Here is a 72089-nt window from a genome sequence, read left to right as displayed (position 1 = left end):
TACATAGATAGATTTATTTATTATTTATTTATTCTTTTATTTATTCAGATATATAGGTTTATTTTTTATTATGAACTTATTTATTTATTGATTTATTCATTTATTTAGATAGATAGATAGATTTATTTATTTATTAATTATTTGTAGTTGTGGATGGTCTGACAACCCTATAACAATTGCAGGGCATCACAAACCCAGAGTAGTAAGTAAACATATTGCCACACCTTGGAGATGGGAACAAACATGACTAACCAGACAAAACTAAAACAGATCCAAGGATAATACAGGGGGTATATGGTAATCAAAGGCAGGACTCAGCTCTTATTCCCAGGACTATGGTGCTCTGCAGCACAAATACAACATCCTTTAAGATAGTGAAGATTCCTCTTAGGATATAAGAAAAAAAATCCTTAATGGATTAAAAAATAATGTTGAATAAATAGATAACATTTAGAAACAGACCATTTTACCCCAACAGAATATACTGTAAATGGTAGAATGTACTGAGCATCAATAATTGTTAAACATTTCTTAATGTTAGAGGATTCACTAACACTAGAGAACAATGCTTCAATGTCTCATTAATACACCAACTCAAAGATTTAAACATACCTCCTGTTCTGCACTCACAGAGGGCTGAATAATTCACCACGGGGTATCTATTATTCACGTTCCCGTCATACTTAATGTTTACTGTATGCCAACATCCTTCTCTAAATCACTTCACTGCTTCATGATGATAGACTCATTTATAGACATAATCTGCAGAGAGTATTTGTGGAATTACGATGGTTTCAGGGGTCTAGGTAAGTGTCGGGTATGTTCCAGCATGACTGTGTCTCTGTGCACTAAGCGTGGAGGAACTCCAGTTCCACCAGGCCTGGACAGAGCCTTTTACCTCAACATAAAAAAGACAACTTTATTTTAAAATTTTAATGCCAACTGCAAGTGAACTTTTACTGTTTAAAGTGGGAGCCAACTGGAGTGGGCATTAATATACGTTTACATTTATAACATTTGGCAGACACTTGTATCCAAAAAGACTAAGAGGTTGGTCCAAATGCAATGCAAGAAATTGAGGGTTAAGGACCTTGCTCAGGGGCCCAACAGTAGCAATGTAGTGGTGGAGGGGCTTACCATCAATCATCACATTACAAGGCCAGTACCGTAACCCACGTCCTATAAATATAAGTTGAGGTGACAACATAATTTTTAGCTATGAAGTGTCGTCTATATTAAGCTAATGCAACTACCCTGGCCTTTTATGCACATAATGCTTGACCTATACTATATGGCCTAAAGTATGTGGACACCTGACCATATGTTTGAACAATAAAATACATAAATAAATAATGCATTTTAGTTCATGATGGCTTTATAAAAATTAACCATAGAGTACATCTTGCATTTTGACACATATCTCTTAGCTATTTTTCTGGATTAGCCCTTTTTCATAAGCCATCAACAAGCTTCTGGAAGAACTTTGGTTGGACCGTTGACCACTTAGGTAGAGATTAACCAAATGTGTTGTTTTTTTAGCACCTAATTTGGTCATTCCAAAGCCAGTGTGAATGTGTGGTTGGGGTCTATGCCCTCTAAATATAACTTACTTAAGGTGTCCACTTAATTTTTGGCTATGAAGTGTAGTCTATATTAAGCTAATGCAACTACCCTGGTGTTTTATGGATGCAATGCTTGTGCAACACTGTATGGCCTAAAGTATGTGGGCACCTGACTATATGCTTGTTGGACATCATCCCCACCCGCATGTTTTTTTATTTATTTATTTTTTACTTTCTTGATTAAACATAGACTAACACACTATATGGCCAAAAGTATTTGGACACCTGACCATGTGCTTGTTAAAAATCCCAATTAAAAAACAAATGGTATTAAAATAGAGTGACCTAAAGTGTGTGTGATTTTTTTCAGCTATAACAGCCTATCTTTCGATAAGGCTTCTCACAACACTTTGAAGTATGTCTGTGGGAATTTGTGCCCTTTCAGTCAAAAGAGCATTTGTATAGCTGTTCAAGTAATGTTCCCGTTCATTCTCTGTGCAGACCACAAGAGTTTCTTTAAACCCAGCTTTTCTTCATGTCTTTATAAACATTGCTTTTATGCTGGGACACGCAAGGGCCTTCCCTAAACTGTTGTCACAAGGTTGAAAGCATATCATTTTATTTTATGTAAAGCGACCTTGGGTTTTGTGAAATGTGCTATATAAGTGTAACTTATTATTATTATTATTATGTACAGAGGAACCTCGATTTACTGGACATCCATTTAACGGATTTCAGATTTAACGGGCAACAAGGGACTCATGTTTACTTAAGTGATTGGCTTTATTTTGTCGGGAGGCTCGCTTTGTTCTCGCCTTTTTCTCTGTTTTATGCTTAATTTTGCAAGGTATAGTGGTTAGTTATGCACCAGTACTGCTCCAGTAGCCACCAGCAGTGCTTCAGACTCCGAATAATAGATATTCTGAGCCCTTACTATACGATCCATGGCGCAAAAAAAAAAATCTCCACCACACAAGGTAAATAAAATTTCTCCCCAGTAGTACAGTACACCAATTTTTATATTTGCTTTATGCATTTTCTCCCCTTTTTCTCCTGAGTTTTAGCGTGTCCAATTGCCTGATTGCATCATGCTTCCTCTCCCCGCTCTGATTTGAGGAAAACAAAGCTAACCCACGCCCCCTCCGACACGTGGGCTGCAGCCGTATGCATTTTATCATCCATACTAGGCGAGTGCAAATATGCGAATCAGCCTTGTGTATGGAGAGACATACCCTGATCAACGCATTGTTTTCCCACCTCTGTGCCGGCGCCATCAATCAGCAAGCAGAGGTCATAGCTGCCTCAGTTACGAGGAGTCCCTATCCGGCTTAATACCCCACCCCTAGTCAGATGGCAGAGCCGAGATTTGATACTCAAGATCTCAGCTCTGGTGTGCTAGCGTGTGTTTTTACTGCTGCGCCACCTGAGCGGCCAGCAATTTTAATATTTATATACAGGTTTACATTTCATATTTACATATCTACAGTATTTATGTTGTGCATGTGCATGTTAAGCACTTTTGTGGACCTTAGTGCTGTGTTTTTGTACATTTTCATACCCCGCTGGAAAAAAACCTTGCTGTTTCGGACAAATGCATTTTACAGACCTGTGCTCCCCTCTTTTAGTCTATTAAATCGAGGTTTCTCTGTAATTGATTTATTACACGTTCAATAATTAAAGGTGGTGTCCTGATATTTTGTCCATATAGTGTATGTTTGTATCTTCATTTATCTTTCTGTAATCTGACTTACATCTGAAGTAATTAAATAGCTCTACATTCATGTTTTCTTCCAAAAATTAAGAGTTAAAAGGATGGAATACAAAGAAGCATTGAAATTTAGCACATCCTTAAGATACCTCTGTTAGTTCTTTCTATTACATGCTGGAGTTTTACGAGGGGTTCTGAGTAAAATACACTGAAAACGTTAAATAAGGACCGACCCTAAGCCCATATATCTACTCTCCCCACCCAAACACCATGGCTATTCATTTCAATTTTCATCCCTCGGTAATAGGATGTAATGAGGCAGCATTTACAGTCTGTCCATTAGTCGAGTAGATAGCCGGATGTTGGCAGGTAAGAAGAGAAAGCATTTCACAAGTGAAATACTGGTGAGTTAAATGATGGCAGCTATGACACTAAAAGGCTATTACATATTACTGACAAACTGTGCAGCGTGACTGAGGTACATAGCTCATCCAACTTCAATATACTCAACCAACGTGAATAGCAATAGCAGAGGTGCACTTTATGATTATGACTATTATTCCCTACATCTATATGATTATTATTGACAATGTTTATTACTTAATGCTATTATGGGCGGGTAGCATGGGTGCCGGACCGCCACAGGGTCCCGACCACTTAATTTTGAACCTTCACTCTCGGTAAAAGGTGTACCATGTTTCAGCATGTCTATCCACATTTGCTTAAGGCAGGGGTTTTCAACCTGTGGGGCGCGTGAGTACCTGTCCAGGGGGGCGTGACATTATGAATTTTTTTTTACTTCTAACACTAAAGCAATTCATGGTATAGGGCATGTGTGTGTGTGTCTTTAAGAGAGGTGTATAGTGGGAGATGCTCTGTTCATAATATCGCTGTGTAATTCAGGAGTCGATTCTCTTCTCAGTCAGCTCACCGTTTTCACTGTATTAATGAATGCTGTGGTTTTAAATAAACACCAGCTACTGGGACAATTTGTGTGACTCGCTTTTCTTACAGGTTAAATTAAACTGTCTATTACCACAGTGTGGAAGCCAGGTCAGACTCACTCTGTATGTGGAGCTAAAAGTTAGCTCCCCTTAGTTCTCTGTCAGTCAAAGAAGAGTATCCTGAACGATTGATGTACTTTTCCCTTTACTTGGATCTGTGAAGTAACATTTTGTGCTCTCATCTACATTAAAAAGCAATTTACAGTTACTATTTACGACTGTAACTGACATTGAACCACAAATTTCTATAATATGCTGGATCGGGCTGTATTATCTTTTTAAGGTAAATAATTCAATCAGCAAAATTGCATCGTATGTATGTGCACAACGTTAATTATATTTTTAGCTTGTCAAGAGCTTCCGCAATGGTTTCTGTGCAAGGGTTGATGGGGGAAGGGGGGTAGTATGCTTGTGATGGCACTATAGGGCTGTAGCCAAAAAGAGGGTCACATAACTGGCTAAGTTCCACAACAAAACATACAGAATGCCGTCATTAGCATCAGCAGAAAAAGGCAGTCGGACCGAGCCCGGCATTATGGTTCAAAGAAAAAGAAAAGAGCAGCTGAGCAGTCACTAAACTGAATTTTTTTTGTTGCTTTTTCTCTTCCTATATTTTGTATATCAAGGGCATAAAAATACATCTCATGTTGGGCATGCTGTACCCTCGGGAGTGATTTTCTGTGACATCAAACTGTCAGAGTGCCTCTTGTTGTACCTCACCTGGGTACACGCTCACAACACGCACTTAAAAGAGAAACGGGATGGAACAGCGCTGTTACGAGCGTTATATGGCTTCCTGAGATGCGCTAAATGTTTATCAAAGGAAGCCAGACGAGGACCAGGGTTCACATAAACAGATAAGAAACATAATATTGTGTGTGTGTGTGTGTGTGTGTTTCCTTTGGATGTCTGTTTGAAACCAAGTACCAAAGAAGAGAGAAGAAACAAGGAGATCTGATTCATAAAGCTAACCAATTACAGAGAAGCTGTCCAGCCTACATCAAGTTTATGGCGCCTAAATCCCTTTAAAACCTGCACATTTAACTGGTAATTCATCAGGACAGGGGTAAGTGTGAACACACACCAGAATCAAAATCCCTGCATGGCTGAGGCAGCAATTTACCTGGTTAGGAACAAGTACAGGTAACATTTATGAGTACAAAAAAAATTAAACAGTACAGACATGCTAATGACCCTGAAAAAGACAAAACCATGTGGTGTTTGTCACAAAACATGTCCTTTACATACCCCATCAACAATGTTTTTTATTAGTAATATTATCATTACTAAGAAGAAACAAAAAAGAAAAAAAAGTACCTCAGTAAAATAAAGCTAGCACACCAGAGCTGACATCTCAAACTCGCGAATTTGAATCTCAGCTCTGCTTTCGGCAGTCTGGGCGCCTATACAAACAACGATTGGATCGTCCGCAGGTAAGATTGCTGGAAAGGGGTTTGTCATAACTGCTGCTGAAAAAAATCAGTGCAGGTGAAAAGAAGCAGTCAGTACTGCGCGTGTCGGGGGAGGGGGGGGGGCGGGTTGGCTCTACTAGATCAGAAGTGTAGTTGATGGTGCAAATTGGGTAACTAAATGCAACTACATTGGGAGGAAAGTTAGGGGAAAAAAAAAAAATAATAATAATAATAATAATTTATTTAATAATAATAATAATAATAAATTATTATTTAAAAAAAAGTCCGAGAACCTCCCAAAAAATATTCTGGTTTCTGGACAAAAACAAACCAACAGTACTTGCATTTGTCTTTTTTTTTTTAATAATTGGGTACATTAGAACCAAATATGTTTTGGGAATTTTGCCCCACTTACTGTGTGAGACATACTTGAGATCATTGACAAGCTCCTCCCGTGTAATTCTGGACTGACCTCACCTTTCTCAGAATCATTCTTACCCCACCAGGTGAGATCTTGCATGGAGCTCCAGAGCGAGGGTGATTGACTGTGATCTTGTATTTCTTCCATTTTTGAATGATCGCACCAACAGTGGTCTCTTTCTCACCAAGCTTCTTGCTGATGGTCTTGTAGCCCATTCCAGCCTTGTGCAGGTCTACAATCTTGTCCCTGACGTCCTTTGATAGCTCTTTGGTCTTGCCCATGGTGGTCGAGAGATTTGAACGGAAGAAACTGATTCTGTGACGGGAGTCTTTTATACAGGGACAGGACTAATTTGTGTGCCTCATGGGCACATATCCGGTCTGTGGGGGTCAGAATTCTTGCTGGTTGGTAGGGGATCAAATACTTATTTCCCTTAATTAAATACAAATTAATTTATAACTTTTATTTAATGTTTTTTTTCTGGATTTTTTGTTGATATTCTGTCTCTCTCTGTTAAAATAAACCTTCCATAAAAATTATAGACTGTTCAAGTCTTTGTAAGGGGGTAAACTTACAAAATCAGCAGGGGATCAAATACTTATTTCCCCCACTGTATACAGTGTATCACAAAAGTGAGTACACCCCTTACATTTCTGCAAATATTTTATTATATCTTTTCATGGGACAACACTATAGACATGAAACTTGGATATAACTTAGAGTAGTCAGTGTACAACTTGTATAGCAGTGTAGATTTACTGTCTTCTGAAAATAACTCAACACACAGCCATTAATGTCTAAATGGCTGGCAACATAAGTGAGTACACCCCACAGTGAACATGTCCAAATTGTGCCCAAAGTGTCAATATTTTGTGTGACCACCATTATTATCCAGCACTGCCTTAACCCTCCTGGGCATGGAATTCACCAGAGCTGCACAGGTTGCTACTGGAATCCTCTTCCACTCCTCCATGATGACATCACGGAGCTGGTGGATGTTAGACACCTTGAACTCCTCCACCTTCCACTTGAGGATGCGCCACAGGTGCTCAATTGGGTTTAGTCCATCACCTTTACCTTCAGCTTCCTCAGCAAGGCAGTTGTCATCTTGGAGGTTGTGTTTGGGGTCGTTATCCTGTTGGAAAACTGCCATGAGGCCCAGTTTTCGAAGGGAGGGGATCATGCTCCGTTTCAGAATGTCACAGTACATGTTGGAATTCATGTTTCCCTCAATGAACTGCAGCTCCCCAGTGCCAGCAACACTCATGCAGCCCAAGACCATGATGCTACCACCACCATGCTTGACTGTAGGCAAGATACAGTTGTCTTGGTACTTCTCACCAGGGCGCCGCCACACATGCTGGACACCATCTGAGCCAAACAAGTTTATCTTGGTCTCGTCAGACCACAGGGCATTCCAGTAATCCATGTTCTTGGACTGCTTGTCTTCAGCAAACTGTTTGCGGGCTTTCTTGTGCGTCAGCTTCCTTCTGGGATGACGACCATGCAGACCAAGTTGATGCAGTGTGCGGCGTATGGTCTGAGCACTGACAGGCTGACCTCCCACGTCTTCAACCTCTGCAGCAATGCTGGCAGCACTCATGTGTCTATTTTTTAAAGCCAACCTCTGGATATGACGCCGAACACGTGGACTCGACTTCTTTGGTCGACCCTGGCGAAGCCTGTTCCGAGTGGAACCTGTCCTGAAAAACCGCTGTATGACCTTGGCCACCATGCTGTAGCTCAGTTTCAGGGTGTTAGCAATCTTCTTATAGCCCAGGCCATCTTTGTGAAGAGCAACAATTTTATTTCTCACATCCTCAGAGAGTTCTTTGCCATGAGGTGCCATGTTGAATATCCAGTGGCCAGTATGAGAGAATTGTACCCAAAACACCAAATTTAACAGCCCTGCTCCCCATTTACACCTGGGACCTTGACACATGACACCAGGGAGGGACAACGACACATTTGGGCACAATTTGGACATGTTCACTGTGGGGTGTACTCACTTATGTTGCCAGCTATTTAGACATTAATGGCTGTGTGTTGAGTTATTTTCAGAAGACAGTAAATCTACACTGCTATACAAGCTGTACACTGACTACTCTAAGTTATATCCAAGTTTCATGTCTATAGTGTTGTCCCATGAAAAGATATAATAAAATATTTGCAGAAATGTGAGGGGTGTACTTACTTTTGTGATACACTGTACATAACATAAAGAAAGAAAATACATTAAAAAAATATAAATAAATATATACATAAAATAAATAAAGAAAGAAAGAAAATACATAAAAAATATAAATTAATACAAATTACAAATTTTAGATGGCCAAAACTTCTTTTTTTTTTCATATGCTGACCACTTCAACATAAATCTCCAATACACACTTCAGAAGTTAACGTATGAAAAAATATTTAGAACATTTCTTTTTAACAGCTTTAAAGTCGAAGCTCTGCTTTTTTATCTCTATGCAAATAGTATATATCCATTTCCCCAGTTGTAATCAGACACTTGTGGTGAATCAGTTAAAATATTTGTGTTTGTTTACTGTCATGTAAAGGTCTGCAAATGCCAATGCTTTGAGCTCTTGGGACCTTTGTAAAGCAAGAGAGTTCCTCCACTCCCTAACCCCAGGAATGTTGCTCTGACCGAGGGCTTGACAAAATCTGTCAGGCCGCAGACATCCGCTAACCACAGATCGGGATGAAAGTCGGCTACAACTTTGCCGTTGTGCTTAAAGAGGGGTTCCATGCTCGATCGATGAAGGGGGTTGAGATAGAAGCGATAATGCAGCGTCAGTGAAGACGGTGGAAGCGGTGTAATGCTATATGGGTTCAGGAAACACGCGGGAAGTCTCGAAGCTTCTTGTAGCAAGCAGAAATGCCTAGCTCAGGAGAAGCTCCTGGGCCCCTTCAAAGGAAACAATAAAATATTAAGGGACACTGGATACCTCGTCTCCTCTGGTTATGGACCTGAGGACATAGGGAGAGTGTAGTCGTGTGTGTGTGTCTGTGTGTCTATGTGTCTGTGTGTGCATGTTATGAAAGGGAGAGTGGTTAATCAGCCTGTGGAAGAGGTCAGGATAAACAATTATTTTTGTCAATTTCATTTGTTAATATACATTTCTGCATTTCAGGCCTGCAACACATTCCAAAAAAAAAAAAAAAAGTTGGGACGTTAAAGCATTTACTACTTTGTAACGTTTATTTCCTTCTCACAACACCTAAAATACGTTTTGCCAAAGAGGACACATTCTCTATTGATGACAGGTCAGCACTGCAGGCAGGCCAGTCCAGTACCCGTACCCTCTTCTTCTACAGCCATGCCTTTGTAATGTGTGCAGCATGTGGTTTTGCATTGTCTTGTTGAAAAATGCATGGACATCCCTGAAAAAGATGACATCTTGAAGGCGGTTGTTGCTCTAAGATCTCAATGTACTTTTCTGCATTAATGCTGCAATCACAGAAGTGTAAATGACCTTTACCAAGGGCACTGACACAGCCCCATACCATGACAGACCCTGGCTTTTGGACTTGTTGCTGATAACAGTCTGGATGATCCTTTTCGTCTTTGGTCCGGAGCACACAGCATCCATTTTTTCCAAAAAAAGACCTGGGATGCTGATTCATCTGACCACAATACATGTTTCCACTGTGTGATGGTCCATCCTAGATGCCTCAGAGCCCATAGAAGTCGACGCCGCTTCTGGACATGGTTAACATACGGCTTCTTTTGTGCACAGTAAAGTATGAAGTGGCATTTGTGCATGTAACTCTGTATTGTAGTGCTTGATAAAGGTTTGCCAGAGTAATCCCTCACCCATGTGGTTATATCAGCTATTGTTGAGTGGCGGTTCTTGATGCAGTGCCGTCTGAGGAATTAAAGATCACAGGCATTCAGCTTAAGCTTGCGCTCTTGGCCTTTACGCACTAAAATTCTTACCAATTCCTTAAATGGTTTAATGATATTATGCACTGTAGAGGAGAAATATGCAAATCCCTTCCCATCTTTCTTTGAGGTACATTATTTTTAAACATTTCAATCATTTTCTCACACATTTGTTGACAAACTGAAGAACCTCTAATCATGTTTGCTCATCAAAGACTCAGCCTTTCCTGGATGCTGCTTTTGTACCAAACCATGATTATAGTCACCTGCTCACATCACCTGTTTGGAATCACATCATTATTTAGTTTTTTTTTCATTTCCAGCCCTAAATAGCCCTAAATAGCCCCCATCCCAACTTTTTTGGAATGTGTTGAAGCCCTGAAATGCAGGAATAGAGGTATATTAACAAATTAAATGAAGTTGAGCAGACAAAACATGAAATATCTTAAGTTCACACTGTCTGCAATCAAATAAAAGTCAAAGTAAATGTAAGAAACACTGCATTTTTATTTTATTTGCATTTTCCATACTGTCCCAACTTTTTCTGATTTGGGGTTGTATTTTTTGGAATGTGTTGCAGGCCTGAAATGAAGGAATAAATGTATATTAAAATAAAACATTTGCATCTTCCATACTATCCCTTCTTTTTTCTGGTTTAAAGTCGTAAATTAAAGTAGATTATTATAATTATTATTATTATGTTTGGGTGCTCGAATGGGTTAACTATCAATAACTCTAGCCCATTACCACTAGAATTGGCTATGTCTGGGGGATGTGGCCAAGGCCCCAAGACGGATTGGCGTCCTGTCTGGGCTGTGTTAAAGCATTGTGCCCAGTGATTCTGAGAAAGCCGGACCCACTATGACCCGGATGGATGGATGGATGGATGGATGGATGGATGGATGGATGGATGGATGGATACTTTATTGATCCGTGGTAGTAAAAAAAGCAGTTATAACAGGGTATTATTTCCTTTTAATTACTAATTTACCTAAGAAAGAAAGAATTTTAGCCCATCCATTAGATGTCATTTACACCTACATTAGCATGCAACCTGTATCTGGATATCAATATCTGAGTTACGAACAATCGGATTGTGACCTTGGTTTTATACTTGAAATTTATATGCATGTCCATGTATGCACTGTGATTGAATTCTCTTGAGCAATATGTAAATAAAGTAAGAGGAGTTGAAGAATGTGGAAGAAAAAGCTTTTTTTATAATAATAATGCATTTTGACCTGCATGGGATCCAATTATGTAGGTAGATTTCACTGATCTAAATACAGGGTGAGTCAAAATTACGTTAGCACTTGAATGTCAGAACCATTTATTCACAAAACATACACTGATCAGCCATAACATTAAAACCACCTCCTTGTTTCTACACTCACTGTCCATTTTATCAGCTCCACTTACATATAGGAGCACTTCATTGGTCAGGACCCCCACAAGACCACTACAGAGTAGGTATTATTTAGGTGGTGGATCATTCTCAGCACTGCAATGACAATGACATGGTGGTGGTGTGTTAGTGTGTGTTGTGCTGGTATGAGTGGATCAGACACAGCAGCACTGATGGAATTTTTAAATACTGTGTCCACTCACTGTCCACTCTATTAGACACTCCTACCTAGTTGGTCCACCTTGTAGCTGTAAAGTCAGAGACGATCGCTCATCTATTGCTGCTGTAGACCTTCGTTGGTGGTCACAGGACGCTGCCTACAGGGCACTGTTGGCTGGATATTTTTGGTTGGTGGACTATTCTCAGTCCAGCAGTGACAGTGAGGTGTTTAAAAACGCCAGCAGTGCTGCTGTGTCTGATCCACTCATACCAGCACAACACACACTAACACACCACCACCATGTCAGTGTCACTGCAGTGCTGAGAATGATCCACCACCCAAATAATACCTGCTCAGTAGTGGTCCTGGGAGAGTCCTGACCATTGAAGAACAGCATGAAAGGGGGTAACAAAGCATGCAGAAAAACAGATGGACTACAGTCAGTAATTGTTGAACTACAAAGTGCTTCTATATGGTAAGTGAAGCCGATCAAATGGACAATGTGTGTAGAAATAAGGAGGTGGTTTTAATGTTATGGCTGATCGGTGTACTTCATATGAGTAAGATGATTTACAAGAGAGTTTCAACCTGTTCGCCATCATGTTCAACACACAAAAACCAGCAAGCAACAGTACCATTTAAAGCCCGGACACACATTTCATGGGGAGTAGATCCATTAGTGTTAACATAATTTTGACTCACCCTGTACATTCTGGTCACACCGCATCCAATGTTAATTGTGTTAATGTTGAATGAAATCAGAATACAGCAGGAAAAAAACAGGTTCTCAAATATTAAAAATACACTTTATTGGCACCCAGGTGGAGCAGCGGGATTTTTCGCTAGCACACCAGCACCGAGTTTCTGAACACCTCGGTTCGAAACTCGGTGTTACCACCGATCGGCTGGGCGCCATCTGGTGAGCAAAATTGGCAGTGCCTGCAGCAGATACTAATTGGCCACCGTATCTGCAGGGTGTGGGCCGGACTATGTGTGGGTGGGTGGGTCTTCATATGTTGTGTAAGGACCCTGATTGGCGGAAGAGACGCCTGTGCAGAATGCAGGGGCGAGAAGAGGCGTGAGCAGCGAAGTGCTCTCCTCGGATACAATCTGGTATCTCTCAGCAGTGGAAGACAAAATTGAGTGTGTTAAATCAGGAGGAAAATGGGGGGGAAATGCATAAAAAAAAAACATTTTATTTAGTAAACTGTAAGATCAGGCAGTCCTTTAGCCAAGGGTACCTATCAGTCCCAAGAACTAAGCTGAAACAAATTTTAAAATTTACTGCCAAAAAGCTTTCATTACAAACAGTATGAAATAAAATGAATATCAACTCAGCACCTGCTGAGAATGACAAGGAAAAAAGCACAAATATTTAGAAGAAAAGGTTATGTAGATAGTTCTTAAAAAATCAGAAAATTCACGACAAAGAGAAAAAAGAAGACAGAACAGAAAGTAGCAAACAGTCAAAAACATTTGTGTTTGAGCAGATGTAAAGGACTGTCCAAAAGTTCAAAATAGCTCTTTATGTAACCTGAAATTCTAATCAGAAATACAAAATTGTTAAGACTAATAGGATCAGTGGGGAGAAGAGAGAGCAGGCGAGGAAAGAACAGAAAAAAATAAGTACAAATCAAATTCAGTCCTTTTAGTATTGTGTTACCATTAAATAAAATTAAATGATAATATAATGATACGAATACTACTAATAATACCATTGTAAACAAAATAACTTACAAAAGTACAAATTAAAACATAAAATTAAAAACAAAGTAATGCCAAGTTCACACTACATGACTTTCCAAGTCGTCAGGTCACTGTACAGTTCACACTACACAACTGGATCTCTTGTTATTGGGAGTCTTTCAAGTGGGTGTGGCTTCACACTACACGACTGATCGGTAATAGGGGGTTTCACACTACACCATCTATCACCAACTGGAATCGCAGGTGAGCTTCTCTGGTCTCCCAAACTACGTTTTGTCACGAAAACAAACGCGAGAAGTGAGGAAAGGTTTAATGATACCACGTCCAAAAATGCACGTCAACAAGTAGCGAGCGTTTAAAGTTTGTGCGCTGATGTGCAGCGTAAAATCAAGGAGAAAAAATTAATGAATCTGAGTGGATTTGGCAACACGACCAGCATGAAATCTTCTATAGTAAGTTGGAGGTTAATAAATATTTTTGCAATGCAGCGTGGGTATTATGTTTTGTAGAGAACGATAAGGTCAGAAATACTGTAAGACTTGTGTGTGTACCGATGTATTCTGGAATAAACTATATTAAGCCCCTGTCCCACCTTTTTACACTCCTCCCCTGCGTTTCCTCTCACTCCGTATCTTGCATTCTCAATGGCTGTTCGACATAGCACTCGTTGCTAGTCAGCCGACTCGTATCCAGATATTTAACATGCTAGATATATTTCTTTAGTCTCGGACCGAGTTGTTGAGTAGTTCAAACATAGCGATTGAGAGCAGAGTTTCGATCGCCAGGCAAACGCCGAGTTGCTCCGGAGCCGGCAAATCTAGCACCGACCAGTCGGCGAGCGAAAATCAGGGCAACAATCGTGTAGTGTGAACTAGGCATAAGATAACAGAATATTTAAGAGTAGTACACTTGTAGTTCTTTTGCTTTTTATATCCTGTTTTTCTCAAACTTCTGTACATTTGATTTTTGGGCTAGTTTCAGCTTCTGAGGGGCAGGATTTAGACTTTGGGCTGGATATTTTTGCTGTACCTGGCAACCTTAATCACCAAACCACAACATTTATAACCAACATGCGATACCAATTTGGATAAGTAAACCTCTGGTTAAAAAAATATAGCCTGGCACTTACAGTATTGTTCAAACTGCTGATCCGACACCCGACACTGCTACAGATATTCAAAAATGAATCTGTTGTTCATCCTCCGGCGGTGTATTCACATTTGTGTACCCCTGTATCTTCTCTTTAAAATAATGTCCAGTGCTAATGGCATGGACATGCCAAACCAGATGGCAGGCTGCTAGCTTTGGCATGTAGGCCCTAGTTGTGTCACTGCTTAGTGTTCCAGATGGCTTGCAGTGTGAGACCTGTTTAGCCATGGGGGAATACATATTTGGGTTTGTCATTGAGACCGGGTCACCAAGGACTTTGCTTTGGCATGGTAACATTTATAACATTCGTGCTGTATATCCATGGCCAAAAAAAAGAACACATACATAACAGATCAGATTTTAATTATTTAATTTAATTATTTTAATATAACATTTTATAATTTGCTGAGAACATAATTATGTAACAATGGTCAATAGAAATCAAAGTAAAATAAATAAATAAAGTCACAGGCTGATCTAATGTGTCCATTTCATTACGGCAACTCATAATGTCACTCAGTAATGTATATAGCCCCCGACAATGTCTGGGCATTCTCCTGATGAGACAGCGGATTGTATCCTGGGGTTTCTCCTCTCAGACCTGGATCATGGGCCATCTGTGGCACTCCTTGGCAGAATCAGATGCACCGATACATAACGTCCCGAGGTTCTCAATTGGTTTCAGGTCTGAGAAACATGAGGATTAGTCAATGGAATTAATGCCTTTATCATCCAAGAACTGCTTACACAAACAGGCCACTTTAGGCTGGGCATTGTCCTGCACAAGGAGGGACCCAGGGCCCATTGCACCAGCGCAAGGTCAGACATTGGCTCCGAGGATTTTATGCTAGTACCTAACAGAAGTTAGGATGTGGTTGGCTATCATGTGGAGGTTTGTGCCTCCCCAGACCATCACTGACTCTTTCACATCTGTGAAAAGAACTGATGGGCCTACCAATTTTGGCGTTCACTGGCCAATCAAGCTGCATGGTGCTGGGCTGTGAGTAGAGGTCTCTCTAGAGCAGGGGTTTTCAACCTGTGGGGGAGTACCTGTCTGGGGGGGCGCGAGTGCCTGACCAGGGGGCGTGGCATTACGAGATTTTTTTACTTCTAAAACTAAAGCAATTCATTTTTCACCCACAGGAGACATATTGATTAGTCTAACTGACCACGCTCACACGCACGTTTAATGTTATCCAGTTCAGTCTGAAAAAACCCTTAAAAACAGGGCTAACAGTGAAGATAAACCGGTGACAAAAGCAACGGCGTGTGTGTGTCTTTAAGAGAGATGCTCTGTTCACAGTATCGATATAAGTGAATCAGGAGTTGATTAATTTTATGCGAATCGTAAGTTTCTTTTCTCAGTCATCTCTCCGTGTTTACTGTTATTAATGAATGTCGCGGTTTTAAATAAACACCAGATACTACAGAACATTGTGTGACTCGCTTACCTTTAAAAGCTCAGGCTTAATTAAACTGCTATTACCACAAAGCAGTAACCGAGTCAGACTCGTTCTGTCTGTGGAGCTAAAAGTTTTCTGTCAGTCAGAGCAGATGATCCTGAACTAACCAACTTAATAATTGATGTACTTTTGCCTCTGATTGGCTCTGTAACGTTTTTGCTCTCATCTACATAAAAAGCAAGAAGCGCTTACGATTTACGAAAGTGAACCACAAATTTATATAACGTGCTCACAGAATCGGCTCAGATAGGCTCGGGCTGTATTATCTTTTTGAAGTAAATATTTCAATCAGCAAAATTGCATCGTATGTATGATGTGCACAACGTTAATTATGTTTTTTTTAGGTTGTCAAGAGCTTTTGCAATGGTTTCTGTATGATGGTTGACGAAGGTGGGGGGGGGGGGGGGGGGGGGGGGGGCAAGTCCGCGGTTGGCACACGAAGGGGGGTTGAAAAAAAAGGTTGAAAACCCCTGCTCTAGAGGACATTATGTTTCTGACAGTTTGGTCACAAACATCCACATCACTTGCTTGCTGGAGATCATTTTAAATACAAGGGAACATCTATGATGCCCATCTATGGCCCTGTCCAGGTCTCATCATGTAACAGCCCATGTGCTGATATATCCTTGATGCTATTGAGACTGTGTTGGAAGACAAAGCAAACCTTCTTGTGGTGGCATGTATGGATGTGCAACCCTGGAGGAACTGGACTAGCTGTGCAACCACAAGAAAAGTGATGTCATTTGATATGAAAATTCTTAATAAATAAAGTTTAAAAAGTGCAGAAACTTTTTGAAGAACGCTTGTATATATACCACCACTGAGCCCTGATGATCTCACCCTGCTGCTTCTTGTCCAGCATCAATGCCTGAGCCTCCAAATGCCTTTTTTCAAAGAATAACCACAAATTTCCACAAGCACACTTTAAAATCTTGAGGAATGATGCTTTCACATAGGAGCAGAGGCTGCTATAGCCGCAAAGAGTGGAACATGAAACTTGAGGAAAAGTCCCAGTTGTAAATGCTGCAAGTAATACAATGAGACACATGTATTACAACAGGACGTGATCATTGAAGAGAAGCAACAGGATGCACTTTGAATGATCTACTCCACAACATACATTAGCAGAAGGAGCAGCTTGTACTGTCCTGGTACCAGATTCCACAGGACGCCTTCAGATGTCTTGTGGAATTTATGTCTCGGTGGGTCAGAGCTGTTTTGACAGCATATTAGGCGGGTGATCTCATTATCCCACGCTACCCCGAGGTCCCCCACTGTAGCTGACAGACCTTAGGGTAGCGTGGGATTCTAACTTCTCTCCATCACTCATTTTTTTTCATTACCAGACCATGAAATGAGACATTTTTGTAATTGTATTAAAAAGTACAGTCGATTTGTATCTCCAATTTTATAAGCCTTACACGCCACTTTATCATCTCAACTGATTTCAGCTGTAATTAATTACCATTAGAAATGTGATAGAGTGAGAGGGGAGTCCTCACCTACATTTAATACCCTTAATTACATCTAGAACATAAAAAGAAAGGGACAATATCATTATACAGTCTAATCATTAACACACACACACACACACACACACACACACACACACACACACATTTGTCTGAGATTTAAATACAAGGCTACCAGATTGATGAGGGGAGTGCAATAGCTCAGTGGTTGTGGAACTGGACTAGTGGTCTGAAAGTTTCTGGTTTAGGCACCACCACTACCAGGTTGCCAATGCTGGGCCCTTGAGCAAGGCCCTTAACCCTCTATTGCATGGATAGTATGGATTGGTGGATGCCAGGAAAACATTATTTACCCAAATTCATATAGTCAGCTGTAAAGTGTAATGTAAAAAGCATTATGCTTTTCTTTCTTTCTTCAATTTTTTCTTTTTCCTTTTTTCTTTTTTTATTTCTTTTTTTTTCTTCTATTCTTTCTTTTTCTTTTTTCTTCTATTCTTTCTTTTTCTTTTTCCTTCTATTCTTTCTTTTTTCTTCTATTCTTTCTTTTTTCTTCTATTTTTCTTTTTTCTTCTATTCTTTCTTTTTCTTTTTTCTTCTATTCTTTCTTTTTCTTTTTTCTTCTATTCTTTCTTTTTCTTTTTTCTTCTATTATTTCTTTTTCTTTTTCCTTCTATTATTTCTTTTTCTTTTTCCTTCTATTCTTTCTTTTTTCTTCTATTTTTCTTTTTTCTTCTATTCTTTCTTTTTCTTTTTTCTTCTATTCTTTCTTTTTCTTTTTCCTTCTATTATTTCTTTTTCTTTTTCCTTCTATTCTTTCTTTTTTTCTATTCTTTCTTTTTTCTTCTATTTTTCTTTTTTCTTCTATTCTTTCTTTTTCTTTTTTCTTCTATTCTTTCTTTTTCTTTTTTCTTCTATTCTTTCTTTTTCTTTTTTCTTCTATTCTTTCTTTTTTTTTTTCTTCTATTCTTTCTTTTTCTTTTTTCTTCTATTCTTTCTTTTTCTTTTTTCTTCTATTATTTCTTTTTCTTTTTTCTTCTATTCTTTCTTTTTTCTTCTACTTTTTCTTTTATCTTCCATATTTTCTTTTAACTTTTTCTTCTTTTCTTTCTTTTTTCTTATTTTCTTTTCTCTTTCTTCTATTTTTTCTCTTTTTTTCCTTCTTTCTTTCCTTTTTTTCTTTCTGTCTTTTTTCTTTCTTCCTTCTTTCTCTCTATCTTTCTTTCTTTCTTTTTTCTTTCTTTTCTTTTCTTTTTATTTGTGAATGGATGGATGGTTGGTTTGGGCTGGATGTTTATTTCCTGTAAAGATAATACAGCATACAATGGCATTCTAAAGAATCCACTGTGGCAATAGCTTGCTGACCTTCACCCAATATAAATTGGTGATGAATTGGAAAGCTAACTGCAAATTTTCTCATATTTACATTTGTGAATAAATATTAGAGTAAATCTCAGTATTCTTGTTCCAAAATCTACTAGAAAGCCTTTTCAGAGATATTTATTACGTTCAATTTTATTATTCACTTGGTCAGGGACGTGACGGGTCCGGTTCCACTGGGAAACACCGGGCACAATGTAAGAATACCCTGGATAAAGGGGCCAATCAATCAAAGGGCACTGGTCGCATCCCTTGGACCAGGCCAATCATTTCTGTGTAGACGTCCAGCTTGCCGGCAGGACTGCTGAGTGAGCCAGTTTAATAGAGCGCTGAGCCATCTAACTGACCATAAAGGTAAGTTTTGCATGTCTGAATACTTTTGGACACCTGATTATGAACATCCTAGTTCAAAACAATGGGCATTAATATGGATGTGGATATAACTGCTTTCAATTTTTGGAGAAAGCTTTCAATAAGAGGGCGGCATGTTGGCTTGGTGGGTAGCACTGTCACCTCACAGCAAGAAGGTCCTGGGTTTGATCCTCAAGCAGATCGGTCCGAGTCCTTTCTGTGTGGAGTTTGCATGTGTTTGTGTGGGTTTCCTCCGGGGGCTCCGGTTTCCTCCCACAGTCCAAAAACATGCAGTCAGGTTAATTGGAGACACTCAATTGCCCTATAGGTGAACATGTGTGTGTGTATGTGTGTCTGCCCTTCGATGGACTGGCACCCCATCCAGGGTGTTACTGTGTGTCTTGCGCCCATTAAGAAGCTGGGATGAAAGTGAGTGAGCGTGAGCTTTTAATAAGAGTTTGAAATGTGTCTGTGGAAAGTTGCCCCAGTTAGTCAAAATGACATTTGCAAGGTCAGGCAATGATGGCCATGACAAAAGGACTCTCCCAGAACCACTACAGAGTAGGTATTATTTGGGTGGTGGGTCATCCTCAGCACTGCAGTGACACTGACATGGTGGTGATGTGTTAGTGTGTGTTGTGCTGGTATGAGTGGATAAGACACAGCAGCACCGATGAAGTTTTTAAACACTTCACTGTCACTGCTGGACTGAGAATAGTCCACCTAAATAATACCTGCTCTGTGGTGGTCTTGTGGGGGGCCTGACCATTGAAGAACAGGGTGAAAGCAGGTTAAAAATGTATGTAGAGAAACAGATGGACTACAGTCAGTAATTGTAGAACTACAAAGTGCTTCTATATGGTAAGTGGAGCTGATAAAATGGACAGTGTGTGTAGAAACAAGGAGGTGGCTTTAATGTTATGGCTGATCAGTGTATTTAAATGTGAACATTTTAATTATATACATGCACAAGTATGTATTATTATACAATTGTAAAAGGTTGTGTGTTATTTGGGATGTTATTAAAGTACATTTCAGATCAGAAGGCCACATTAAAAGGCAGTAGAGACGGTTCTATGTTCCTGCACTTAGTGAAACAGACAAAGTTTAAGAAAAACAGTACACAGGGACCAGGGATTTCCTCAAGAGGCCACGGCGTACAACTGTAGAAGTGTATCACACTGGATATTAGTTGATCCCAGCTGAAATCAAAATGATACACAGAGAGGTTTTATTATTGCAATATAGCCAGTTACAGTAATAAAGCCTTTCTGGCCTAATAATGCTTTACAGCGCAATCAATATTTACTGGGGGCTGTGTAGAGAGCTCGGCCGCGATCGCCCGTATTGAACCACGGGACGAATGAGAGAGCCTCGGAGCCGGCCGAATGGCGTCGATCGTGGAACATTCAATGTCTTTCCTGTCCGCTTCTGGTCAGTTGCCTCGGATTCAACATCCTCCCTAAGGTCAAAGAGCGAGGACGTGACTGACAGGAAACCACTATCCAGGATTACTTAAGTCTCAAAGTGACGTCGAAGAAAAGGAAATCTATATCTATTATAATGCTAATACAATAAACGCATCATTGACTTCAGTCTAGCTAAGCAAAGCCAATGAATATTCAAAACAAAGTCACCTAAGAATAGACTTTTCTCTATCACTTCTGTTTCTGCTATGAATAAAACTTTAAAAATATAAGTTATGAATTGAGAATCTATTATCAAATAGTGTAATAATTAAACTTGCAAACACTCACTGGCCACTTTATTAGGAACATCTGCTTCATTTAGATTATTTTCCAATTAGCATACGAATGAACTAGACAGACAGATTAATAGATAAATGGATGGAATTACGTTTACTGTATATTTATGAAATGATTTATCCTGGTCTAGGCCGCAGCAGGTTCGGGTCTGTGTAAATGTCCAGTCAGCCGATAGCACCTCCGAGATTTGAACCTAAGGTAAAAATGTGGAATCTTGCTGGTGTTACACTGATTTTGTAAAAGTGTAGTTTAAAATATGTAACGTTTGATTCAAAGTCTATATAATTACAAGATTTAAAGTGACCATAAATCTATGATTTGTATAAATCTATGATTTGTGAAATGAAAGCAATTTTGACTGATTATACATATATAACATTATGACCACCTTCCTAATACTGTGTTGGTCCCCCTTTTGCTGCCAAAACAGCCCTGACCCGTTCAGGCATGGAGTCTGACACCTTTCTATCAGAACCAGCATTAACTTCTTCAGCAATTTGAGCTACAGTAGCTCATCTGACCCTGTTGCCGGTTTACCACGGTTCCTTCCTTAAACCACTTTTAATAGATACTGACCACTGCAGACCAGGAACACCCCACAAGAGCTGCAGTTTTGGAGATGCTCTGACCCAGTCGTCTAGCCATCACAATTTGGCCCTTGTCATACTCGCTTAAATTCTGAAGCTTGCCCATTTTTTCTGCTTCTAACACACCAACTTTGAGGATAAAATGTTCACTTGCTGCCTAATATATCCCACCCACTAACAGGTGCTGTGATGAAGGGATAATCAGTGTTATTCACTTCACCTCTCAGTGGTCATAATGTTATGCCTCGTTGGTGTATATGCCCAGTCAGCTGATAGCACCTCTGAGATTTGAATTTAAAGTAAAAAATCGTGGAACCTTGCTGGCGTTACACTGATTTTGTCAAAGTGTAGTTTAAAAGATGTAACTTTTGATTCAAAGTCTATATAATTATACAATTAAGGCCACAATAGATCTATTATTTGTAATAAAAAAATAAGAACTAAAAGCAGTTTTGACTAATTATATATTATATCATTATACCATTGCTAAAACAACAAATCTAATATAGATAGATACAGACAGACAGATAGATAGACAGACAGAAACACACAACGACGCACACACTGAATCCAAGGGAAAAAAAAGGGTGTGTACTGATGACAGCATGGCCAAGAGAACAAACCTCAGACTCACTGTTTGTGAAAATTACTAAGATATTGTGGGAAATATAATAATCACTGTGTTGCAAATGTAATTCTGAATGCAACAATAAATTAATTTTGAAAATTGATCATATATACATTTTGTTTTTCGCTTTGTTCTGACCTGCTTGAAGCACACCTTGAAATTCTCACCTTCCTGAAACCACTCCCGCCAGCCTCGCACTGGCCATAATGATTTATGCGGTAAGTGATCTGGCCAGTATCGATTTAAACTGTCAGCACTAACTGGACATCAACCTTGCTATCGTATCATGTGTGGGGTTTGTAATTCAAGTGACCGCAGTCTCGTCTTGCTGGTCACCTCTAATCAAACCTGCTCCACTAGTTCAACTATGATGACCTGTGCGTTTTTGTCATGGACCATTTGATAATGTGATTTATATAACTACAACATGAAAATACAATAGAGTTCCAACGTATATGGTCAAAAGTATTTAGACAACCCTTCTTATCATTAAGTCCAGGTGTTTATGCTACACCTATTTTGCCACACAGGTGAATAAAATAAGAATTAAAAAATAAATGAGAAGCTTCCAACATTGTGGCAGCATTTAAAGAACAGCTCTTTCTGTTAGAGCACAAGGCCAGGTCTGTACATACATTGTTTGACACGTTTTATGTAAAGGAACTCCAGAAGCCTGCACAGAGCCCTGACCTCAACCCCTTTCAACACTGTTGGAATGAACTGGAACATTATTTCAAACCAGGATTTCTGTTTCTCATAAATTCCTTACTAAATGCACAAATTTCTACAGATTACAGTTTAATGTTGAAGTGTGGAATATGTTCCAGCAGCAACGGTGGACTCCATAATATATAAAGAATATATAATGAAATAATAATGAATGCAATTGTGGACTTCATAATATTGACATAATGAAACCAAATTGATTAAATAAATAAATGAATAAATAAATAAATAAATAAATAAATAAATAAATAAATAAATAAAAACAACTACAACAACAACAAAATAACACTACTACTACTACTTTTATTAATAATAATAATAATAATAATAATAATAATAATAATAATAATAATTAATGCAATGGTGGATTTTACAATTGACATGAATAATAAATCAATTAATAATAATAATAACAACAACAACAACAACAACAACAACAACAACAACAACATCAACAACAACAACGATAATAATGAATGCAATGGTGGAATGCAATAATATTGACATAATGAAACATAAATTAATAAATATTATTAATAATAAAAATAATAACAATACTACTACTACTACTACTACTACTACTACTAATAATAATAATAATGATAATACCAATAATAATAATTAATGCAATGGTGGAGTTCATAATATTGAATTAATAAAACCAAAATAAATAAATAAATAAAAACATAAATAATAATAATAATAATTAATGCAATGGTGAAATTTATAATATTGACATGATGAATAATAAATAAATAAAAACAATAATAATACTAATAATAAAATGAATAATAATAATAATTATTGTTGTTGTTGGTTGTTGTTGGTTGTTATGATTTTTATTATTATTTGATCAGCACCCTACTAAAGCACCCCTGCTACATGCTGTGGGACCAAAGGTGTTAAAAACAGGCCTTCTTCCAGAGAGAGGAACTAAAAAAAAAAACAGTTGGCAGCTACTAAATTTTGGAAAGCTGCCACAGCAACCATATGAACACTAAGAAGGAAAAAAGGCAGTGGCACCTGAAAGACACCAAATAGCCCACACACTCCTTGCTGCTCTTTTTTCCTTTCCAGTGCCTAAGTGGGTAAACTGTAGCACCTTTCAGGGTTCTTTAGATGTCATGGCTTCTTCTGTCTTGAGTTACATGTGACTATTGTGAAAACATTAATACAATTTTTATTCTCTCGTGAGCTTTAGGGTCGTAATTTGCCAGTGGACTGAATTACTGGGTGAGTTGGACCCAATCATTCTCTGGTTTCTTCTACAGTCTTTCCTTGTGCCTACCGAGTTTTCGCCCCAAAGACATCTAGCACGGTTTGTAGCCGCTCATCACCCCATCACAAGCCAAAAATTATTGCGGTTCCCGTCTTTCCCATATAAAATGACGAAATGCATTCCATAAACAGCCGACATATTGCAGATATATGTAGACAGCCATGCAAAATCCGTGCCAGGATGACTTCAATAAAACTTTCATTTGGAGTTAACTGGGCTGTATGAGATATTTCTAAAACCACTAATTCTCCACCAGTCCTTACGTCTGACAATCAACCGGCATAAACACTTATCAGTGGCTGCAGGGCCCTGGATGGGGCCTGATTATTTCGGTCATGAGGCCGTTTTGATTTTTGACAGCCTGCACATTTGCACTATTCACGGGGGCGGAAATGGGTGAAAACTCCTCATGCAGAACATATTCTGAGAATGTGCACTTGCAATGGACTTCATGTTTGAAAATGATTTGCAGGTACATACATAAACAGCCCCTTAACCTCAGACACGATAAAGGGGACTTGTTGAAACTCAGACGAACGGCCGGGGAGGGCGACGAGAGCCGTAAGCGAGGCTTATGCACGTCTATTCAGCCGTCATGCTGCTCTGTGATAAGGAGACACTGAAGCTTGTTTACATGCAGCAATGGAAAAACAAATTGAAAAATTCCCGTCAGGAACGTTGATGCATATCAAATCAGGATTATTTTAGCAATAATCATCGCACCGCCAGTCGACTGCTAATCTTCACTTTGTCAGAATTCAAATTACACAGTTATGTTTACATTGCTGGTACAGCCAGGCTTGCCAGGAACCTACTTAACCCATCACGTTTTAAATGAAATAATAACAATAAATTTAATAAATGTGCCAACCTGGCCAAAAACACACCTTAACAGTTAGAATTAGCAAAAGAACTCTGGACTACTTAGACCCAAAGAGGGCAAAAACTCTATCATACAGTACAGACAAGGATGTGGTGATGTTAATATTTGATGGTGCATGTGTTTAGAAGCGAGGTGCATTAAGTGCGCATCCTCAAGCCTCTCAGGCTGGCTGCTCTGGCTCAGATTGCTGCTGTTTATCACAACGGGCAACGCTGGCATCCAGAGACGACACATTATCCCCGATCGAGAGCTGTCAGTCAGCGCAAAGGGCCGCTAGCACTTAGCACAGGATGCAGGGCTATTGTTCTGGGTTGGAGATCCACAGAGGCACCAAGACACAAGGTTATGCACTTCCTCTCTGGGTAAAAGTGAGGTTTTTTAACCCAGTAAAAGACTCACAAACTGAACTGACTGAACCCTAAACTCAAACCACACACTGATTGGTTTATATGGAGCACAATTGTTATTTACTGGAACTGTGGAATTTATTTATTCATCTTGAATTTAGGTTCTGACTAATTATTATATCATTATTGTACTTCTTACTGGATACAAATCTGAAGACCAGCACAAATGCTCGTATGTAGAAGAGGACTGGTGTGCACTGGGTGTTGGGAGGTTGAATGCACCAAAGCTACTTCTCTTTTTGTCTCAAAATGAATAGTACCAGTGGCCTTGTTATAAAGTGCAAGACGCCTTTATACTTCTACATAATGAGTACACAAATAAGACCTACATGTGTTAATAGTAATTAATAGCTCATGTTAGCACCACTTCATCCTGGTCAGGGTCAATGGCCAATCAATGGCTGTATGTATACGGGGGTTCAAACCAGGGATTCCAGCTGCAGTTGGCTTGTGTAATTTACTGGTTAGCATAATAATAATAATAATAATAATAATAATAATAATAATAATAATAATAAACAATAACAATAAAAATAATAATAATGAAAAATAACAATAATAATAATAATAAATGATAGTAATCAATGACAATAATAAATGATAATAATACTAATAAATAATAAAAATAATAAAAAAGTATGTATATGGGGATACTGGATTCCAGCTGCAGTGGGCTTGTGTAATTTACTGGTTAGCGTAATAATAATAATAATAATAATAATAATAATAATAATAATAATAATAAATAATAATAAATAATAAAAATAACAATAATAATAATAATAATAATAATAAATGATAGTAAAAAAAATTATAAAAATAACAATAATAATAATAATAATAATAAATGATAGTAATAATAATAATAAATGATAGTAATAATAATAATATTAAATGATAATAATAATAATAATAAATGATAATAATAATAATGAATGATTATAAAATTAATAATAATAATAACAATAATAATAAATGATAATAATAATAATAATAATAATAATAATAACAACAAAGTTGAAAGCATATAATTTATTTTATATTATTGATGTATATGGGGATACTGGATTCCAGCTGCAGTGGGCTTGTGTAATTTACTGGTTAGCGTAATAATAATAATATTAATAATAATAATAATAATAATAATAATAATAATAATAATAATAAATAATAATAATAAAAATAATAAAAATAACAATAATAATAATAAAAATAACAATAATAATAATAATAATAATAATAAATGAATATTAAATGATAATAATAATAATAATAATAATAAATGATAATAATAATAATAATGAATGATTATAAAATTAATAATAATAATAACAATAATAATAAATGATAATAATAATGATAATAATAATAATAATAATAATAACAACAAAGTTGAAAGCATATAATTTATTTTATATTATTGATGCATTACACCTGTCAGCAATACACTAACCAATTTACCCAAACAAAAACTTTGGGTTGTGATTTGTATTTTTATTACCTAAAAAGGCCCACTGGAAAAAAAAAAATTTCACTTCCCACCTGTTCTCAGTCCCCAGAGTTTCAGCTTCGTATTTTTTTTTTTTGTTTTTTTGCACCCATTTTAATAATTAATAATAATAATAATAATAAATGATAGTAATAATAATAATAAATGATAGTAATAATAATAATATTAAATGATAATAATAATAATAATAAATGATAATAATAATAATGAATGATTATAAAATTAATAATAATAATAACAATAATAATAAATGATAATAATAATAATAATAATAATAATAATAACAACAAAGTTGAAAGCATATAATTTATTTTATATTATTGATGTATATGGGGATACTGGATTCCAGCTGCAGTGGGCTTGTGTAATTTACTGGTTAGCGTAATAATAATAATATTAATAATAATAATAATAATAATAATAATAATAATAATAATAATAATAAATAATAATAATAAAAATAATAAAAATAACAATAATAATAATAATAATAATAAATAATAATAATAAAAATAATAAAAATAACAATAATAATAATAATAATAATAATAAATGATAGTAATAATAATAATAATATTAAATGATAATAATAATAATAATAATAATAAATGATAATAATAATAATAATGAATGATTATAAAATTAATAATAATAATAACAATAATAATAAATGATAATAATAATGATAATAATAATAATAATAATAATAACAACAAAGTTGAAAGCATATAATTTATTTTATATTATTGATGCATTACACCTGTCAGCAATACACTAACCAATTTACCCAAACAAAAACTTTGGGTTGTGATTTGTATTTTTATTACCTAAAAAGGCCCACTGGAAAAAAAAAAATTTCACTTCCCACCTGTTCTCAGTCCCCAGAGTTTCAGCTTCGTATTTTTTTTTTTTTTTTTTTTGCACCCATTTTCAATTCTGTTGATTAGCTTGATTGGATTCACCTGTTTTGTGTTTGTAGTTGCATTGTTTCTCCCTAATTAAACCCTCTTGTCTTTCCAGACAGGTGTGAGAATCTAAAGCACTACATGAGCCTGTACTGAGCATTATTGCACATTCTATTGTTATGTGTCTTGACTATAGTTTTGTAAATGCTTTGCGCTGATCTATAGCCTTGTCTATGACAAGCTGTTTGCGGATCGACTGACCTGCTTTGTTCTTGACCCCTTTTTTGGATTGCAATTTTGAACTGTTTGCTTGTAACTTGTTTACAACAAATACACATGCACCTTTCTGAATCTTTGTTACAATATGTAATTAAAAGTCCTTCACATTAAAACATTTTTACTAGTCACTGAAACTGAATTTATTTATGTGTTTATTAGGATTTTAACGTCATGTTTTACACTTTGGTTACATTCATGACAGGAACAGTAGTTACTCATTACACAAGATTCATCCATTCACAAGGTTATATCAAACACAGTCATGGACAATTTTGTATCTCCAATTCAGCTTACTTGCATGTCTTTGGATTGTGGGAGGAAACCCACGCAGACAACATGCAAACTTCACACAGAAAGGACCTGGACCAGCCCACCTGTGGATCGAACCCAGGACCTTCTTGCTGTGAGGCTACACTGAAACTTAAAAAACTGAAAACATAGTGGATTTTATTGTTGAATGTCCAGCATTTTGTGGTGCTTGTAACCTTTAGAGCTGGAATGTAAGTTTGCTACTGGTCCAGAGTCACATGTAAGAAAAAATGATAAAACAAGTGCATGTAAAGCATGCAGGTGAATGTCAATACGAATAAAATATTAAATGTTTTTCTTAACCACCCTGATTCCCATTTAACAAAATCCAGTGGGTTCTGAGTCATCCATTTAAACATTGAAGATTTGGACTCCTGAGCAAGAACCTTAACACTTCTGCATTCTGTCCAAATAAGCTGGTATGTATAGAAAAAACTTACCACATATAGCAATATATTTCAATTTCAGTTTTGATTTACTATGCAACACTAGCATTAAATAAATGAATTGGCTTCATTACAAAAATTGTTTTGATTATGATAATAAATCATTTAATTATTTAATTAAGTCTTGGGAAATTTAGCACAATATAAATAACAAAAAAAACTGCAAAAAACAGAAAACCTTTTTTTAATCTTTATTGTGTCTTTGTGTCTTTCTTTCTTTCTTTGTAAGTCACGGTCTGGCAGAGCTGAAACTATGCTAAACGTCTCGTTGTTTCTCTCACTGTTTCGCTGCGGCTCTAACCACGCGAGGAAGAGCTGTGAGAAGACGAGGCCACGATTGCATCACTTCCTCTAACTGTGGGTGGCAGAAGGTCACTGCTCTGATAGCGCTCAGGCTTCTGCAAGAGATCACGCACAAGTGCATATCTCAGGCTGAAAGAAGTATAAAAATCAATGATCTTGACTCACATGTGTAATGCACAGTATGAGCAGATCTAACATTCATAGGGATAACTGACCATATTAGGCATTTGTGAAGGACAGTGATGTATAAAGTACCGGAAGGCCATACTTGAGTAAAAGTACAAGTATCTTACCAGAAATTTACTTTGATAGAAGTAAAAGTCACCTTTTAAAATATTACTTAAGCAAAAGTCTAAAAGTATCTGATGTTTAATGTACTTAAGTATCAAAATTTGATATGAAATAGGGATGTCCCGATCACGTTTTTTTGTTCCCGATCTTTAATTTTGATCCCGATCCGATACCGATTCTCAAACCGATACTTGTATTTTCTAGATATTGTCTAGATAAGAACTAGATAACACTGTTTACACAGTGCACACTTCAAGTACATAACAGTTATTCACATTAATCCAATGTATATGTTTAACAACTGAATAGCTCTGCAGTGCTGTAGGAAAAAAATTGCCTGCATCCAAGCTATTGCTTAATGTTCTTTTACAAAATAAAAGTAAACAAACCTAGTGCAGCATTGTAGTAAAAATGAAGTGAGATAATTACAGTTTCACTTTGAACTTTATATTCAAAGAACATAATTCTGTTTAATGCAGTGATACACTAAAAATGAACAAAAATCTCCACTTACAAGTGGTGTAGCTGCTTAACTTGAATATAAAAAAAACAAATAAGTTACTTAACAGCATTACAGTAAAACCTGAATACCAAAATAAAATGGAAAGTCACTCTTTTGTTATGAAGGAAAGCCAGTTCTTAAAGTGCTTGTATTGTGACAATGGTTTGATGGACAGGTCTACACAAAGTGAGTGTGTTTTGACCCTTTGGGGCTTCCATAGTGCATGGGATAGCGTGCTCGGCTCTGGCTGTCCGCTATTCGGAACAGAAGAAGTTAATAAAGTGTTTTGCTCCCGACAATTAGTGAATATACCGTGTATTTTATTTCTTTATTAAGCGAGTGCATCACTACGACGCTCGGTTACATAACTAAGCCAGTCAGAGAGCTTGATACTGAGATGTCGTTCAGTCTTGTAACACGTAAACTCGTAAAAGCTGTGTGTTATGGTCCTGAAGTTTTCACACTCGGATTAAAAGTTATTGTTTTGTAAACCGGACTGATCCTTGACTCACACACCATATAAACAGTAAAATTCTACAGTAATGAACGCAGCTCTGCTCCCACCGCCTCGTGAAACGCTCGCATTACAGACATTACACCGCTGTTGGACTCGTTTCACTTTCCAATTTAAAGTATTTCCTCACAGCGGACATGCTGACGTAAAACAAAAGATCAGGTTATGATCGGCATTAGTAAAGCCGATTTCGATCAGTTAAAAATGCCTTGATCGGCCCCGATCCCGATCTGTGAGATCGGATCGGGACATCCCTAATATGAAATGTACTTAAGTATTAAAAGTAGAAGTAAAAGTAAATGCTGTTAGTATAAATGTAAGCGGTTATTTTAAATTTAAAGATTGTTCTTTTAAGCCTGTAAACCACCTTAACAATTAACCTGTTTTCTTCCTTTCATCTGAACATGATTTGTGCCAATTCATGATCATAATCAACTGTTGACATCACCTGTTTGAAATCATGACATTATTTAGTTGTTTTTTTTAAATTATTACTAGCCCTAAATGTTCCTGTTCCAACGTTTTTAGAATGTGAGTCGATGTAAATGTAAGAAACACTTCATCTATTTTATTTGCATTTTCTATACTGTCCAATTTTTTTATTTGGGTAGTATATTTCAATAACAAAAAAATAATTTTGCCATAATTAATTTAAAGCAAAACTCAGGAGAGTTTAACAAAACGTGCGGCACTTTTATCCCTTTAATGATCTGTTCAACCATTAGTTTAAATCAAAATATTTGAGTAAAATAAGCTGTATATAAATAATATTTTTTGGGGCCGTATCTACTCACTGAATGGCATGTGTTAAACTTATTCGTATTCTTACTTTAAGAAAACACCATTTCTAAATTGAAGCCAACAGCTGAAAAATCATTAATAATAAGTTGGATAAGTTGAGTTCTTGTTGAGATGATTAAAGGGTTAAAGACGTGCTGCATGTTCCTCAGCACCATGAATCTCTCCTCTGCCGGTCTAATATCTGAGGAAATATTTGTCCATAGGTGAGTTTTTAAAAATAATGGACGTGTCTTCATGAGTTTTGCAGTCAATAAATTTCAAACAAATTTAGTGAAACGTTTTATTTGTCTTTCGAATGTAATGGGTAAAAATGGTAGGTAGATATCTGAACAATGTTAATGCTAATAATATGAAAAAAACGCTGATGCTACAGCTTTACTTTGTTAATCATTGTTAACTTACATCAGTGTGTTGGAGCTTCTGAAATCTCCATATTTGCGTGTCTTTGGGTGAACGACGCACTTTAAAAAACTCCGATAGCTTTTAGAGAACGTTTGCACATGCGCATTAATGTGTTTAACCACCGTCTAACTTACAAGCGCAGATTCACCAAACCAGCGTGCGGTCCGTCACACATCTCACATCATTTAACTTTCATTTTGTAGTAGCGAGTAACGAATTTACATACAGCGAATGTAGTGGAGTAAAAGTACACAATTTCTTTAGAAAATGTAGTGGAGTAAAAGTGAAAGTTGACGAAAATTTTTATACTCCAGTAAAGTACAAATACTTCAAAAAACTACTTAAGTACTGTAACGAAGTATTATTACTTCGTTACTATACACCACTGGTGAAGGAGTTGCTAAATTGTAGCTTTTACTGGGACTCTGAGATTTTCATTACAAATCTCAACCCCCAAAGCAAGTAAATCATGGCGTGCTGACTGTCATGATCTTTTCTCCACATACACCTGACCTAAACCACATCAAGCATTTATGGGGGGAACTGAAGACTAAAAAGTCAAGAACTCAATAACATCACAAGATGCTCTTTGAAATATTGTGAAATCACGCTCGAATAACATGGATTTTTCCAGATTTCGCACTGAATTGTGGAGTCCATGCCAGCTTGACTGCATGTTGTCATTATTTGTTTGTTTTATTAGGACTTTAACGTCATGTTTTACACTTCGGTTAGTTATAACTGTAGCTACTCATTACACAAAACTCATCAGTTCACAAGTTTATATCAAACACAGTCATGGACACAGAAAGGACCTGCACCGCCCCACCTGGCGATCGAGCCCAGGATCTCCTTTCTTTGAGGCGACAGTGCTACCCACTTCGCCACTGTGCCGCCCGCATGTCGTCATAACAGCAAAAATGGAACATACTGAATACTAAAGAATTATAAAATGTATGTATTTTTTCCCAATAATTGTTATGCTAATATGATAATCATTTACACCATTGTAGAGATTTCAAGAAAAATGCAAAATAGAAGCCTTTTTAGAAGTAATATCAGACTTTTTAGTGTCCACACTAAATGTGGTCCAAGAAGGGACAAGCTGTAAACTGCTGACAGGTTGTTGAGTGTCAAAGACTCATTACTCCCAAAGGACATGAAGTCTACGACTTCTAGTACAGACCAAGAGAAGAGCTACTGTGACTCAGATTGGAGATAATTTTCATACAGGTGATGAGGTGAACAACATACAGTTTTGACACCTAATGTAGTCCTAATGGATCATCAGTGTGTATGAACTTCGTCAATAAACTAGAAGGACTTATGTTTATGGATACTGTGACACTAGTTTTACAACAAATGGACGCCAGTGAAGTCAGTGTTCATGGGTTCAATTCTATGTTACACCAAAGGGGTTTTATTAGAGAAACTGCCAGAAAAAGCCAGTACAAAAAGAATGTTTAAAATCTCACAAAGAAGAGACCAACATGGTTGTTTGACATGGGTATTTGTGTACTGATGTGTAATTAATCCCATCAGCTGAGTAACACCATTTCCATTGTAAAATATAAAGGTGGTATCATTATGTTAAAAGGATAATAATAATAATAATAATTATTATTATTATTATTGTAGTTTATTTACTTTATTTTTCTTTACTTTTTAAGTAGTTGTGTAATTATAAAATTAAGACAAGAAAAGAGGAAGGAAGGAAGGAAGGAAGGAAGGAAGGAAGGAAGGAAGGAAGGAAGGAAAAAGAAAAAGAAAAAGAAAAAGAAAAAGAAAAAGAAAAAGAAAGAAAGAAAGAAAGAAAGAAAGAAAGAAAGAAAGAAAGAAAGAAAGAAAGAAAGAAAAAGAAAAAGAAAAAGAAAAAGAAAAAGAAAGAAAGAAAAAGAAAAAGAAAAAGAAAAAGAAAAAAAGAAAGAAAGAAAGAAAGAGAAAAAAAGAAAGAAAAAGGAAATGAAATCGACTCTGTACTGACATTTCAGCGGGGCATATGTTATAGTTCAGTGTATTGTTGATGCAGTTTAGTGGGAGCGTGTGCAAATGACACATCAAATATAGAAAGCTGAGTTATGAATTCAGCATATAGGAATACGTCACCCCTGAGGTGGAACTAGCACCTCGGCTACATCCCACACACTGTGGTATCGTACATACAAGTTTACAGGAACGGCCTCAGAATTATTGTAAACAATGAACAGGACAGGAATGAAAACCTAATGTACACGTCATGAGAAACCTTCTGCGCTTAAACTGAATGGGTTTATACACCATGACTAATGTGACCAATATGTAAAATTGGTCCAGTAAGACTATTGAACGTCCATAGCAAAAAAGTAATACATTCAGGTCCCCCCGCCCTGTCAGCAATTCAAAATATTAAATTGAGTGTTATTTCTCTTCTTCTACATACATCTGTTGTGTGTAATTGCGTTAGTAGCAGTAGCAGATTCAGGAGCTGCTCATTTTTTGATGTGGGATATGTGAGGTCTGAAAGGCCTACAACCCCACTGATGGGCTCCCCCACACTATCTTTCAAAATTTGTGTTTGTATCTGTTTGTGATTCAACGTACAAAAGAACAAGCGACTACTAAAAGAGAAACTACACCTACATTGCTTCGATATACTAGTCAGATGCTTTTGCTAGTTCTACAAAAAGGAAATTGCGTGCAGTGTTTGTAAAGACAAGTGCCAGACTTTCAACAGACTTTCAACTCCTACTATATGAAGTTACAGCCACTACTGTAACTACTACTGTAACACCAACTGGTAACAATAAAAGCAAACTAGTAAGAACAAAGTGAATCAGTTACCTTAAAGTTTCTACAGAAACACTACGCCAAGAGATTAAAAGGGTCACCAAGCCAAGTCCAAAGTGCTAGGTCTCCATTGAGGAACAGTGAAAGCTGTTATGTCAAAACTGGAAACAGAGGCGCCCAGGTGACACTGCACACCAGCACTGAGATTCTAAACTCTATGGTTTGAAACTCGGCGTTGCCACCGGTCGGCTGGGTGCCATCTAGCGGGCATAATTGGCAGTGCCTGCAGCAGACACTAATTGACCAATGTGAATGATAAGGCGGGGTGACCGGACTAAGTGGATGGGGTCTTTAAAAAACGCTGTGCAGGGACCCTGATTAGCAGATAAAGGCGCCTGTGCAAAATGCATGGGCGAAAAAGAATGCTTACGGGTCGGAGGAAGCGTGAGCACCAATATACCCTCCACGAATGCAATCAGGGATCCCCAGCAGCGGAAGACAAATTGACTATGCTAAGTCGGGAGAAAAATGGGAGAAAATGCATAAATAAAATAGAAAAAAAAAAGGAAACAGAGTTGAATCTATTCAGGAGTGATCGATCTGCTGAAACTATTATTATTATTATCATCAGTTATCAATTAAAACATTGAAGATTCGCCGCTCAGGTGGCGCAGCGGTAAAAAACACACGCTGCAACCGGAGCTGGATCTCGAGTACGTTGTATCGAATCCAGCTCTGCCTTACCGGCCGAGGCTGAGCGGCTGTATGAACAACGATTGGCCTGTTGTTCAGATGGGTGGGACTAAGGTCGGAAGTGGCTCTGTCTCTGTCAGAATGGTGCAGTTACGACCTCTGCTGGCTGATTAGAGGCGCCTACACGGAGATGAGGAAGGAGTGCTGGATACGGTGTGTGCGATACGGTGTGGCGCAACACTTGTCAATATGTGGGTGGCAAGATGCATACGGCTTGCTGCTCAGGTGTCGGAGGGGATGTGGGTTAGCTTCGATCTCCTCGCTCGGTCAGGGCAGGAATCGGCAGAGGCAGAGAGTAGGCGTGACGCAAATTGTACAATTGGACACGCTAAAGGGGGAGAAAATGCATTAAAAACAAGGCAAAGGCCTTAAAACTCCTGTCTCCAGTGGCTCCATGTGATGGTTGACCCTGCATTCTTACCCCAGCGTACATACAAGCTGGTATGTAGAGAAAGAATTTGGCACACATCGCATTGTAGTTCAATGTAGAAAAGGTTAACAAGATGTACATTGCGGGAAAAAAATCAAACTTTTATTTAAGGCAGTACAGTATGTTATAAAGACCAGAGTTATGGATTGCTACTTAGATAGATGCTTGTCCATCCAACAGGTTTTTTTCATCTTTGCTCAGGACTTTTGCAGCTCTTTCAGAGTGACTGTAGGTTCTTCCTTACCTCCTTTCAAAATGAGTCCAGTGTGGTCCTGGGAAGACCCAAAGTTTAATTGCTGTACACTAATCTATGTCTTGCCACAGTTTAAAATTCAGTTCCTTGGACTTGAAGGCTTGTTTTGTTTTCTGACTGTAGTGTAAATTGTGGGTACTTACAGAACCAAACTAAATCCAGTCAATTCACGTTTCAGCAGTTGGACCCCAACTGAGTTCTAGACACATCTCAAGGATAATTAAAGCACACAGTTTGGAGTTCCTCAACAAAGTGTCACACTCACTCACTTTCTTAACCACTTATCCAATTAGGGTCACGGGGGTGCTGGAGCCTATCCCAGCTTTTCAATGGACGCAAGGCACACAGTAACACCCTGGACTGGGCGTCAGTCTATCGCAGGGCAGACACACACACACACATAAAAACACCCATTCACCTATAGCAGGGGTTTTCAACCTTTTTGGACATGCACCCCCCTTCGTGTGCCAACCGTAAACTTGCGCCCCCCCCCCCCCCTCCCCTTCGTCAACCACCGCACAGAAATCATTGAGAAAGCTTCTGACAAGCTAAAAGAACGTAATTAATGTTGTGCACATTATATAATTTTGCTGATTGAAAATATTATTTTAAAAAGATAATACAATTCTATCAGCACATTATATAAATTCGTGGTTCACTTTGGTAAATCATAAGCGGTTCTTGCTTTTTGATGTAGATGAGAGCAGAAAACGTTACTTCACAGAGCATAGACAAAAGTTCATCAATTACTAAGTTGGTTAGTTCAGGATCATCTGCTCTGACTGAAAACGTTTAGCTCCACAGGCAGAACGACTCTGACTCTGTGGTAATACTCAGTATAATTAAGCCTGAGCTTTTTAAGGTAAGCGAGTCACACAGAATGTTCTGTAGTAGTTGGTGTTTATTTACAACTGCAACATTCATTATAACAGTAAACACGGAGAGATGACTGAGAAAAGAAACTTACGCTGCGCTTAAAATGAATTGACTCCTGAGTCACTTATAATCGATACTGTGAACAGAGCGTCTCTCTTAAAGACACAAACACGTCCTATAACAGCGGTCATTGCTTTTGACACCGGTTATCTTCGCTGTGAGCCCAATTTTGAAGGTTATTTTTTTAGACGGAACTGAATAACATTAAACGTACGTGTGAGCGTGGTCAGTTAGAGTAATGAAATCTGGGGGGGGCAGGTTGAAAACCCCTGACCTATAGAATAATTCAGTGTCTCCAATTAACCCGACTGCATGTTTTTGGACTGTGGGAGGAAACTGGAGCTCCCGGAGGAGAACGTGCAAACTCTGCACAGAAAGGACCCGGACCGCCCCGTCTGGGGATCGAACCCAGGACCTTCTTGCTGCGAGGTGACAGTGCTACCCACTGAGCATTTCATGGGGAAAAGAAATATAATTATGGGTGATTTTATTGTAGATTAATGAGTTAAATGGCAATTGTATCAATTCAAAACCAAATGCACGACACAATACAGTCTAAGGGGTCTGAATACTTTCTGAATTAACTGTATATACTTTTGTAATGCTTTGAGTACTAGGTCCCTTTTGCCAAATTTGAACATGTACCTTTGGTACTAGAGCTAAAATCTTTTATACTGAACCAAATGTTCTGGGACTTGCAATGTAGTGAAAAGGTAAAATCCCTGTCCTGATATTTAGGGGAATCAAGTTTACAATTAAATAAAACAGCTCAGGTTGCATTGTCCTGCTCGTCTGTCTTTCAGTCACCCAGTTACACAGTTACATTATAATGTAATGCCTGACTGTCTGTATTCTTCCTGTGGCTTGTGAAGGGTTAAATAAAAGTGCACTTCTTTGAGGGGGTGCAGCAGATGCACTTTTCTCCTCATCTTGCTCTCATTGTGTCGAAAGCTGTCTTCTCTGCTGTGGCTGTCTGCGTTTAACCTGCTCCAATTAATTCATTCCGCTCGCCGAGAAATTTGAGTATGGCTTAATAACGCGGCGCGGACCCTCTGGGCCAGTCGTCAACCTGAGTCGACGTGCTCGCCACACTTTTAAATGGCTCAATTAGTAGAGATATCAATTATTTCTGAAATATCTGGCCGGGTGCACAGAGCGAGGCATGAATCAGCTGGATGCTTTTATTTCAGAACAAATGAAGCGATGCAGTCGGGAATGCAGGGAATTTTTTGGATGTGCCCTCTTGAAAGACCCTGGATCTGTGCAAACACTGATAGCCCGTTTTCAGGGGTTTCCTCTTCAAGACCAAATAGTTTGTCTGAACAAACAGAATGAAAGAAAGCCATATATCTGCCAAAGTTTCGAACGCAGTGCGCTTCAGGAGGCAGGAAGCAATCTCTATCCTGTGTTGGAGATGTGGAGACTTCACTTAACACCAGCTGATAAGGACAGACTCAAAGGGGGCACAGAGAGTGTTGGCACAGATCAGAAGAGACAAGAAGGTCTCGTTATCAAAGCAGAAGACGTAGATTCCCATCATGAGTTTGGGACGGAGCCAATATTACTTTAATCCTTCTATTCAGTTCATTGTAACTGGAATTCATCGACTTATAAGTCAGGTTATTCGAACGCACTACTTAGACAGCGATTCCATCAGTTTTTGCTTACTAAGGTAATACAGTTAGCCTTATGCCATTCAAACCAGTGGGATGAGGTGGCACAATGTGCTGGCATGTCAACTAACATCTCCCTCTGTGTACCAAAAACAGTTAAATTTGCTGACTTAAATGACACTTCTACACATTTATACAAATAAAAAATCAATAATAATTTATTTACGTTTAAAAATAACTCTGTTCGTTGCCCCGCATCCGTCCACCATATTTATTTCAATTTATTATATTTATTTTTCTGTGAGAAAGGTTGTGCTGCACTGAATGCTGGGATTGCCTTCACTGCTAAGGAAGCATCGAATGCTCCTTCGTTATTCAGGCAAAATACCGTTCAGATTTAAGGTACCTTACTAGACAACATTTTAAGGCATCTAAAAATTCGAACAGCCTCCTTCTCGAGAGCGCACGTAGGATAATGTAAAATGCCTCTATGTAGAGAGCTCACTAGGTTTTCAAACACGCGCAATGTTACGTTCATAGAACCAGTCATAGTTTATATATACACCGATCAGCCATAACATTAAAACCACCTCGTTGTTTCTGCACTCACTGTCCATTTTATCAGCTCCACTTACCATATAGAAGCACTTTGTAGGTCTAGAAGATGACCAGCTCAAACAGCAGCAATAGATGAGTGATCGTCTCTGACTTTACATCTACAAGGTGGACCATCTAGGTAGGAGTGTCTAATAGAGTGGACAGTGAGTGGACACGGCATTTTTAAACTCCAGCAGCGCTGCTGTGTCTGATCCACTCATACCAGCACAACACACACTAACACACCACCACCATGTCAGTGTCACTGCAGTGCTGAGAATGATACACCACCCAAATAATACCTGCTCTGTGGTGGTCCTGGGAGAGTCCTGACCATTGAAGAACAGCATGAAAGGGGGCTAACAATGCATGCAGAGAAACAGATGGACTACAGTCGGTAATTGTAGAACTACAAAGTGCTTCTATATGGTAAGTGGAGCTGATAAAATGGACAGCGAGCGTAGAAACAAGGAGGTGGTTTTAATGTTATGGCTGTTTTTGGTACACGGAGGGAGATGTTAGTTGACATGCCAGCGCATTGTGCCACCTCATCCCATTGGTTTGAATTGAATTAAAGAACAGGGTGAAAGCATTAGCCCACCACCACTAAAATCCAGGTTCGAATCTTAGCAGGTTCTATTGGCCGACCTGTTAGACAGACTTATTGGCCTAGTCTGGGGAGGGGTAGCTGTCCTGTAATGTACTGTCAGGACTCACTGCAACTCTGAATAAAATAAAGCCCCCTGCTTTAAAAAATTACAGGAAGAATAATAATATATTATTTATTTAAAAAAAAATTCAATTATTGATTATTAATAAATATTTGTATATATATATATATATATATATATATATATATATATATATATATATATATATATATATATATATATATATATATATATATACACACATACATAGAAACAGTCATTAATTGACATAGGTTTAAATACATTTTGTATGAGATGACAAATGAATGTAAGATACAGTACGCTATGGGAAATTTCTAAATATTCTTGAATTTATGTGTTTTTGCTAATGGATGTGATCACTTATACAACGAAAATTATATGCTTCCAAATTTGCAGCCACAGTTTAGGTAAGATTCTTTGCTTTTCCAGAATAACTATGCCCCTGTGCTCAAAGCAAGCTCAATAAAGATGTAAAGAAAGACCTCAGCCCTGCTGAACAGCCTTGGCATAAACTGGACCATCGATTTAGGTTTTCTTGACCAACATCAGTGCCCAACCATACACATGCTCTTTTGACTGAATGGGCACAAAAACCCACAGACATATTTTAAAGGCTGTTGTTATAGCTGAAAAGATTACACATAGAGGTCACAGTATTTTAATAACACTTGGTTTTGAAATGAGGGGGGTCCAGCAAGATCAAGGTCAGGAGTCTAAATATTTTGACCATACAGTGCATATTAGTATTGACTAATGCTGTTTATGCTGAGTAAGCACTACATTTGATACATTTATTTATTACATAGCTGAAGATAACATTTTGGCTTTCATGTTTGTACATTTTGTACTGTTGTAATTTTGTTGTAATCTTTGAGTGCTGTTACCCTTTGGAACATTTTAAAGGGGTCATTTGGACAAAAAGGTTAATAAACCCCTTTGTGTGTGGGGCAACACAAGCAAAGATAATTACAAACCTTGGTTTCTAGGTTTCCTGTCCTAGTGACCTGTCCATTGACACCAGGCCCTGCCACGTCCTTACAATTGTCTTCATTTTACAGTCTTTGGTTTGGCAGGATATGTGCATGTGGCTTCTGGAAAAGCACGTGTTCATCCCCCAGCTGACAAGATTGTAAAAATGTTTGATGGTTTTAATGGGTTTGAGTTTCTTACCACACTATACAGCCAAAAGTATTTGGACACCTGATCATGACTTTGTTGTACATCCCATTTCAAAAACAAATGGTATAAATAGAGTGACCGTTATGTGATCTTTGTAACTATAACAAAAAACACTTTTCTGAGAAGTATGTCTGTGGGAATTTGTGTCCATTTAGTCAAAAGAGTATTTGTATAGCCAGGCACTAATGGATCAACAAAGCCTCAATTGATGTTCCAGTTCATTTTAAAGCTCTACAGTGTACACATGCTATGACCTAGACTTTAGAGGCAAAGTTAAACAAATGCACAGCCTGGATTCTAGTTCATCCCAACATTGTTTGATTGTGCTTAGGACAATGCTTACACTACACTGATACACCAGGTTCCAAGGGACCTGGATTCTTTCTTTGTACATCTAGAGCAGAGTTTAGCAGTTAGGGTAACGAGTAGTAATCTGAAGTTTGCTGGTTCAAATCCCTTAACAATTGCTTGCGCTGTAATTGGTTACAATGGTCTGCTAGATGCCATTAATTAAACCATTTATTTATTCTCTGTCTCTTTTACCACAGCTTTATCCTATTAAGGAAACACGGTGGGTAGGGTACCTAAGGGGGCTTTAGTATCTCCAGTTAACCTGTCTGCATGTCTTTGGACTGTGGGAGGAAACCGGAGCACCCAGAGAAAACCCACACTGATATGGGGAGAACATGCAAACTCAACACAATAAGGACCCTGACCGCTCCACCTGGGAATCGAACCCGGGATCTTCTTGTTGTCAGGCACCAGTGCTACCCACCAAGCCATCGTGCCTCCCTGCTAAATGCCAAAAATATAAATGTCTAAGGTGATCAGGTGACTGGGAGCTTTAAATTGCCTACAGGGTGAGTGAGTAAATTGTTAAGAGTTTGGTATCCTGCGGTAGATTTCCCCCTATACCCAGGGGGTCCTGCTTTGTGCCAAGTAATGTTTCCAAGTAGCACCTGACCCGTTGTAACCCTGACCAGGATGAAGCGGTTAATATGAACGAATTAATAAATGAAAAGGGGGTGTCTAGATGGAAAAGGCCACATTTTTTGCACTATGCAAAAGCCTGAGTTATATCCCACAGCCCTATGTACACACTTCTAATCCTTCATCTCTCACTTGTGCTGACAAGGCTTTCACCCCAACCCTCCAAGGTCACCTCTGAAATTCCTTGGCCATTATTCTTGTGGCTTTTCATTACTGGCACAGCTCCATAGTTTCTTCTCCATAAGGCCTTTAACCCTAATCTTTTGTTCACTTCTTCCAGATAGGTGTCCTATTGTAACACCATGAATTCTGATTTTTTTTTAGCAATACAGTTGATGTATATATATATATATATTTTAAAATACCCAATATATCTTATATTCACCTCAGTTATTAACATCATAAACAATATTTATAGAAATGAACACAGGCATCCTAACGGCAATTGTGTGTGCACAGCTGTGAGTGCAAAAAGAAACGCAGGATATGGGTCAGTGACAAAACTCACTTATATTTATTTACATATGCAGCATTTAGCATCTATACACAAGGTTACAGGCCTTGCTCAGGGGCACAACAGTGGCAACTTGGTGGTGATGCTTGAACTGGCAGCTTTCAGTTTACTAGTCTAGTACCTTTACTGCTGAGCTAACACTGGCCTAAAGGGCAGATCATTTAGCAATTACATTTATCAGATGCTGCATTTAGAGAGTGAATAAATGGTTAAAAGGCTTCTCTTAGGGCAAGGTTTGAACCATCAACCTTCTGATTACTTGTTTAGCACCTTAACCACTAAGCTACCACTGCCCTTCCAATATAAGGACCTTCATTTATCAATTTGAGTAAACTGTGTGCAGTGTAAAGTGTGAAATGTATCAAAGTAAATGTTGGTCTAGATTGGTACATACACAGATTATTCAAAATGGGCATGTTGGACCACCCACAAAATGTGCACTGCAAAGCCTGTTTCATAACAATTGTGAATGTAGCAATCAGGGATGATTCAAACATTGTGCTTATGGTAGTTATTTATTACAAGTGTTAAATGCAGTAGATATGATCAGCATAAAGACCTGAGTGATTTTGATAAGGGCCAAATTGTTATGGCCAAATGCTTACAGGCAGTCATGATGATGACCTACCAACAGTGATCTAAATAGAGACAAGCAATAACCTGTAGACAAGTTATTAATGCCAGAGGACATTTAGTCTATAATGTCTTGACTGTTGTAGTAGCCAGATGACTGTTCCTAGTCATCTAGCTACTATAACAACAAAAACAACAACAATAATAATAATAATAACAACAATAATAATAATAATAATGAAAAAAATGCACATTAGTACTGCAATGGTTTTTGCCAAACCAAATAGCAAGGTGAAACTTTAATGACTTTCATGTTGCAAATTATCTATGTTGACCCTGTACTAAAAGTAAATATTTAATTGTGAATTATATATGTATGTATGAGGGATCTTCAAAAAGTTTCAAAACTTTTATATTGTGGTTGGAAGAAGTGAGGGTGGGAGGAGTAGTAACTGGTCGTGTCTAAGAGACCAAGAAAGAGAGCTTATAGTCTTATAGTCTGGATTTAGCGCCATCTGATTTCCACCTTTTTGGACCGCTCAAAGAAGCTTTAAGGGGAAGAAGCTTTTTATGTGATGATGATGATGTGAAAGCAGCGGTGCATCAGTGGCTACACACTCAACCAAAAAGATTTTTTGCTGATGACATTAAAACAGTATGACACTGGGAACGCAGCACAAAGGAAAGTGACTATTAGGGTTGGGCAATATTGCCGATTTTCATACCGTCATACCGTCTTCATAAAATACCGCTGTATACGGGATGCGGACCTCTATCTGTTAGTAGTGGGTCGTTCGCGAGCGATCCGATTCTATTGAACGGCTCTTTCAAATGAACCGAGTCGCATTTCTGGGAACCGTTACATATATGTTTTATATGTTCTTTTCATTTTTGCGCCGTTCTTATTGGCTGTAATACACCCATTCTGCTTCACATCAGTACGGGGAATTAATCAGTCATAATAAAAGCTGTTTATTGTTGGAATTCAAATCCGAAATCCGAGTGAGCGCGACACACACACACACACAGATAATATTATATTGTATAAACTTTGAAAAAACTTTTTTTGCAAGTTCGGGCTTGTCAGTAAATGTAACCATATTCGGTACACAGATGTTATATTGACATGCTAGCGCGTTGTGCCACCCCATCCCATGGTTTTAAGTGGCAAGATACTAACTGTTAGCTTAGCAAGCAAAACCCGATGGAATTGCTGTCTGAGTAGCGCGTTCGAATAACCTGTTTTATATTAAGTCATTGACTTATTAGAATCCTCTCTACTGAGGCAGCTGCCTATGTAGGCAGTAAGACAGCAAGGCAGCTCACTAGGTGTTTGAACACACCCTATGTGAGCACCCCCACAACCAATCAGTGAGCTCCAACCACCTACAACTCCCGCCCCTCCCTTATGTGGATGCGCGCAGGTCTTAAAGTCTCTGTTTTCAAGGTGGACCTTAAGCAGAAATTTGGCGCTTCACATTTTTTAAATACCGTCACCATTTTTAAATACCGTCAACATTTTTAAATACCGCGGTATACCGTAATACCGTCATACCGCCCAACCCTAGTGACTATGTAGAAAAGAGATGTCATTTGGTTTTGAAATTCTTAATAGAGTTTAAAAAAGTGTGGACACTTTTTGAAGGACCCTCGTATGTCTGTGGTGATTGCCCACCCACAGTGGTTTGAATAGGGACAAGCCATGACCCACAGTTGGGCACCGAAGACTCATTGATGCCAGAGAACATAAAGTCTAGTGGTTAAGGTACTGGACTAGGACTAGTACTGGACTAGTAATCAGAGGGTCACTGGTTCAAGCCCCACCACTGCCAGGTTGCTGCTGTTTGGCCCTTGAGCAAGGCCCTTAACCCTCAATTGCTCAGACTGTATACTGTAACTGAAATGTAAGTCGCTTTGGATAATGGCGTCTGCTAAATGCTGAAATTGTAAAAGTACGATGACCAACAGAAGGACTACTGTTTCTCAAATTGCAGAATATTTTAATGATTGTGATGAGGTTAACCTGTTACAACAGGCAGTACATCAATCCAGTCTGTTTACAGAGCTGCGTAGTTGCAGGCCAATCAAAGTGCCCTGTCCACCATGTCTGTCCATAATCGAAACCACCTATACTGGGCATTAGAACAATGGAAGAAGATCAACTGGTCTAAACTGGTCTTGTTTTCTTCAATATCATGTGGAAGACTGGGAGAAACCTCAAACCTGGGACTCAAACTTAGCGGTGATAAGCTAAAATATTGTACTGTTATGCTACCCGGGTGCCTCCTGCTTAAGTTTTTCATTCATTATACAAATATTCTATTAACCCATATCTACCATATTTTATATAAAATATTGATTTTTTTTTTTAATGTATTTATTTATTTCAACATTTTTTACACATCTTCTAATGTAGCCATTTGCAATTTATTATTATATTTTCTCTGGCACTGGCACCACCTCTGCGCTGGCTTAGGAGGGCCGCAGACTAGCACCTGCACCCTATGACACATGTGAAGTTAAAAATAACAGACTCTGATTTAACCCTTGGTAAAGGAATTAATATAGCTTTGCCTGACACAACCCCATCCCTAAAATCCTTTATGAACAGAGTACAATTTTAATTTTAGAGCAGCATTCACTTACTCCTAGTGACAATTATACAGTTGCCAACACACCTTTTGCATGTTTTTAGGAGGAGACAGGAAATTAGAGTACCTGAAAGAAACCCACATGCACAAACCTTGTACATAGAGTGAACAGAGGCAAGGAATAAACACATGTCCTTGGGACTCCTGTTGATGTGTGGAATTTGCTTTACCAGCTGCTCTACCATGCCAACCAAGTCTATTTCATATACTAATATTATATAATGAACTATACTGTATATTACTGTATAAGCATATTTTAAAATTATTTTGTCATTGTGGGTGAGACTGTTTTAATATTCAGCCACGTTTACTAAACCAGTCATTACCATGACTAATATTGGGGCAAACTGTAAGGAAAATATTCAGTGGCCCCTGTCCCAATCACACCCGAGGGGTGAAAACAGAGTGAGCGCTATCCCTAGAGCAGTGGCTCGGGTCCAAACTGAACCCAGGAGACGGAGACGAGCACTTTGCAGATGCGACTCACGTTTCAGACTTTTTGACAGATGAGCTGGTTCGCTGGGCCCGACAGCGGGGACATGTCAGGACTGGAATCTTACTTACAGGGGTCTCTTGACACTGGGGAGTTAATGTTTCCATGAGCCGCGTGTCTCACTGAAAGAGGCCTGGGTTAAGTTGCACTTTAATTAGCCAATGAAAAATGGCATTTACTTGCTATGCGTGTCTACTGGAATAGCACTTATTGTCAGAACTTCCAAGACATAACAAAATGCACTTGGAAAGTTTAGACACATGTTCCTTATCTTACTAGTCATCTAGCTACTATAACAACACCAACAACAGTAATAATAATAATAATAATCATAATAATAATTGCACATTAGTACTGCAATGGGTTTGGCTGTAAACCCAAAATCAGGGGAAACGTTCATGAGTTTCATGTTGCAGATTATCACTGTTGACCCTGTACAAAAAGTAAACAGTTAATTGTGAAATTATTTATTTATTTATAGTGTATTATTATAATTATTATTATTATTATTATTATTGTTATTATTATTATTATGTAAATTGTGGCAAAACAATCGCTAGATTGTCAATTTATTTATTTATTTGTTTACTTTGTGGTTGTTTATTATTATTATTTTTTGTTTTATTATTATTATTATTATTATTATTATTATGTAAATTGTGGCAAAACAGTCACTAGATTGTCAATTTATTTATTTATTTATTCACTCATTTGTGATTGTTTATTATTATTATTATTATTATTATGTAAATTGAGGCAAAACAAAAATTAGATTTTGTCAATTTATTAATTTTTTTATTAACTTATTTATTTGTGGTTGTTTATTATTATTATTATGTACATTGTGGCAAAAATAATCATTAGATTTTGTCAATTTATTTATTTTTATTTACTTACTTATTTGTGGTTGTTTATTATTATTATTATTATTATTATTATGTACATTGTGACAAAACAATTGCTAGATTTTGTCAGTTTATTTATTTACTTATTATTATTATCACTAATAATAATAATAATAATAATAATAATAATAAAATTAATAATATGTATATTATGACAAAACAATCAATGAATCTTTTTAATGAATTTTTTTTTTTTTATAATGCTCATAAAATGGTATTTAAATTGCACCTACTGTAAAACCTTTGCTAATTGTAACTCACTCCGTCAGCTGTTCACTGCTTTAACACTGCGGTAAAACTAAAAGCTGAAAGAAACTTTCATGACTTTCATGGTGTAAATCTCATCTGTGCTCCGACCCGGACTGAGAGTAAAAAAGAGAGAAGCGTGGAACATTAAATTTTCCCCTCTGCTGGATGCCAAACAAGAAGGATGAAATAAGTAAGTCTGTTGTTATGCACCCTTTCACTCAGGCTCAACCCCAGGGTCCTGAAGTCGTTCTCCCTTGCTTAAACACAGCCCCTATTTATAGGCATTTAAAACAGTGTTACTGACACCCAAAGCATAAGGTGCTGCACAAAAGCACCACATGCCCGGGGCCAATCTCTTCCTTTTCTAAAACATGATACAGCAAGTGAGTGCTGCGTGGAGCAACAGGCACCAGCGCCTCAGTCATCGTCTGATTTATGATCCAATCTAGCGGCTTAAGCAAACACACAAAAAGACTTGATTGTACTACATGTCTTATACTTGCTCCTCCCTTTTATTCCAAGCTCAAAAGGTCAAAGAGGTGCTGAAGTCATTTCATAAGGAGACGGTTACATTTACGGTAGACATAAACCCTCAGAGCACAGAGGGGAAAAAATATAAAAATTTCTACACGTTTTACACTTTGGTTACATTCATGACAGAATCGGTAGTTACTCATTTCACAAGACTCATCACTTCACAAGGTTATATCGAACACAGTCATGGACAATTTAGTGTCTCAAATTCACCTCACTTGCATGTCTCTAGACTGTGGGAGGAAACCGGAGCTCCCGGAGGAAACCCACGCATACACGGGGAGAACATGCAAACTCCACACAGAAAGGATCCCCACGTAGGGATCGAACCCAGGACCTTCTTGCTGTGAGGCGACAGTGCTACGCGCTCAACCATGCCGCCCCAACACTCATAAGAAGAGTTTCAAAAAATTAAGAACAAGGGTGATAGAAAAAGAGGGGTATAGTTCCAAAAAAGTTAATTTATTTATTCATAAATTAATTAAGTAATTAACTAATTTATTTCTTATTTTTTATTATTTCTTATTTTTATTTATTTATTTTAGTACTGTATTAGAGGGCAAATAAAACAACATTATTATTATTATTATTATTATTATTATTATTATTATTATAATAATAATAATAATAATAGAAACTTTCACTCCCAACTTTAAGTAAATCAAATGTTAATGAATAATTATGTTAGGTAAATTACTAAAATAAAATAGACAAACAGCAATTAGCAATTTTTATAAAAAAAGGTTAAAGGAATAAACAAACAATAAAAGAACAAATAAATTAGACAACCACTGTGTTCTAACAAATTGGACGGGGGTTGTTATGCAGTCACACTGTTTATTCAAATGTAATTTTTTTTAAAAAGGGAGAGAGAAGAGAAACAATGAAACAAGGTGAAAGTTTGTTGAAACAGCAGTTTGTACAATTCTCCTAAACTAAAGGACACAATGTTTCTGACTCTGTTCCTGCTGCTGCGGCCACTTATGATTAATTGCGATGAAAACAAATCAGCACTATTTTGGCGGACATTAGGCATAAAGGCCGACGGAGGCATAAAGAGGTCAGATAAGGTGGACAGCAGACAGGTGCAGGAAGGACTGGTAGGGGATACATACTGCCTCAAGTGGTTAACATGTAATACTGCAGCAGCTCTCAATGTCACAGTGCCTTAATCGGCCCCACAAACAAGGATCATCGAAATCTAGTGCTGGACAATAATTCAATATCGATATATATCACGATAGAAAATGTTTCAATAACGGTGATATGATTTTTAAACAAATTCGATCGATATGCATTACGTCAGTGCGCTTTGCCCGTGTTACTTTTTTGCGGAAGCATTTCTGCTCGCAGGTGTTCCCACAGGGACGCAGTATTCAACAGCGCCCCTCAAGCGAGTAGTTCTCCATCAAAACAGTGCAGTTACACACTCAACATAAATGTCAACCACCAACACAATTACAGAAAAAGTACTACTACTGAGTACTAATACCAGTTATTAATATTACTTCTTATTAGTTGTGCCGCGCTACGAATAAAGGCACCAACGGGATTATTCGCGTTCCACTGTTGCCAGATTGGGCTGTTTTCCTCCTAATTGGGCGGGTTTTTTTTTTTCAAAAACAATTTAATAGCATTTAAATAACACTTCTATTTAAAAGAAAATATTCAGTTTTAAGAAGCCCCAGCATTGTAGAAGGCTATTGAAAGTAAAGTCAATTTTCAATGCTGATTTGGCTTAATAGTGTTGGTCAGTCTGTGTCATATTCTTGAAAGAAAATTAAAATTTGTTTTCCATGCATTCACACTAGCATGTTCTGGGGTTCAAATGAGTCTCATCAGTACACACAAGTTTGCAATCAAATGATCAAGTATTGCAAAGGAATATCTTTGAAATTCTGTTAAGGTTATAGGCTATATTTTAGTTTTTCACAGGGAAAATGAGAAAAAATAAAAAGCTTATTATGCTAGGCTTGATGTAATTCTACATGGTACTCACTGCCTGTATAGGTAAACGAGTGAGTGACCAAAACACTACTAGATCAACAGCCACTAGCCACATACAAAAATAAGGTATCAGACAGTTTCTGTGCCACCCCTGTGTGAGCAATGGTCTCCACAGTTGAAAAAGAAGCAGACGAAATAGCTGATAAGACTAAGACTAATTCAGTGGTGTATTCAGCTTGTATTTCTTGCCAGAAACCAGAAAAGAGGTTTGCAGGTACAGCCATCCAATTTTGGTGGCAGTTTTTCTGACATTTGTGTTATTCATATCGATATCGGAATTATATCGTATCGACCGAAATTAGAAGTTATATCGTGATACAAATTTTAGCCATATCGTCCAGCCCCATCGAAATCCTGATGAGAACAATAGCAGAAGTGAAAGTTGTAGGTACAATACATGTGTTTATTCTTGTACTAGGTCCAGCAAATTAGGTACATTCAAATTCACTTATGTAAAATATAAAGAATACAAAGCAAAGACTCATGATGAATATTAATAAAAAATGCATAAAAAAAAAAAATGCAATGTGTTAAATATTAATAATAGAATGTGATGCCTGCATCACACTTAAAAAAGCCACAAAGAGGCAAAATAGGAGTAACGTTATACACATGCAATGTGTTCTGGAAGTTTTCACAATTAATCATTTAAATGGTAACGGGTGATGAGTGTAAAAAGGATCATTCACCAAAGACTTGCAAGCAAAAATGGGTTGTGGTTCACCACTTTGTGCCAAACTTTGGCAGTTCAAAGTTTCTCAGCACAAGATTGCAAAGAATTTGGATCTTTCACCATCTGCAGTTTATAATATCATGACAAGATTCAGAGGGTCGGGGAAATCTCAGTGCGTAAAGGCCAATGGTACAAACTGCTGCTGAATGTGTGTGACCATCGAGGTCTCAGGTGGTATTGTTTGAGAAATCGTCATGCCACCATGAAGGATATGTGCTTGGGAGTACTTTGGAAAATTATTGTTACCCAACACAGTTCACCACTGCATCAAGACATGCTACCTAAAATTGCACAGTGGTACCTTGTAACTCAACATCCCCTAAAACTTAAAATCTTTGCAGGCTCTGTTGTATCTTTTTATATTGATTTTTAACTGTTTTCAATTGTATTTCAGTGTTTTTATATTATATTTGTGTTATTTTTAGTGTACAAGTATCAAAACAACCCTATTATTTTACATTAGTTTAAAATATATGCAGTATCACGAGACCAGGGAACACATTAACAGGTTTCCCATACATCCTTATGTGAAAAAATACCTTTAAACTCAACGCCTTTTAAACTCTACACCAGCTGCAGAACCAACTGATGTCAAGTTTCAAGGTACCATTGTATTATTCAAATACAAAGCCATATATTAACACCAGCAAATTCTCTGGGCCCCAAGTCATCTATGATAGACTAAAGGCATTGTATACAGCAAGAATGGGCAAACATTTCACTTCCAAAGCTGCAACAATTACTATTATCAAATTCCCAAACAATTAATTATATAATTAAACTATATTATTAAAAAAAATAAGAGTAATTAAAAGAAAATGTGAAGTGACTCAGTTGTAAACATGCCCCTGTCCTAACTTTTTTGGGTGTGTTGCAGCCATCAATTTCTAAATCTTAAGTTCTCTCTTACATTGAAACAATACAGCAGATAAGACACAGAGCTACTGACTAGGTTATTTCAATGACTTATTAATATTACATATATTTTCATAGTTAATAAACTCCAGGTCATTTTTGTAAAAGGAATAATGAGAATATTAAATAATGAAAATTAGGAGAAAATTGGTTTACGTTGTAGCATCAGACAGCATAGAAAATGAGACAGAAAACAAAGATACACAAAAAAATAAGCCAGTAGGAGCAACTTCCCGAGGATACGATTATCTTAGCTTCAATAAAACACGCTCCTTCCTTTGCTCTATTCTCTTCCCTTATTCCCTAAAGAGCATTAGTCTGCCCTTTTTTCCCCTGCCTGGAGCTAGCTGCAATTAGCACTCTCATTGAATATTGAAAGCGAGAAGAAGAATGGGGATTTTTAGCCCATTTCCTTCCACTAGGACAATCACTCTCGTTGCGAGAGCTGAGGAACCACCACTGAGCAGCCGGGGCCATGGGCTAAACAAGTCCAAATAATTTAGCCACATGCTCATTCATTTTGAGAAGTGGAGCATTATTCCCAGTGACGGATAGTGAAATGGAATTGGAAAGACAGTTTGGATGCAGTTAAGAGGTTGTTCATTTGTCACTGGCAGCTCTGGATGCATTTTTTTTACAATATTTGTGTTATTGAGTGTGGTACAAGGTGCCATTCTGAAAAAAAAAAAAAAAACAACAGGTACAACTACAGTTAAAAGTTTGTATATACGTGTATATACAAGGAACATGTACACTTTATTGCCAAAAGTATCTGGACAATTGATTATCAGTTTTTTTGGCATCACATTCAAAATCAGTGGGAATTAATATAACACTGTCTTTTTTTTGTATCTGCAACAGCAGACCATCTTCTGGAATGGCTTTTCACAATATTTTATATTGTGTCTTAAAAAATTGTGCCATATGTGTGTGGTCAGCTACACAAGTGATGTTAAATGAGAAGTTCATTCCAGTAGTGTTTAGAGAGGTTGATATCAGGACTTTTGACAGGTAGTTGAAGAAATGCTAGTGCTACCTAAAATTGTATTATGCGATGAGAAATCCATATATTAATTTTGTTTTCTGGGCAAAGTCATCTGAAATGGACCAAAAGACAGTGGAAACATATTCTGTGGACAGATGAGTACATGTTTCAGCTTGTATTTTGGAAAAATTGACTTTTGGCCTTAAAAAAGTTATAATAATAAATTAAATAAATAAATAATAAAAAAGTAAATAATAATAAATAAAAATAAAACAAAAAATAAATAAATTATACAAAAATAATAAAATACTACTACTACTAATAATAAATTAAATATGAAATAAATAAATTATGTAACAAAAAATTAAATACTTCCACTACTACTGCTATTACTACTATTACTATAATTATTATTATTAGAGATGAACCGATCGGGGTTTATGGCACCGATTCCGATCTCCGATCTCCTTTCAGGGACATCGGCCGATAGCCGATTCCGATCGGGAAGGGGGGGGTGGATTAGCAGTAAATAAACTTAAAAAGAGCCTCACAGTAAAGATAAACCGGAGCAGCAGTGTGTGTGTGTGTTTGTGTCTTTAGAAGAGACGCTTTGTTCACAGTATCGCTATAAGTGATTCATTGATTCATGAGTTGATTCGTTTTTATGTGAAGCGTAAGTTTCTCTTCTCGGTTATCTCTCCGTGTTTACTGTTATTAATTAAATGTCGTGGTTTTAAATAAACACCAGCTACTACAGAACATTTTGTGTGACTCTTACATTAAAAAGCTTAATTAAAAAGCTTAATTAAACTGCTATTACCACAGATCTGTAACCGACCGTCAGACTCGTTCCGTCTAAGGAGCTAAAAGTTTTCTAAAAGTTCAGCAGATGATCCTGAACTAACGAATTTGGTAATGAATAAACTTTTGCCTCGGATTGGCTCTGTAACGTTTTCTGTTCTCACCTACATCACAAGTAAGAACCGCTTACGATTTACCAAAGTGAACCAGGAGTTTATATAACGTGCTGATAGAATCGACTCAGATGTGACCGGGTTGAATTATCTTTTTAAAGCAAATATTACAATCAGCAAAATTACATCGTAAGAGCTTTCACGATGGTTTCTGTACGATTGTTGATGAATGGTGATGTGATGGTTGGTGCTTCGTAGCTCAAAGTCTGGATCAATCCACTGAGCTGTTAACTTAACGTGATCTTTATATATCACACGATCGTATCGGCTACTTTTAGGAAATATCGCCGATCGCCGATAGCATATTTTGATTAAAAATCGGCCGATACCGATTCATAGCCGATCGATCGTCCCATCTCTAATTATTATTAATAATAACAATAATAATAATAAATAAAAAATAAAAGATACAATTAAATAATAATAATAACGATAATAACAATAATAATAATAATAATAACAAAACAATAAATACAAAATAAAATAAAAGATCAGATAAAAAATTAAATAATAATAATATTAACCACAATGAACAACAACAACAATAATAACAATAATAATAATAATAATAATAATACTATTACTATTACTACTATTGCTACTATTGCGACTACTTTATTTATTTTAAGAAACCACTTTGTTCTGGTCAGGGTGTCGTTGGGTCTGGTGCCAACCAGTAAATGCCAAGCAGGAACAAACCCTAGGCAGAATGACAGTCCATTTCAGGTCACCACCACCTGCTTAAGTATTTACTTTATCATTCATATTTGAATGCAGTTTAGAGGAGCCAATCCACTGTTTGCATGTTTTTGGGGGGTAACTATGGTGGGAGATTATGCAAGCACATGCAAAACTCCTGACAGACTGTAACTGGAGGTAAGAATCCAATCCCAGTCCCAGAACCCATATTGCTCTGGAGGAACCACTTTACCAGCTAGCAATTTTACATTATGTATGCTCCAGTTCTCGTTCTTATCTACAGGAAGCAGAAATTTCTGAATGTTTATTTATTGTTGCTATGTTCAGCCTATTACTTTTGATGTCGCGGAATGAAACGGGAAATAAATTTTTTTTCAGACCAATATGTGACCAAGATTAAGATAAATGAAACACAAGAAAAACATGAAAATGAACATTCGCAGAATATCATAGGATGCGGTTGACCAGGTCTCCTGCTAAGTTCTGTGCACGTACAACTGTCTGTGTCTGTGCAGGCACTGTCAATGTGTTAGGACGGGAATCTTTTCAGATGTTTTACTCCAACGTTCTTGCGAGTGATCTGTCGTTATAAATGTCATGCTGATGTTTATTTTATTTACATTTCAGAGCCCATATGGCGTCCGTAATGAAGACAAAGTTATCTCGGAGGCAACGCAGATGCTCTATGTGGAGGAAAAGAGAGAGAGCACCCCGTCTACACCCTCAACCACATCCTTTTAGACATCTGTCAGTAGCAACTGTGCATCACACACACAAGCACCCGGAGAGCTTTTCACACATTACAGCACATGTACCTCCCTCGCTCACAGACCTCACATAACAGATCTCTGAGTTCCAGGAAATCACATTATCATAGTGTGACTGTCAACAAGAATTACATGATCACCCACCATCTACCACTTTGAAAGACTGGAAAAAAATTCTTCACCACATTTCAACTATGATTCAGCACAAACATGGCAGAGCCACAATCATTTACATTTACAACCCCAAATTAGGAAAAGTTGGGACAGTATGGAAAATGCAAAAAAAAAATAAACACACAGTATTCCTTACATTTACTTTGACTTTTATTTGATTGCAGACAGTATGAACCTGAGATATTTCATGTTTCATCTGCTTAACTTCATTTAATTCATTAATAAAGATCCATTCCTGCGTTTCAGGCCTGCAACACATTCCAAAAAAAGTTGGGACGGGGCAATTTAGAGCTAGTAATGAGGTGAAAAAACTAAATAATGATGCGATTTTAAACAGGTGATGTCAACAGGTGATTGTAATGATGGTTTGGTACAAAAGCAGCATCCAGGAAAGGCTGAGTCTTTGATGAGCAAAGATGATCAGCTGATCTTCAATTTGTCAACAAATGTGTGAGAAAATGATTGAAATGTTTAAAAACAATGTACCTCACAGAAAGATTAGAAGGGATTTGCATATTTCTCTCTCTACAGTGCATAATATCATTAAACCATTTAAGGAATTGGGAGAAATTTCAGTGTGTAAAGGCCAAGAGTGCAAGCTTAAGCTGAATGCCTGTGATCTTTAATTCCTCAGACGGCACTGCATCAAGAACCGCCACTCAACAATAGCTGATATAACCACATGGGTGAGGGATTACTCTGGCAAACCTTTATCAAGCACTACAATACAGAGTTACATGCACAAATGCCACTTCATACTTTACTGTGCAAAAAAGAAGCCTTATGTTAACCATGTCCAGAAGCAGCGTCGACTTCTCGGGGCTCAGAGGCATCTAGGATGGACCATCACACAGTGGAAACGTGTATTGTGGTCAGATGAATCAGCATTCCAGGTATTTTTTGGAAAAAATGGATGCTGTGTGCTCCGGACCAAAGACGAAAAGGATCATCCAGACTGTTATCAGCAACAAGTCCAAAAGCCAGGGTCTGTCATGGTATGGGGCTGTGTCAGTGCCCTTGGCAAAGGTCATTTACACTTCTGTGATGGCAGCATTAATGCAGAAAAGTACATTGAGATCTTACAGCAACATATACTGCCTTTAAGACGTCATCTTTTCCAGGGACGTCCATGCATTTTTTAACAAGACAATGCAAAACCACATGCTGCACACATTACAAAGGCATGGCTGTGGAAGAAGAGGGTACGGGTACTGGACTGGCCTGCCTGCAGTCGTGACCTGAACCGACAGAGAATGTGTGGAGAATTTTGAAATGAAAAATGAATATTGCTGGTTCAAGCCCCACCATCACCAAGTGGCCACTGTTGGGCCCTGAGCAAGACCCAAGTGTAAGTCATTTTAGATAAAAGCATCTGCTAAATGCCAGAAATGTAAATGGTAGAGTATTAAAACAGTAATAAAATCATGGTTAGGGTAATATTACAATTCTTTGGCCACTTGTGGTCAAAATGCACTTGTAAACAAGATGTTAACAAAACTTCCAAAATTGTTCTTTTTCTGTGTCAGAAATTTAGGAACACATAGTTATTTAATTTCATTTAACATGTACCAAAGAAGCTGAAGCAGTAACATCATTATCAGGGTCACAGTTTAGCGACAGTTCCATAAATCAGCCATTAATAACGAAACAAACTGTTCAGTTTAATTAAAAAAAAAAAAAAAAACACCAACAGTTCAACAGTGGTTTCATTTATAGCTAATTAGGTTAAAGGACAGGAGTGAGTTCTTTCAGCGCTATCGTAGTGATGTGGCATTTACGATTGGTCAATTTCCGGACGACTTCTATGCAGTGCTTTTCAAAGGAAAAGCGTTCATCAAAGACTTACAGGCTCACACACACACACACACACACCCGCACTTCTTGGTAAAAGTAAAAGGTGACAAGACCACAAAATTATGCAAGCAAGCTGTGGGGGGAAAAAGCTTGTGGGGGACCTTTACTATTTCATTACTAACACAATCTAAATGTTCTGAAACAAACATAACAACTCTTAGTCAGATTAATCAGATTTGCATGACTTTTTAACCTTTTTGATGTAAATGGACAACCTTTGATGCATGCACCCACTTTTAATCCAGACATAATGGATTTGGACTTTATACTTATTTATATCTAAAGGTTACATTAAAGTTGCAATTGGTCCATCGCAGGGCTTCAGCCATCCCTCAGACACAACTTATCATGTCTGCAGTCTGTAGATGCCCGACTGGCCGATAGCGCTGCTGAGATTGAGTGTGTAGAACGACTAGCACTGGTAGCACTGTTGCCTCACAGCAAGAAGATCCTGGGTTTGATTTCCAGGTGGAGCAGTCTGGATCCTTTCTGCATGGAGTTTATATGTTCTCCTGTGTCTGTGTGGGTTTCCTCTGGGTGCTCCAGTTTCCTCCCACAGTCCAAGGACATGCAGTCTGGTTAACTGGAACTACTAAAGTCCCCCTAGGTATAAGTGTGTGTGTGTGTTTGCCCTGTGATGGACTGGTGACCTGTTTCCTGATTTTTGCCGGACCCACCACAACCCCCTAATAAGATAAAGTGGTGGTAAAACAGACAATGAATGAATGAACGAATGGATGAAATTTTCCCAATTCATGTGCTCCATGCAAAGTTAATACGACAATTTAAGAAAAGCAAGCAGATGCTCCAAATAAGTTAAGGAATGTTCAGAAAACAGCAGGAACAACAGTTACAGAATGAAGAATGAACAGTGAACTGCACTGCAGTCATAGCAGCACAGTGATGTGTGTCTAACATTTGCACACTTTTTGTTATAATTGTTTGTCAACAATTTAGCTCATCAAAAAAGAGGATTTGTGTGACACTGTTCGCCCACAGGACTTTGAATAGAGGAATTTACCAGGACATATAGATAGACAGACAGAGATAGATGTATGGATGGATGGATATTTTATTCTGGACCTCCAGTAGTTAAGAAGAAGAAAAAGGAAGGATACACTAATACAAATACAATAAAATGTAAGTAGGGTGTAGCAAATATACAATATGGGGTGGGTGATACAGTAAGAATATAATTGAGATGAGCATGGCAGCATGTGCTAGTGGTTCATAAGACAATATGGCATTGACTAAAACTAATAATAATAATAGAAGCAAAACCATGTAAATTTTTTTATATTATATTTTATGCATTTTTCTCCCATTCGCTCCCAATTTAGCGTAGTCAATTTGACTTCCGCTGCTGGGGGATCCTTGATATTTTGCAGTTGAGGAGGGTATATTGCTGCTCACACCTCCTTCAACCCACGCACAGCCCTTAACGGAACCCTTTTCCACCCATGCACTCCACACATATTCCGATCATCCCTCCCTGAAGGCACTGCTAATCATGCCCGCTACATGGCACCCAGCCGACCGAGTTTCGAACCGAGGAGTTCAGAGTCTCTGTGCTGGTGTGCTAGTGGAATATCCTGCAGCGCCACCTGGGCGCCATAACATATTGATTCTTATAAACTATTTATGCAAACATACAGTGTATCACAAAAGTGAGTACACCCCTCACATTTCTGCAAATATTTCATTATATATTTTCATGGGACAACACTATAGACATGAAACTTGGATATAACTTAGAGTAGTCAGTGTACAACTTGTATAGCAGTGTAGATTTACTGTCTTCTGAAAATAACTCAACACACAGCTATTAATGTCTAAATAGCTGGCAACATAAGTGAGTACACCCCACAGTGAACATGTCCAAATTGTGCCCAAATGTGTCGTTGTCCCTCCCTGGTGTCATGTGTCAAGGTCCCAGGTGTAAATGGGGAGCAGGGCTGTTAAATTTGGTGTTTTGGGTACAATTCTCTCATACTGGCCACTGGATATTCAACATGGCACCTCATGGCAAAGAACTCTCTGAGGATGTGAGAAATAGAATTGTTGCTCTCCACAAAGATGGCCTGGGCTATAAGAAGATTGCTAACACCCTGAAACTGAGCTACAGCATGGTGGCCAAGGTCATACAGCGGTTTTCCAGGACAGGTTCCACTCGGAACAGGCTTCGCCAGGGTCGACCAAAGAAGTTGAGTCCACGTGTTCGGCGTCATATCCAGAGGTTGGCTTTAAAAAATAGATACATGAGTGCTGCCAGCATTGCTGCAGAGGTTGAAGACGTGGGAGGTCAGCCTGTCAGTGCTCAGACCATACGCCGCACACTGCATCAACTCGGTCTGCATGGTCGTCATCCCAGAAGGAAGCTGACGCACAAGAAAGCCAGCAAACAGTTTGCTGAACACAAGCAGTCCAAGAACATGGATTACTGGAATGCCCTGTGGTCTGACGAGACCAAGATAAACTTGTTTGGCTCAGATGGTGTCCAGCATGTGTGGCGGTACCCTGGTGAGAAGTACCAAGACAACTGTATCTTGCCTACAGTCAAGCATGGTGGTGGTAGCATCATGGTCTTGGGCTGCATGAGTGTTACTGGCACTGGGGAGCTGCGGTTCATTGAGGGAAACATGAATTCCTGAAGCTGAAGGTAAAGGTGATGGACTAAACCCAATTGAGCACCTGTGGCGCATCCTCAAGTGGAAGGTGGAGGAGTTCAAGGTGTCTAACATCCACCAGCTCCGTGATGTCATCATGGAGGAGTGGAAGAGGATTCCAGTAGCAACCTGTGCAGCTCTGGTGAATTCCATGCCCAGGAGGGTTAAGGCAGTGCTGGATAATAATGGTGGTCACACAAAATATTGACACTTTGGGCACAATTTGGACATGTTCACTGTGGGGTGTACTCACTTATGTTGCCATCCATTTAGACATTAATGGCTGTGTGTTGAGTTATTGTCAGAAGACAGTAAATCTACACTGCTATACAAGCTGTACACTGACTACTCTAAGTTATATCCAAGTTTTATTTCTATAGTGTTGTCCCATGAAAAGATATAATAAAATATTTGCAGAAATGTGAGGGGTGTACTCACTTTTGTGATACACTGTATAACAGATTGCACATTTAGTTATTGAATATGTCGTGGATGAAAAGCTCACCTTTTTGAGGTCTGTCAGTATGGTAAAGACTGTCCACAGAGGAAACAATATTCAAAAATTCAGGGAATCCATCCATCCATCTCTCCATCTATCTATCTATCTATCTCTCTATCTCTCTATCCCTCTACATATCTATCTAGCCATCCATACATCCACCCACCCACCCACCCACCTACCTACCTAGCTATCTAGCTACATATCTATCCATCCATCCATCTATCTATCATCTATCATCTATCTATCTTCATATCTATCTACATATTGCAATAGAAAGTGGATTGGTCCTATAAGTGTGTAAGGGAATGCACACATTCTGCATACACTTATGACTCTGGAATTGTACTGGAGGGTTGGAACACCTGAACACATTTCTGTAATAATACAAATAACTTTGTACTGATTAATGTGACCCTTCTCTTTAAGGGGAGAAGTGACCCCAAGCCATAACAGCAGTATGCCTCCAACAACTACATTCTTTATGTTTCCTCATTATTTATTTAGGGCATCACTCCCTCTCTGAACCACACTCACCTACTCATTCACACTTACTGACAGCAGGAGCAGTAAAAAGTAGACAATCCATTTACTGGCATGTTTCAGGTTGTAAGAGTAAACCACGTTAGCCAGAGAAAACTTACAAAGATACAAGAAGAACATGACAAAGTTTACACAGCACTGATGTAGTTACACACACACAAGCACACACTATTCCACAAACACACACGCACCCTCCCACAGGGCACAGAGGGCACAGCTGGGTGACGCAGGCCAGGATTTTTATGACAAAATATTGATCTTCTCGCTCCAGTGCGCCACAAAAACTCGGCCCAGACAGACAGCAAAAATAACTGTAACCATATAACAGTTTCCTGCCGATGGGGAATAGATCTCCAGCATGCAGGCCACGTGGGGGTTATTTCTGGAGGACCAGAGTGCATTCAGGTCCCAGGGCCCATGTCTGAAATATGTGAGGATTGAGAAGTGTTCTGTTTATGGCTGTTAGGAATTCAAAATATTAATAAAACATACAGTGTGCTTAATGTGATTTAGCAATATAGTTTGGACAGTCATTTTTTATAAAGAAAATGGGTCATGATAGTTGATTTAAATATACATTATAGACTCATTTAGACCTTCAAGTGGTAACCATGGTAGTGGAGGAAAGTAGCTTTCTAAGATTTCATAAGAGTTGCTAGATGACTTAAAATAGCAGAAACAACAGTTAGATGTTCAACAATAAACTATAAACTCCACAATTATCTCAGTTCCTCAGCCACATCTAAAATCATACCTAAAATATACAACAAGTGTTTAGACCTAATTTATTTTATTCCCATTGACAGAATGTTTGGAAAAAGAAAGGTTGGGCATATGATCCCAGCAACACCATATCCACAGTGAAGCATGGAAGTGGAAACATCATGATATGCTTCTCTGCCAACATTACAGTAAACATCATTGTAGGAAACATGAATTGACCAATGAACTGGGACATATTAAAGGAAAATGTAATCTTACTGGACACCAAACCAAAATTGGACAATCAAAGCCACAAAAACCTCTAGACTGTTGTGTAGTGGCTTGGTGGGTAGCACTGTCGCCTCACAGTAAGAAGGTCCTTTGGTTCGATTCCTAGGTGGAGCAGTTCGGGTCCTTTATGTGTGGAGTTTGCATGTTCTCCCAGTGTCTGTGTGGGTTTCCTCTGGGTTTAAAGACATGCAGTCAGGTTAACTGGAGTTACAAATTGCCCTAGGCATGGTTGGGTGTGTGAATGTTTGTAAGAGCGTGTTTGCCCTGTGGTGGACTGGCAACCTGTCCAAAGTGTTTCCTTCCTTCTGCCCAGTGAATTTGACCAACAACGACCCTAACCAAGGTAAGGCAGAGGTAAAACAGACAATGAATGAATGAATTTGTGTGTATGTACTGTATGTTATAATGTATTTATGCATAAAAATTCTATCTAAATACTCCAAATTGGTTAAAAGCTTGCGTCTTCTTACACTAGATGAACTGGATAATGCCGTTTTCAGTCTGAATCAGCATTTTGTTTCATTTCTGAGTCTATACTGAAACAGTAAAACTATAGAATTAAATAGACTAAAAGAAAACGAAATAAAAAAAGACTATATTGAGCTCATGCAAGCTACAGTGCAGGGGGTTTATTTCACTTACACCAAGTTATTTGATGTAATCCACACCAGTTGGTCAAGGGTGCCACTGTGGCTAGGTGGGTAGCACTCTGGTTGAGGAACAGAGATGATTGTGATGCAGTTTATAGCTTATTGTGGAACATCTAACTGTTGTTTTCAAGTCATCTTGCAACTTTAGAAAGCTGCCCTCCACTACTACCATGGTTACTGCTTGTAGGTCTGAATTATTTTATAATTTCTATAATCTTGACCCATTGTCTTAAGAAAATGATAAATCACATTAAGGACACTATCTACACTATCTACAGTGTTTTGTTATACTGTACATCCCTGTATTGTATGACGACAATAGAGTTGAATTGAACTGTCGCCTCACAGCAAGTAGGTCCTGGGTTTGATTCCCAAAAGAAGCGGTCTGGGTCCTTTCTGTGTGGAGTTTGCATGTTCTCCCTGTGTCTGTATGGGTTTCCTCCCACACTCCAAAGACATGCAAGTGAGGTGAATTGGAGATACAAAGTTGTCCATGACATTCAACTTGTTTAACCAGTAACTCCTTGTCTTGTCATGAATGTAACCAAAGTGTGTAAAATCCTAATAAAAAACATGAATAAACCAGTTGGTCCATGCAACAGACCAATTTTTGTTGCTAAAATTACTATATACTGTACTATTATTATTACTTTAATATTTTAAGTGTATGTAAACTTTAAAATGTTACCAAACCTTTCTCTTTTTTTTGTTTTGAATAAATTAAAAGAGGCTTTATTAACATGACATGAGCAAACACAGTCCCAAATACAGTACAAACAGACAGGGTTAACTAACCTGTGTGTATTTGGGTGCTTAAAAGCTTTTACGCTGATTGTTTACATGCAAGTCATCTCCCTCGCCATATGCTGTGTTTCACTTTTAATTATGATAATACCAAAGTCTTTGTCTTGACAAGTGCATTTAAGTAATAACATTTTTCCCAGTGCAATGCTGAGAATATTTTATTTGTGCATAGATCCATCTAATTAAATCAGATGTCGGTTAAGTAGCCGTCTGAAATAGTAAGTATCTTGTTGAGCAATGGAAAAGGATTTAATCTAGCAGATAAAAAGAGACCACAGTGATGAAAAACACCCTGCAATGTTCAGTAGAGCAGAAGCTTCGTTGCGGCTGTAACTAGCAGGATCCGTCTTTATTTTCTTCAAGAACAATTTGAGTCTCGACTGAGAGGCAGAGAAATTACAGTTATAAAGCTGCACAGTTAGCTTTATCATAGCACAGTTCCACACACATACATACACACACACACACACCAGACTCTGTACAGACTGGAGCAGGGTTCACTTTGACCTTGTGAGCGATAACGAAAGGAACGAGACATAGAAAGAGAAACTGACTGGTGCTTTGATGTCTCTTTTGTCTGCTTCCTATTTTTCCAATTGTAATTTTTTTGTAGTTTTTATAATTTTTCTCTTAATTTTATTTGTTTTTTTTATTGAAAATTATTTTGCAGAGTTTTTTTTTTTCAGTTATCAGTAGTTCAAATTTTTAGAACTACTGGAAACGTATCCTATGAGTCCAAAACTTATAAAGCAGTGTGTTATAATAACAGTGTTAAAATGCATGACTGGGTGCTCATAAGTAGTCGTCATTACTTGATTGACAGGGCGGCACGGTGGCTAAGTGGGTAGCACTGTCGCCTCACAGCAAGAAGGTCCTGGGTTCGATCCCCAGGTGGGGCGGTCCGGGTCCTTTCTGTGCGGAGTTTGCATGTTCTCCCCTTGTCCATGTGGGTTTCCTCCGGGTGCTCCTGTTTCCTCCCACAGTCCAAAGACGTGCAAGTGAGGTGAATTGGAGACACTAAATTGTCCATGACTGTGTTCGATATAACCTTGTGAACTGATAAACCTTGTGTAGTGAGTAACTACCGTTCCTGTCATGAATGTAACCAAAGTGTAAAACATGACTTTAAAATTCTAATAAACAAACTTGATTGACACTTTATAAACTGCATGACCTAACTGTATGATTTGCATACAGTTGTATGGGACATGCATGCCATGGCAGGTTTGGTATTGGGATGATTTCTCCTTCTCACTCCTTTGCCTGCAACCAAATTATTAAAAGGGAAAAAAAACCACATGTGTTTGTGTTCTGTGATTAAATACAGATATACTACTTAATAATTATATATATTTGTTATTTAATGTTGTGGCATAATCTGCATATTATAAATGATTTTGTATATTTTTGTCCCAGCAAATTTTTAGAAAATCCATATGACTTAAAAAGAAATAGACTTCAGTTTATAAAAGTCGTAACTGCTGATTTGATTTTTTAATCTAAAAAAAATAAATAAATAAAAATAATACAATTTTTGTATATATTTGTATACCATATATAAGCACTTCTACAATCTTCTACAAAGTTCTACAATTACTGACTGTAGTCCATCTGTTTCTCTACATACTTTTTTAGCCTGCTTTCACCCTGTTCTTCAATGGTCAGGACCCCCACAGGACCCCCACAGAGCAGGTATTATTTGGGTGGTGGATCATTCTCAGCACTGCAGTGACAATGACATGGTGGTGGTGTGTTAGTGTGTGTTGTGCTGGTATGAGTAGATAAGGCACAGCAGTGCTGATGGAGGTTTTAAACACCTCACTGTCACTGCTGGACTGAGAATAGTCCACCAACCAAAAATATCCAGCCAACAGCACCCCGTGGGCAGCGTCCTCCTGTGACCACTGATTAGGGTCTAGAAGATGACCAACTCAAACAGCAGCAACAGATGAGCGATCGTCTCTGACTTTACATCTACAAGGTGGACCAACTACGTAGGAGTGTCTAATAGAGTGTACAGTGAGTGAACACGGTATTTAAAAACTCCAGCAGCGCTGCTGTGTGTGAGCCACTCATACCAGCACAACACACACTAACACACCACCACCATGTCAGTGTCACTGCAGTGCTGAGAATGATCCACCACCTAAATAATACCTACTCTGTGGTGGTCCTGTGGGGGTCCGGACCATTGAGGAACAGGGTGAAAGCAGGCTAAAAAAAAGTATGTGGAAAAACAGATGGACTACAGTCAGTAATTGTAGAACTACAAAGTGCTTCTATATGGTAAGTGGAGCTGTTAAAGTGGACAGTGAGTGTAGAAACAAGAAGGTGGTTTGTAATGTTATGGCTGATAGGTGTAAGTTTGATGTCTTATTAGAATCCTCTCTACTTAGGCAGGTGCCTAGGTAGGCAGCAAAGCAGCTCACTGGGTTTTCAGACAGACCCTAAAATACAAATCTTTTTTATTTTTTTGTCTCCAAACTTCCAATTTGTTCTTACTACAAATTCAGACAGAAATGTAAACTGCAGGCCTGACTGTGATCTAAAAACAAGGTCTCTTGTAAAGCACGAGCTTTGCGTGACACAAAAGTTAAACACAAAACATTTACCTGTAATGTACTATCAGAATATGTGTTACATTTAAAAAAGAACAAACCCGGCGCAGATGAAACAGATTGTGTGTTAAAGAGAGAGAGAGATTACAGATTTCAGTCTGTTAAACTGTATAAAGCTTTGTGTTCGTGGCTCAGAGCGGTAAGAGACGACTATCAGAAGCACTGAGTTTCACCAGACCATGTGTTCATTTCTCTAAGATAATCTGAGATTACTGAGTGCTGGAAATGTAGCATTGCTGTGCTGGGTTCAGGTGCACATACACACTCTGCGCGCACACACACACTCACACACTCACACACTCACACACTCACACACTCACACACTCACACATAGACGAGAACCGACAGTTTCCAGGATAATCGTCTCTGTGCTGGGTGAAGTCTGGTTGCTGCTGCCAAAACAAGTCTTTACACACAGCAGATAAACACATGCTCATTCATTCATTCACTCACTTACACTCCTCTGTTTACTTAGTCACTCATTCACTCTTCTAATCTCCCACTCTCATTTAATCTCATTCATTCACTTTTACTCTCTCATTCATTCATTTCACTCACTCAATCACTAACTTTTTCGCTCACTCACTCAATCTCATTTACTCTTACTCTCTTGCCTTCTTACTCACTCACACATTCATTCATCTCACTCACCCATTCACTCACTCATTAACTCAGCCATTCAATCTCATTCATTCACTTTTACTCTCTCATTCATTCATCTCACTCACTCAATCATTAACTCCTTCGCTCACTCACTCACTCATTTAGTCTTACTCTATGCCTTCTTAATCACTCACTCATTCACTCACTCATTAACCCAGCCATTCAATCTGATTCATTCACTTTTACTCTCTCATTCATTCATCACACTCACTCACTAACCCCTTCATTCACTCACTCAATCTCATTTACTCTTACTCTCTTGCCTCCTTACTCACTCACACATTCATTCATCTCACTCACTCATTCAATCTCATTTATTCACTCATTCATTTATATATATTCTTTCACTCACATCTCATTCACTCTTAGTCTTTCATTCATTCAGTCTTACTCACTCACTGTCGTTCCTACTCTATCACTCACTCATTTATTAAATCATTCACTTTTACTTGCGCCCACTCACTCATTCATTCATTTACTAACTTATTTACTCAGTTGCACAAAAGCAAACTCGCACTGATATGTACGTACAATGCTACAAACACAGTGTATTTAGCATTCAGTCGTAAATGGTGTTTTATTTATTGATTTTATTTATTTATTTCATTTATTATTATTATTATTTTATTTTATATTTTATTTGTATTTTGCTGTGTTGAGCTCATTCTTACACAAAAAAAAAAAACAGTCCACTGGGAAGAATCCTGCAGTGTCTTCAATAAGCTTGCTTAATTTCTAGATGCATCTATTTTAGCCAGATGTAGTTATAGAGGCACATTGTAAACAATAAAGAAGCTCCTTGGCTGGAAGTGTAGGCGCTAGAGGCTTGTGGTAGCAGGTTGAAGCTTCATACCGCTGGGTGACGTTCAACAAGGACCAAACCGCACATTTGCAAAGAGAGTAATGCAGGCACACACAAGTCCCATGAGTGTGCGCTTCAATATGACTCATATTTTGTCCTGCAGAATCATCGTAGGTTTACAGGAGTGCGTTCTCACGCTTCGGATCAACTTGGGTAAAGTTACCAGCAAGGCTTTTTTATTACCTCTGTCTCCATAATCTGCTGTGAATACATGTAAAAAAGGTGGGAAATATAATCGTGGCTAGCAAAAGCCTGTAAATTCTACATCACTTCTATATAATACCATTAGCACATCAAATCTTGGTTTCTGACTGACTAATGAGTATGTTTCAATTCCAGCTGATCAATTTAAGGTAAACTGTAGCCTAGCTGTTAAGGTACTGGACTAGTAATCAGAAGGTCGCTGGTTCAAGCCCCATCACTGCTAGGTTGCTGTTGTTGGGTCCTTGAGCAAGGCCCTTAACCCTCAATTGCTCAGACTGTATACTGTCACACTACTACATGTCGGTTTGGTTAAAGAAATGAAAACGTCTGAAAATGTAAATTCCCTTTAACCCAGACAACTCTAAAGTACAGGGGTTGGACAAAATAACTGAAACACCTGGTTTTAGACCACAATAATTTATTAGTATGGTGTAGGGCCTCCTTTTGCGGCCAATACAGTGTCAATTCGTCTTGGAAATGACATATACAAGTCCTGCACAGTGGTCAGAGGGATTTTAAGCCATTCTTCTTGCAGGATAGTGGCCAGGTCACTACGTGATGCTGGTGGAGGAAAACGTTTCCTGACTCGCTTCTCCAAAACACCCCAAAGTGGCTCAATAATATTTAGATCTGGTGACTGTGCAGGCCATGGGAGATGTTCAACTTCACTTTCATGTTCATCAAACCAATCTTTCACCAGTCTTGCTGTGTGTATTGGTGCATTGTCATCCTGATACACGGCACCGCCATTGGATGCACATGGTCCTCCAGAATGGTTCGGTAGTCCTTGGCAGTGACGCGCCCATCTAGCACAAGTATTGGGCCAAGGGAATGCCATGATATGGCAGCCCAAACCATCACTGATCCACCCCCATGCTTCACTCTGGGCATGCAACAGTCTGGGTGGTACGCTTCTTTGGGGCTTCTCCACACCGTAACTCTCCCGGATGTGGGGAAAACAGTAAAGGTGGACTCATCAGAGAACAATACATGTTTCACATTGTCCACAGCCCAAGATTTGCGCTCCTTGCACCATTGAAACCGACGTTTGGCATTGGCACGAGTGACCAAAGGTTTGGCTATAGCAGCCCGGCCGTGTATATTGACCCTGTGGAGCTCCTGACGGACAGTTCTGGTGGAAACAGGAGAGTTGAGGTGCACATTTAATTCTGCCGTGATTTGGGCAGCCGTGGTTTTATGTTTTTTGGATACAATCCGGGTTAGCACCCGAACATCCCTTTCAGACAGCTTCCTCTTGCGTCCACAGTTAATCCTGTTGGATGTGGTTTGTCCTTCTTGGTGGTATGTTGACATTACCCTGGATACCGTGGCTCTTGATACATCACAAAGACTTGCTGTCTTGGTCACAGATGCGCCAGCAAGACGTGCACCAATAATTTGTCCTCTTTTGAACTCTGGTATGTCACCCATAATGTTGTGTGCATTGCAATATTTTGAGCAAAACTGTGCTCTTACCCTGCTAATTGAACCTTCACACTCTGCTCTTACTGGTGCAATGTGCAATTAATGAAGATTGGCCACCAGACTGGTCCAATTTAGCCATGAAACCTCCCACACTAAAATGACAGGTGTTTCAGTTATTTTGTCCAACCCCTGTACATTGTGTGTCCAAAGGTGGTGTACAGCTAACCATAAGCATGTTGGATATCCCATTAAAACCATAAGCATTAATATACTGTAGATTATTATACACAAATGCTGGACAAAAATGCTTGTCTCACAATCATTGTTCCAGTTAGCCCAAATGTGTTCAACAGGAACTGAGGTCAGGACTAAGTGCAGGCCAATGAAGTTACATACAGTCTTGTCAAACTTAGTCATAAATTAATCCTGCTTTCACCACCGCTTTGTCTTGGTCAGTCGGTTGTCAGTTAGCAAAAGACCCAGTGCAAAGCGGTTTGTAAACATCAAGTACTATGTATGATGTACAGTATATGCATGATGTATTTCATTACAGTAATTGCTACAGTGTAGTAGACATCACCATGGTAAGTACAGTGGTGGGTCTGGCTCCTCCAGAATCACTGGGCACCAGACAGGACACCAATACATTGCAGTGCCTCAGCCATCCCTCCTTCCCTCAGACATAGCCAATTATTTATACATGACCAGTAGATAATCCCACTGGGGATTTAAACCTTGGATCCCAGCAGTAGTGAGGTTGCATTAGGGAACTTTGTACCTTTGCACATAACTTAAACAAATGTTCATCAACTTCTGTTCATTGACAAATTTTCATCAATTGCTGGACACAACAACAAGGTCATTTTACTTTTTTTTTTTTTTAATATTGGTTACCAGGACAACCATTTGGGTTTCCGCTCAATGGTAACGCACAGCAATATTGTAAAATTATAAGATGGTTTTTTACCACCTGGGGCAGAATTTAAATTAAATTAAGGTTATTAATTGTATGAGATTGCTTATTGAATTTCCAGAGAAAACTGAAAAAATGACTTCGGAATGACTGCGTAAGATCTGTGAAACTGGTAGCTACAAAAGACAAAAGGGAAGAAGCCAATCTGTTTTAATTAGTAGACAAATGGTATCAAACTAAAATAACTTTAGTAAAAGCACATTTTTTTAAAGTTATTTGAAGAAGAAATGTATCAAACGTACACATTTAATATGTGAGTACTACAGTAATCCCTCGCTATATCGCGCTTCGACTTTTGCGGCTTCACTCTATTGCGGATTTTATTTGCAAGCATGTCTAAATATAAATCGCGGATTTTTTGCTGGTTCGCGGATTTCTGCAGACAATGGGTGTGTTCAAAAAGCTAGGGAGCTCTCTACATAGACGCATTTTACGTCATCATGTGCGCGCTCCCGCTTAGGAGGCTGTTCCAAATACTAAGATGCCTTAATATCCTCACTTCTTAATGTTTCACCATTATTTTCACTCAAAAACGAGTGAGCATCCGACGCTGCCATGGTGATCAAGGCAATCCCAGAATTCATTGCGCGTCGGGTGCGCTTCTCTCGCAGAAAAATAAACATGGCTGACGGTGCGGACCAACGAATGGAGTTATCAAACGTAAATAAAATATTACTGATTTTTAACTTGTATAAACTTGTACCGAGTGTTTTTATTTGCGAGTTCGGGCTTGACAGGAAATGTAACCGTTATCGTTACATGAAGGGAGATGTTATATTAACGTTAGCATGCTGTGCTACCTCAATCCATTGGTTTTAATGACAAGATGCTAAATGCTAACGCCGATGGAATCGGGTTATAAAAATAACCATATAAACACAGTTTTTACTTCGCAGATTTTCACCATTCGCGGAGGGTTCTGGAACGCAACCCCCGCGATCGAGGAGGGATTCCTGTATAATAAAGACCAAAAAGGACATTCTCTAAAATTGTTTGGAAAACAAGTGTTACAATATTTTAGTCTTAAATGGGGTATAAGACATTTTTTAAGTATCAAGGAGTACACCAAACCACAGCAAGATTGATCATCATTAAAAGAAGAATCTATTCAGTGAATCTATTCAGGTGTGGCCTGCTTGCAAAAATCTTTAAAGGCTTAAAAACAACTTATACAAAAACATGTCATAACGAATAACAGAATATAACACCTACAGAACTGCAAACACTGAAAAAAACTTTAGCGCAGCTCAGTACACCGATACGAAAGATTCAAAGCAGATATGAGATGCATGACAGGGTAAGATACAGTGGTACCCTGTAACTCGACGTACCCTAAACTCCACATTTTTGAAACTTTGCTATCATTGCTAAATTAAAAGCGCACGGTGAACAGCAGCACCGCGACACAGATCAACCAAACACCACCATAAAATCATAACCGCAGCCTACCTGCGCTTCTCTTCTTTAAATTAAGACCAAGTCTAGATGCGTGTGTTGTTCCATTAATGATAAAATCCACTTGTCTTTCTTCTTGGCGGCCATCTTGTATGTTTCCAGAATATTCCAGAACTGTGTTTGTTCACCTAACTAACAAAAAACGTCTTAGTCGGATAAATTATTCTCTCGGCTTTCGCGGTTAAAACCTGAAACTGGTAATTCGTTATTTAAGCTGTTACTTATACTTCTACAACTAATGAAGAGAGAGTTTTTCATTACTAGCTCACATATATGACACACATTGGAGAAATCCAAAAACAATTAGCGTATATTGCTATGTAATAGAGGAACTGAAATTCCGCCCAAAGTCTGAATTCGGAAGCTCTGATTGGCTTATACAACTGTTTATCAAGGCATGAAAACGAATGAATCTCTGAATCAAATGAATTGATTCATGGAGTTGTTTACACATGACACAATGAAATAGAGAGAGCAAAACTAATGAATCTTTACCATAGATATGAGCTTAGCTCCATAATTCGATTCCATTGAATAATTCGTTTGAAAAGAGTCGATTCTGACTCATTATTACTCAGTGATTCAGTTTGCTTTTGCCCAGACTGACGTGAAGAAATAGGGGAGGGATAAATTTCGTGTGTAATGGACAGAGTCTGACAGAGCTGTAGAGCCAAAAAGGCACAAATGTATTAAATAATGGCACGATTAAGTATAAATAATTCATCTTACATATTTTTTCTGCAACATAATCTGTTTTTTTGTGTGTTAAAAAGCTTTGGAGACCGACATGGACTCTTTTTACTCCAACTCAATAACTCCAGATCAGAATTAGTTAGAAAGAATCAGTATTTGATCTGGTGATTGTAAACAACATTTG

General features: G+C 38.1%; 1 long non-coding RNA gene across 1 annotated transcript; it reads right to left on the bottom strand.

Annotated features, from left to right (window-relative positions):
• Positions 1-20011: 20011 nt before the first annotated feature.
• LOC134323602 (uncharacterized) lies at positions 20012-71396 on the bottom strand. The gene is made up of 3 exons (XR_010014069.1): positions 71207-71396; positions 20393-20545; positions 20012-20285 (listed from the first exon to the last, which is right to left on the bottom strand). It is a non-coding gene; the product is annotated as an uncharacterized LOC134323602 (long non-coding RNA).
• Positions 71397-72089: the final 693 nt, after the last annotated feature.

The sequence above is a fragment of the Trichomycterus rosablanca genome, chromosome 11, assembly GCF_030014385.1.
Source record: "Trichomycterus rosablanca isolate fTriRos1 chromosome 11, fTriRos1.hap1, whole genome shotgun sequence".
Classification (NCBI taxonomy): domain Eukaryota; kingdom Metazoa; phylum Chordata; class Actinopteri; order Siluriformes; family Trichomycteridae; genus Trichomycterus; species Trichomycterus rosablanca.
This window is presented reverse-complemented; position numbering and strand designations above follow the sequence as displayed.